This window comes from Ascidia mentula, chromosome 7 (genome assembly GCF_947561715.1).
Source record: "Ascidia mentula chromosome 7, kaAscMent1.1, whole genome shotgun sequence".
Lineage (NCBI taxonomy): Eukaryota > Metazoa > Chordata > Ascidiacea > Phlebobranchia > Ascidiidae > Ascidia > Ascidia mentula.
The window spans coordinates 11,841,068-11,902,015 of record NC_138572.1 but is presented as its reverse complement, the minus strand read 5'-3'; the positions used below and the strand labels follow the sequence as shown (position 1 = coordinate 11,902,015).

The following is a 60,948-nucleotide window of genomic DNA, read 5'->3' as shown; positions in this document are numbered from 1 at the left end:
CGACCTAAAAGGTCTCATCAGTGCAGCTGGTGTGACCATAAGACGACTTTGCCGACCAAACGGCCAAGCAAAGACTTCCACTTTGTGGTGACTACCAAATCACCGTTCGTCAAAATGCTTACAATTGTCTTTAATAATCTATTACGTAAAAACACCACAAAATCAGACGAGACAAACCAGACCTCCGTCTAACGATCACTGTAAACCAATTTGGGTAAAATTACAAAGGCAACTTTGGGTACAAAGTTAACATACCCAAAGTTTTTGGGTAAAATGCTGCTTTACCTTTATGATTTATACCCAAAGGAAAGTTACCCAAATAATTATACCCAAAATTATTGGGCTAACTGTTGTTTACCCAAAAGTGTTTGGGTAAAGTGATGCTTGTACTGTACCCAAAAAAATTGGGTTATTTTTTTTGTTTTATTTTACCATACATTATCAATTTTGCAAACAAGTCTGAACCTTACATCGTCGGTATGGTTTGCATACATGTCAGTTTAAGGGCTAGCTAGCTTATAAAGAAAGAATGACAAAAATTTCATTCATACGGCATAGCTACAAATCGCTTTACGCCGTTAGAACTTTTGTTTGCACCACTCGCTGCTGCGAAATGTTTTTGACACCGGTTGATTACGTAATGCTGCGATAGAATTAAAAATAGTTTATTTGTATTATACTCTTACTATGGTGTATTATCCACATAATGAGCTCATAATAAATCTCAATCTTGTGAAAATAAACCACTTGAATTATCTGAATTTTATTGAAATTTGCTCGACGAAACAGATTTACCATTAAAACTATAAAAAAAATTCTAATTTACAATCCTTCAACCGTGTGAAGTACAAAAACTTTTTTAAAACAATTCTTGTGTTTCAAAATTATTTTTTTAAAGTTCAAACAATGTGCGCGTCACGCCTGACTGCTCACTGAAAAGGGCGCCAAACTAACTTGCCTCCCCAGTCTTAGTTCTTTGAACTTCTTTGTCTCTACCTGTGCGAACGTGATTACCGAACGTTGGGCGCGCCTTTTTCTTAATTACAGGTAGTGTTGTAAGCTGTTTCGTGTATCATTTTGTGAGTTAATCAAAAAAAGTGAAAAAGACTTGGTATGGATTTAAGCATCCAGAGTTTAATTGATTTTGTCAATCAAGACTACTCTGGAAGATGTCCCACAAGGGGAAGTTCTTCAAATAAATGCTGAAATTGAGAGTAAGTTTTACATATACTTCTTTAAACGTGAAAAAATTGCAAAAGCTTTGATAAATTACACTTAACTTGGAAAAGGTAGGCTATAAGCTATATATATATATTTTGCAGACCATGCCGACATCTAAAGAACGAGGCGTTTAGATGCTTTCTTGGAGCAGTACAAATCAGCTCGTCTTGGACTAGGTGCAACAGATGGCAAGGTTAGAGTGAAGTATAACTTACCAAGTAATTCAATAACCATGCTTATTTATTTACATTTCACAGGCATTTTGGTACAAAAATATATCAGACCGATTAAATGTGCATGCTAAAAAACAGCGGAAGTGTCATGGGTACCCCTGAATCAAAAGAGCATATAACAACCCTTCTTTAAAGCGAAGAAAGGTTTCTCATCAATCAAATGAAGTACATACACGGGCCGAAAACTTGTATGACGAGGCAAAAGAAGTATGGATTTAAACTTTTTAAAGCTTTTTTATGATGGATTTTTGACTTGATTATTTTAGATCCTGCTGCATGAATTTAAAAAAACAACTTTGCTGCGCAATAAGAAACTTATTGCAGAAAAAATGGAGGAAACATTTTGTGTCCGCAAAAACTTTGTTTTGGAAAATAATCCTTCTCTTATGACATTAATAAAAGAATGGCCAGCTTCAACGAGGTATGTTAATTGTATTTTAATGTATTTTTGTTACATATACATCAAAGCCACATATTGACAAGTCAGAGCTCCACTGCTGATTCTTTAAATCTTCTTCTGACTTGCCAATTTGTAGCGGCTTTGAACCATAGCTTGACTGCAGTACTGTAAATTTATGGACTGAATTTAATGTAATTTCTATTTCTTGTAGTTGCTTCGTGAATTTAAAAGAAAACAAAATTTTACTGATGAAGCTGCTTTAAACAGCATTGCTAAAGACTTGTTTCAAAAAATTATTAAATATTCTTCGGGAAAACCAAACAAAACACCCTCAATGAAAAAAATATTGGACTTTTTGCCGCTTGATGAAAATGATTGCTTTACTGGTAAGTCTAAAAAAAAACTATCACATAAAAATGTTTTTGAAATGTTTTTTTTTGTAGATGTTCACTTTATGGTTGGAATATTACTTTTGTGTACTTTATTGAAGTCCAATACAAAACGGCAATTCAGCAGGGAGCGGTATTTGTTAGATTTGTGTCCTGTGAGTATAAACAATCATGTTTCATAGTGGCTTGAAAATGTTTTTTTGATTAAATGTACTCATTTTATATCCACAAGACTAGAAAGGCTAAATTATTTGTCTCCGAAAAGTTATTCTGTGCCTAATTAATAAAAAACTTTGAAATTGAGCATTGTAAAAAAAATCCAATTTAAGTGTTGGAAATCCTTAAAAGCATCCTTATTTTGTAGCACAAGCCAATATTAACCCTGAGTATGTAACTAAATTGTTTTACTATTTAGGCCAACACAACATTTGAAGATACCAGGGCCGCCTTTGGGGATCGACAACAACCTGTGTTGATTGTGTATGGAGACATTTTCTCGCCGCAAAAAATTACACTTTTTGCGGAGAAGAACCCGGTGCTCAGTGTGGACAGCATTTCTAAAGGCATCATAGCTTTATTTGCTGTGTATTATGTTCTTAATTATCAATACTGCCCACATATAACCAAAACACTGCAATTTCTTTAAACATATTTGCTTAATATTCCTGAAAACTCAATGTATGATTCAGTGCGTGAGTTAAAACTTCAACTTGACAAAATAAGCCTGTAGTTATTTGTGTTGACTAATTATTTTTCTGTTCATTAAATGTTCATTGTTCACGTTCTTTCTACAGAATGACAAGAAACAATAAATATGATTCTTCAAAAAAACAAGCTGTGCAATATCTATAATTAATGTGCAAAAAATGACACAGATTCTGGGTATAGTGAATTTAAACCCAAAATAGTGACCAGACAAAATTGGGTGAAGTGTGGCACTACCCAAATATTATTGGGTAAATCTATAGGGTAAGAAGATCTTTAACCCAAAAATATTTGGGTTCAAATAACCCAAAAAATATTTTGGGTTTCCCAACGAACAGACCCAATTTTTTTGGGCTTTTTTGACCCAAATTGGTTAGCAGTGATTGACTGGTCAGAACCAACTTCATTGTTTATTTCGTTTCAAGGCGTTAATTTAAAACAAAAACAAAACAAAAAAATATTTAATGGCAAAGATATATCATTGTAATGTTTGGAAACAATCTTTGTCAGGTTGATCTGGTATTAAATCACGTTTGAGTTTTATTCAGTTACCTACATCCTTTATAAGTTTAAAATAATGTTTTGCACTGTTTTTGTATAAAATTGAATCAATGCAGTTTGTTTTCCTAGTTTCGAAACATTACAATGACATGTCGTAGCCATCAATTAAAAAAAATGTTTTCTTTTGAACTAATGCAGTAAAACACGACATAAACAACCAAGTTTGGTGGTGCTATATATGCCTAAATCAACAAAGCGTTTACAAGAAAACACTTTACTTAAAGAAAGCATTTTACCTTTGGTCACAGGAGTTTTTAACCGATGCCTGTTGCTCTTATTGATAGGAGCAATAGCCCGATGAATTGGGTTTAAATACATTAAGTTTGTTGCCGACAGAATGCTTGTTGAGTTGGACTGTCCAAAGTCGATGAATCTGAACCGACGTAGCTATTGACGACGGCGTTCCTGTGTCTTCCACCTGAGAAATAGATCGTTCAAATTAATTTCGTTTGAAACAATGAAAAGCGTGGGTTAAAGAAATGTATGCAATGCAGTTAAATGGTGAACACGCGCACAACATGCAGTTTATTGATCTCACGATCCGCGACAGAAATGTTCTAACTCTGGATAACTATCGAAAGCGGAAACTTAATTTTTTCAGTATATCCAATAAGTTAGGTGACAATAGTCTTATGTCTGTTGTGCCACAAGTTACGAATTTAAGACACGTTTTTTAATCAATGGATTTCGCTGGAACCAAGACGACACCCAAGCGAAGATGAACTTTGCTAGACCTCAATATCTGTTCCTATCGTAAAATCAACCTATCCAGATGTGTTATGTATTTCTGCTCTCTTCTTTCACTGAAAGAACTTGTATTGTAATCTTTTACCTTGCTTGCGGGTAAACACTGCCCGCATTTACATTCTGTGAGCTTGAGTTGTTTGTTTTCATCATCACAGCTTTACACATTGTACGGTTTCCATGTTATAGTTAGGCATCGTTTTGGTGCCAGCGACATCAACTTATTGAAAAATGTGTCTCAAATTTGTAACTTGTGGCACAACAGACATGAGATGGATGTCACCTAATTTGTTGGATATATTCGAAAAATTAAGTTTCGCCTGCATGGGCATCTTTGGCTGTACTTACCAGTAAATTATTACACATCGCAAATTAAAACCCAGTTCTAGTTTTTAAGAGAGTGTCTTCACGTGCCGCAGATATGCACGGTTTTCGGTAGTGATCCAGGGCTAGCAAATTGCTGTCGCGGAACGTCCGATCAAAAGTCGCATGTTGTTGCGCGTGTTCATGTTTTAACTGCGTTGCGCATATGTTTCTTTAACCAACGCTTTTCATTGCTTACACGAAATTACTTTGAACGATATAAATCTCGAGTGAAGGTCTCGAGAGAAACGTCATCGCCAATAGCCACGTCAGTTCAGATTTATTGACATACCAGCGGAACAGTAAATGAATAACATTAGTTGGCCGTCAATCGACCGCTCTTTTCCGACCTACTTGTTTTTCTATTTCTTTTTGATTGATACATTTAAAATGGTTTGCTTTTCTGTTGCGTTGGCCTTTTCACCCGCGGGTGCTGTTGGTAAATATAGTGGATCAGTGTAATAAGTCTCATGTGCCCTGACATTCTATAGGATCGCATTCGAAACAATACCGCTTAAACACAAGCGACTTGAATTGACTGATGGTCAATAGTTTTGTCAATTTCGGCCCAAGATGTTTTCAACATCTCGATCGTTTTGCTGAGAATATATGAACGACATCTCCAGGTTGGGAAGAGAAAGGTGACGCACATATTTTACGCACCGAATGCTCTGCTGACATTGTTAATCTTAATGGTAACGTTGAGATTCGTTCATACATGGTTCTGATTGCGACGACCACAGCAAAGCATCAAGTGAACCCCACTTGCAACTATAACATGGAAACCGTACAATGTGTAAAGCTGTGATGATGAAAACAAACAACTCAAGCTCACAGAATGTAAATGCGGGCAGTGTTTACCCGCAAGCAAGGTAAAAGATTACAATACAAGTTCTTTCAGTGAAAGAAGAGAGCAGAAATACATAACACATCTGGATAGGTTGATTTTACGATAGGAACAGATATTGAGGTCTAGCAAAGTTCATCTTCGCTTGGGTGTCGTCTTGGTTCCAGCGAAATCCATTGATTAAAAAACGTGTCTTAAATTCGTAACTTGTGGCACAACAGACATAAGACTATTGTCACCTAACTTATTGGATATACTGAAAAAATTAAGTTTCCGCTTTCGATAGTTATCCAGAGTTAGAACATTTCTGTCGCGGATCGTGAGATCAATAAACTGCATGTTGTGCGCGTGTTCACCATTTAACTGCATTGCATACATTTCTTTAACCCACGCTTTTCATTGTTTCAAACGAAATTAATTTGAACGATCTATTTCTCAGGTGGAAGACACAGGAACGCCGTCGTCAATAGCTACGTCGGTTCAGATTCATCGACTTTGGACAGTCCAACTCAACAAGCATTCTGTCGGCAACAAACTTAATGTATTTAAACCCAATTCATCAGGCTATTGCTCCTATCAATAAGAGCAACAGGCATCGGTTAAAAACTCCTGTGACCCAAGGTAAAATGCTTTCTTTAAGTAAAGTGTTTTCTTGTAAATGCTTTGTTGATTTAGGCATATATAGCACCACCAAACTTGGTTGTTTATGTCGTGTTTTACTGCATTAGTTCAAAAGAAAACATTTTTTTTAATTGATGGCTACGACATGTCATTGTAATGTTTCGAAACTAGGAAAACAAACTGCATTGATTCAATTTTATACAAAAACAGTGCAAAACATTATTTTAAACTTATAAAGGATGTAGGTAACTGAATAAAACTCAAACGTGATTTAATACCAGATCAACCTGACAAAGATTGTTTCCAAACATTACAATGATATATCTTTGCCATTAAATATTTTTTTGTTTTGTTTTTGTTTTAAATTAACGCCTTGAAACGAAATAAACAATCAAGTTGGTTTTCGACCAGTCAATCGTTAGACGGAGGTCTGGTTTGTCTCGTCTGATTTTGTGGTGTTTTTACGTAATAGATTATTAAAGACAATTGTAAGCATTTTGACGAACGGTGATTTGGTAGTCACCACAAAGTGGAAGTCTTTGCTTGGCCGTTTGGTCGGCAAAGTCGTCTTATGGTCACACCAGCTGCACTGATGAGACCTTTTAGGTCGAAACAGTGGCCATCTGTCTGCAGCTTATACACAATTTTAGAGAACACTGAAGAAAATGAAATACATTAGGTAAATATTAACCGCAAGTTTATACCAACGTGTCGGTTGTAGTTTGGGACAAGGGTCTAGCTTTTTTTATACAGACATAGTTAAATTTACATCAATCACATGCATTGGTTTGAAAAATATGATGTAAAATATTTTTAAAGTAAGTGAATAATCTGTTGTTCCCCCCAGTGGACTGAGGAAAGATAAGGCCCCCCCTTCCTCCTGCACGGAACAATCGTCGTGCTAAGTCGGTGAACAAATAGCATTAATACATTTTTTAGCAATAATGGACGCAGTTTTTTAACAACTACTTTTCTTGCAACCTTTATGGGACATTTCTTTTTATAATTAGGTGCCATTTTGTTTTTTAACTAAATTATGGTCTGATAAGGCGTCCAAATAAGACGTTTACTGTCTGTGGGTGTACATTCTGCGTTCAATAGTAAATGTAATAACAATTTCCCACAGACATCCAAGCCTGCTCTCTGTAAAACTCGACCTCAAGTAGCAAACATGCACGAATATGTGGAGAATTTTCTTAAAAAATCGGCCATTTCAATTCGAAATTACTGGATTCCCACAAGAAAAACAACAACAATGCCAGTTATTTTAGTAAGTCGAAGATAGAAATATAATAAATGACAATGGAAACGGTTAAAAGTCTGCATCTAGCGTAAATTTGATGTCTTCCGCTTTTGCCATCACACCAGCTTTCTAATATTCGCCGATGCGCTTTTCGAAGAAGTTGTTGTTTTCCTTCGAGTAAGATCAACTCCATGAAATCGAAAGGGTTTTTCGGATTTGTAAACCTAAAACATACAATTCGGTATTTTTCATATATTGCATCGCAAATTCACAGAAATACATTTTCTTAAGACACAATAGTAAAAACAACACAATTTTTGGACAAAAACTCCTGTAAACCAAACGGACGCGTTACAACACTGTGTTGTGTGTTAATTCGCCTTTCACAAAACTACGTTATTTGAGTGGCGTTTGGCACAAGTAATATAAAAAACAGCAATTTACAAAACTATTGTGATGCATGCTATTCTCCCAAATAAATTTATTTGCAGCAATTATGTACATTACACTTTGGTGCGGATTTTGGATTCTGTAAGCGTTTTTATTTGTATGATTAACATTGTAGGCTGGAAAGCATGGATGCAGAGCTGTGTATTAGGTGAAACTTGCCTGTTCAATGCAAACTGCATCTCCGATTATTTCACCGCAGCGAACGCAATCACTCGCTCTGCACAGGTTGACTGTTGCTAATTTATCCATTTGAGGGCCCACTCAGCCTTCTTGCGAACACATGGCATAGTTTCGATCGCGTTGAACAGGTACTCCCTGTAAAAATATGGTTAAACAAAATATAATTTTGAGATAAAAGGTTGACGATTGACGTTAGGCTTACCAAACTGTGGTGGTGTTGCAGAACATGTCAACATAACAAAATGCCTATTAGGAATTCACAAAACAGAGCAACATTCATTGAAAAATTATCATATTGTTAATGTGAAATATGTAAACTACATACCTCTCTCTTGACTGTCTCGTGCATAAGTATTGATCAAATGAGAGTACATCTCGAAATGAATATTCTCGATTGCAATTTGGAAACCATAGAAAAATCTGGCTCAGTCACTTGCATTTATTGAGCAAAACGTTTGACCTAATTGTAACAATTCATTTTACCAAACCATACAAGCTTGTTGAAAGTTGTTTGTAGTATTTGAGTAACTTACGAGATTTTCATTAACTATCCCGTCGGAAGCGGCAAAGAATTTTGCACCTCTTCCACTGTTCAAAAGGAAGCCTCTGCTTTTCTCGTACATTCTCCATATGTCATGATATTGAATAGGAAAGATGACAAATCGTCGTGCGTTGTCACGAAGCAATGGCCCAATTTCCCTGTCGCTCTACAAAACAATAAACAATATCTAAATTGTAGTTATGTTTTAAATCCGTTTAGTTTTTACTACAGCATGAGATTTACAACAACAAAAAACTGAAGTAGCAAGTTTAAGAGTAAACCAACTTACCGTTTCTTGTTTCAATTCGTTGATTTTGTTTACTTGAACTTCGCAAGGAATATTAGAGTTGCATGCCATCATGTTGGTCTTCATCACGCTATGCAGCTACCACTACCATGTACTTGCTTGCTGGGAGCTTATTTTTTCGCCTATGCTTTTTTCGCTGGTGGTTGTTCTTTCGTTGTACTATTACAAAGCGGCGCATAACTCTTCCCCTACTCTCTTTTTAACTGGTTCTTTTACGAAGCTGCATGATAGTCCAGCTCGAAATGTATTGTGCGGTGCTTCGGCTGGACCAAATAAACATAAATAAAACAGCGCGTGCTTTTACTATAACCCCACAAACCAATCTGAAAAGTCTGAAAAGCTGCGTGAAAAGCTCCAAAGTGCCCACTCTCGCTCCGGAGACGGAAAAGAACAACTAGCAATTTTCCCGCAGCGCCGCGTCAAGACTAGCACAGCGTGTGCTCTGACTTTCATCGTTAAACAATACGCAGTGTGCACTCTACTTTTTTACGTCCGTTTGTAATATCAAGTTTGGTTCGCATGTCGCTGTGATGTTAATTAGAACGCATGCACCTAAAGCTAATTACAACGCATGCACCTAACGCTAATTACAACGCATCCACCTTCCCTCTTGTTCGCTTGCGAGCTTTCTTTTTCACCTACCCTGTTTTCGCTGGGGAATTTTTCTTTCGTTGTCTTATTGCAAAGCTAATTACAACGCTTCCACCTACCCTGTTATACGCTTGGGAGTTTCTTTTTTTTAACTCCCCTCTTTTCGCTGGGAACTTTCTTTCCATTATTTAAAAATAAATAATATTATCGCACATTTTTTACCAGTCAATCACTTATTAATGCGAACAAACCTATATCAGCGATACGCCGCCCCCGTGTACCAATTACCCAGCTCCAAATGCATTGTGCGGTGCTTCGGATGGAAATAAATCAATCAGAAGCCTGCATGAAAAGGTGTATGAAATGCTCCCAGGCAAATCGAAAGAGCCAAACATCCGTGTCCACGCCCGCTCCAGGTTATAGAGAAGAGAACAATTAACACTTTTCCCTTTCATACCATCGTACTGCACTCGAGATTAGCAATCGGCCAAATGTATCAGCACGTAATGCTCGGTTTAACTTAGTTATACATATCATCCTTATAAAGTGATTGTACTTTTTTGGTATGTGATCGTTTTGATCAGAGTCGGCTTCAACTTTCAACGTTGTAAACTGATCGTCCAGCTCGAAAACACAGTGTGAACTCTGTTGAACGTCCAATCAATTCGTTTGGAATACCAAGTTTGAATCGCTCGAGTGATTTTTGAGACCTGCGTCAGCCAAATTAACAATCACACTCAGCGACAGATCATAAACAAACAACCATCGGCGTTCTGACTTAAAATCACTGTGATCAAGCAAAAGCACAAGATATCTTAAAAATAAAGGTGTGTTTTGACACGGAGTAATTTGATATTGTAATTGTTGCAGGTGAAATGCTTCTGCTGTGGTCGTGGGCTTTTTAATGCGATCTCTAATATGGAATGGCTAGAACCCAGTTTGAAAGCTTCTTTACCGCTTTGACTCAAGTTTAAACGGTTGCTATCCATGTTTGTCGGTCAGGAAAATGTTATTCCGTCTTGGCCCTATGTCAATCGAACACATCCATATTCGACACGTCAGCTATACACTTTTGTTTAATAAATAAACTCTTTTTCAGTTCTGGAAACCAGCGTGGGCAACAACGCAGTTTTCACAAAAATAGATTTCGCAGTGGGAAATTAAAGCAAGCGTAACACTCTAATTGTTCGAAGTGTGAACTTGTGTTGACCTCGACGTGATTGAGAGAACAACCAACAATGCCCCTCCCGCTCACAGGGTCGTACAATAGCAGATTACTCGACTCAACGCTCTGATCTCGCACTTGGCTCAACTTGGCCTCATCCTCTTTCAGCCTCATCCTCTTTCATCCTCATCCTCTTTCAGCCTGATCCTCTTTCAGCCTCATCCTCTTTCATCCTTATCCTCTTTCATCCTCATCCTCTAATTAATCATTGAGCAAGTGGTGTGATAAACACTACTCGTAACGTTTCAAATATCATTTCATTTGTTTCTTTGGTGCAAAGAGCGCGTGAGATGCTTTAACTAAACGGTAAAGCAAGAAGTGTTTGAACAAATGCAACACTCTATAATAAAGCAACACGTTCCTATTAAAGGCATCCGAAATCATTCCAGCATTCTAACACCAATACCCACAACGATTTCCGTCTTTTTCTATTAACCACATCCACATTTATGTAAACGTAAATTTCCAAGTCTAAAATTAATTTGCTAAACAGCATTGTTAATGTCTGTGAAAGAAAGCAATAAGAAATATCAGATTTCACGCGTTTAGTTTAGTGTTTTTATGTTGTGTCAATGTTAAAAAATAACGTGATATTTAAACGTTAATTTCTATTTAGGTGTTTTCTACTAATTAATCTTAACTAAATAAGAAAGAGCAATATGAAGAGCCATTTAATGTTGTTTAATTTATACGAAAAGCAGCTAAAGTGTGTAGCACCACGCATGTTTCCTGATAAAATTCCTCAAACAACTTGAACGCCAGACGGAAGGAAGGGTGCAGACGGAGTGTTTCCCGTTCGCATATTCACTCTGACACTTAACTAACTATAGGCCAGCAATTTCTCGCTCAGTCAATCTAGTATTTCTCGTTATCGCGCTCCTACGAATCACTGACGAATATATGAATGTTTACAAACAAACTTTCCCGTGTATGCACATTTAATCACGGAAACCGTAAACACATAATACACATCTTATTTCTCTTCCACTTACATAAGGACCACATGGCACGTCATAACCACACTGTATTTCAGCAACATACAAATATGCCCCGTTTTGACTTCCTTGTGAACCTGGAATTGCTTCCGGGGTGTCGTCCACACAAATATGTTTGGATGAGTGCTTCGTATCACTATAACCTCCAGTCATAATATAACCTGTGTATTCAACCCTCCAACCATCAGGACAACTTTCACGGCTCGGAATCATCAACTTAACATCAATTAAACATTGTTAAAGCGGAGAGTTTTATTTAATTGTGTAATTTTTACGTGTGTTGGACTTGCAGTGAGACATATTGCACACGGCACACCATGATACTGAAGCTGTCCATCCCTAATCAGTGAAAGATCAAACAGTGAATAAGAAGCCGGCGTATCGCGATATTCGACTCCATAAACGTAAGCTGGACCTTTCAGTATATAAGAACGTATATATTTAATTAAAAATCCAGCAATACAGTTAAGCCATTATGTTATTGTGCACATTGTGCGACAAACCTTTCGAGCCATCAATATAATGTCCTTGTGTGTAAGTAACGTTGCTGTGAAGACAAAGAAAGTCAGATCCTCCACCAACATGAGTGTAATACGACCCCCCAGCATAACCTTCAATACATGTAAAAAAAATTGATGGACATAAAATTAAAAATATCCACATACCTTCATATACAAGTCGTGTTCCGATATTATTTGGACAACTTCTTCTGCCCCATCGAATGTAAGTCGTACCTAAAAGTTTAGAACTTTACACTCTTGACTTGACTGTACAAAAAAATGCATAGTGAGGTTTCCTCAAGCTAATCTCGAGTAATCGCAAAACAAATGGACAAATACCAATAATTGGATGAATGTTATTCGAAACCGTGTTTACCAACTAAAACCTGTTCTCCGGCAGTCGCAAGTCCTCCGTCTGTGGCCGAATTCTGCAAATAATAAAAATCTTAATTTGTTTTTAAACACAAAAGCAGACAATTACTGGAGATCTTTTGTGGATTCTATGTTTTTGAGAGTTTTTTGTTGCCAACTTCTGTTCGTTGACAAAAGCCAAATCACTTTCCGACCTAAAATCGATATATTGACGTTTAGTTTTAGCATGAAGTAAAATTGCAACAAGGAATTGAGAAAAAGCACGAACCTATTTACACATCTGTTCAGTTGATAAGACCAAGAAACAGCAAATGTAACCAGGATAACAAATACAGCTGCAAATACGATTGAGAATTTCGGTTTCTCCTGCAGTCTGAAATATTTAGACTTCATTTCTTAGCTTCTGTAAATCTTTTGCAAACGAACTAAAGATTGTAAAACTCACAATCAAACCAGAAACGTTTTTAAGCCTCAAAAGTTTTGGAATGTGTTGTGTTCATTGATGCGTCACTTATGTCTGCTTACACATGTAATCACTAAAGCGTGACGTTTCAAATATCATTTCGTTTGTTTTTTTGGTGCAGAGAGCGCGTGAGATGGTATAACCAAATGTAAAAGCAACAAGCGTTTGAGCAAATTAAAAAAAAAACTATAGTATAGTTAACACGTTTCTATTGAAGGCATCCGAAATCATTCCAGCGTTCTATCCACAATACCTACAATAATTTCCGTGTTTTTCTACTGATCTCATCAACATTTTTGTAAACGTATATTTCCAAGGCAGTTTGCTGAACAGCATCGTTAATGTCTGTAAAACAAAGCAATGAGAAATATCAGATTTCGGAAGTTTAGTTTATTGTTTTTGTGTTGTGTAAATGGTGAAGAATAACGTAATAACGTTAATTTGTATTTAGGTGTTTTCTACTAATTATTCTCAAATAAATCAGAAAGATTAAAATGAAGTGCCATTTAATGTTGTTTAATTTATCCAGGTAATTTAAATGAATGTGCCTAAGACGGTGTGTGAAGTTATTTTTCACACCTCTGCTGCACAAACGGTGGTCAACATTATAGCAACTTAAATGAAAGGCATTTGTCCTGATTCTTTCGTTAAATATGGTAAATTTTATGACATCAGGGTAAATTCATACTTTAATTAACCCAACTGTGGTAATGGTTGATCATAGCACCCTATGTCTTTGCTATTAAAGACTTTGTTTTGGAGTCTGCCAGGATGACAATAGTGACAAAGGTTGGTTAAAGTGAAGATTACACATTTGAAAAGTTATTTTAGTTCTGCTTGAAGCAAATTGTTTCTGTGGAGAATGTTTGAGATATGGCAATGATGCTGGGAAACAAGTTTAGGGCATTTCAAGTTTTTGTCAATCATATACGGTATAACGAATATTTTTTTGAAAAATGAGTGTAAAATTAAAATAATGTGAAAGGCCATTTACATAAATTTTGTTATTTCACAGATACTTTGTAAAACCCACTTGTTTGAAGCAAACTACAACTTATGTTTTATCTACATCGATAACATACTTTGTTCTTCATGTTTTTGGTAAATCCATCCAAACATCCGTTGTCGGTAAGATTGACAATATTTTCGCATTTGTTTTGCCAAGAACAGGTGGTTAGCTCCATATTCTTGCAGCTGACCACTGACTGAAAACCCTTTCATAGAAAACGACACAATCCAAACAACATTGTTCAGGGGCACAAATCAATAAGATAAACACTCTTGTTCATCGAATAGGAATATTTGGGTGATTGTTGTGTCCATATTGAGCTGTGGTTGCTGTTGTTGGCTGTGCCCCACTGCGCTCATGACGAGAAGAACGACAAAGGCACAAAGAGCAGCTCAACGAATCTTAATCTGTGAGAGAAAGATATAGCCTACTGCTGTTTGGAGTTGTTGCCCATCCAACAACAGCAACCTAATCTTGCTTTATTGGAACCTACTGATTGTAATTTATCACTGAGCTGCAGACAGTACTGTTTAGAACTAACATGTCAACCTCAATAACTCAAACAGTGGAATAGTATTTGACTGGCTAGTTAAACTGCTGGAACCATACTCAGTAAAACTGTCTCAAAACAAAATAAAACCAGTTGATTCTACTGTATTTGTATGTAATGACAAATGTTTGTATATCACTAATCAAAATTATGCCCATTTTTATTTGTTTTTTTGTCCAATTATTGTTCATGACTGGCTGAATAAGGTATTTTATGGTTATGGGTATAGGTCTAAGAAATGCTTTTTAAATTCTTGATTGAAGCTTGTATCCCAATAAGAAATTGCAAGTTTTAGCAGCTAAACTTTGTTACATGGTAATCACAGTTCAAGGTTAGGAACTTGTAATGTAAATCGAAGTTGATTTCTCAATTTAACAAAAATATTGTGTTTTAAATAAAGGACAAATATCCTCGAAGTACAACTTTGGATTAATGGTTCATAGCACAGCTAATGATGAAATAACAATTCTTATTCAAGAAAGTCAAGTATGTGTTAAGATATAGTTCCAATTTGGTTTGAAATTATTCATTCTGTTTATAGCAGTGTTTAACATAAATAAACATATCTCAAATTAATATTTTTATATAATATAGAACATTTGCATGACACCCTGATTATTTGGGGATTGATTATGAACTTATCCAAGTAAAACCAGTAAAAAAAAAGAAAAAAGTAAACCAGTAACATATCATATTTTTGTGATAGAAATACAAAATCAGTTAAAGTTTCAGTGCAACCACAAAACATCATGCTCAGGCCTTTTGGCCAATAATGTGAGTAAAACTCTTACACAGTACTTGTATTTAATATTTCATAGCTGAAAATCCAGCAGCGTCAATACAAAATAGCTGAAAAAAAATTGTTGAAAGCATTACACTTGGCAATTAAAAAAAATTCAGAGTATATTGTGTTTCTTCAAGATGCCCTTGCAAATTTGTACTTGCAACTTGGTGAATATGACAAGGTCAGTGAAAGTATGAGTTGCATGGATAAAATTGGTCGTCCATGTTTTGTCAACTTAAATGTTTTGTAAAGAGACAGGCTGTATTTTACACCAACAATCCTTTTTTCAAAAATATAGATTTTTCCTCAGCTTTCTAAACAGTGGGCTGCTTCCCACTAGTGCAATGGTTCTCAACATGATGATTGTGAGCCCCATGGGGTGATCAAGGTCTTTCGAAGAGGTTTCAAAAATGTTTGTAAACACAAAATTAGCTTGTCATAAAACAAATAGGTTTAATAAGGTGTGGCATCATTGCAGGTGACAGACTGTTGCTGCGGTAAAACGGAGAATGAATAGTCAGCGTTATGAAATAGACTTAGTTTGGTCAAGGAATACAACATGAATGTGTCTTCAACACATATTGTTGTGGTGTTAAATCTCATGAATGAACAAGGGGGTCTCAGGCTGTACAAAAAAAGAGTCAAAAGGTTGAGAAACACTGCACTGGTGGGCTGTAAATTTTTTTCAAGGTGGTTGTAAATCTAAAAGTTATATCCCAGGGTTGGGCAAGGTTTTTTACTATGAGAGCCATCTATACAAAAATGCAGCATATATATAAAAGTGGTCGGCCAATAAAATAAAAATAAGTCAGTGTTAAAAAAGAGTCGGAAACTTTGCTCCACAGCTTGCAGTGTCAGAAGAACAGTGTGGATTTTATTTAAAATATATCTCTATCATTGTGACTTATATTAGTCACTGTCATAATGATGCAGTATTATAACTTAATCCTGAAAAGGAAGTGAAATAACTTTAGCCCAAAAATGATTTTCTGTTTAATGTCGTTGTCATTCACGTAACGAAAGACAATTAACAATATAATAAATGCAGATTTACTAGCTTGTGGTAAAGTAAAACGGAAAATACTTGTACGATGAACAATTGTTTACTGTTTTTCTCAGTGTTTAACTACAAAAGTTTCTAGTGACTGCAGTTTGGCTTACTTATAAATGTTCTTTAATTCTAGAAAAAAACATTTTCAGTGTCCTGCTGGTAATACACTTCAATTTACTGGACAGAATGAGGAAAAAAATTGTTTTCAGCTGATTTTCTAGTTTTGTGCTGAATTTGTATTAGCTATCAATATTGCTCTGTTTTTGAAATGTTTGGTAAAATATCATCATTTATTTTTGCAATGGTGTTAAAAACAAAAACCAACTAATTTTGCCACGTTGGCCAAACACACCCATTTACCAGGCTGGATTTTATTGATAATTTTCTGGTTACTAGGGTATTTTTGCTGTTTTTGTTGCTTCAAGCAGTTTTTCACTGCTTGGAGTAAAAAACATGCAGTTAAATTAGTCTCTCCACGGATCGATTTTCCAGTATTAAGTTCCAGTTAAGTTCCTGTCTGCAGCTTTGCAATAATATGGCTTTTTTTGCACATAAGTTCCAGTTAAATATGACATCAGCTTTTTGACTAACCTAGCACTTTTTCAACCTATCACATAGTAAACAAATATTAAACTTGGTAAATTAACAATAACCTATATTTTTTGTGTTTTGCAGGCAGAAAATTTGTTTAAAGATGTAATAAAGAATTTGCTTGATAGTGGAAAAGCACAAAGTGATCCAGCAATTTTAGAAATTTCTCTAAAGTTATCTGCAATATATGCAAACATAAACAAACATGAGTTGGCTGTGATTGGATTTAACTGGGTCATAGACTCCTGCAGAAAAAATGTAGCTGAAGCAGACAAGACAAACAAAAATTGTAAGTATTAAAAATCTATTAGTGGTGTCATTTGAATCAAGTTGTAGAAAACTTTCCAACTATTTCCACACTTCAAACAACACACCAATTTATTTGACAAAAATGATTTAAATATTTTGTCAATGTTACTTGTAACTAACATAATAATTTTCATGTTAACGGTAGTAGGTCAGGGTGGTCCTAACACTGCACTGCAGGGTGTGATTTCTTGCCTGCAGAGCATATCAAAATATTCCTGATTATTCACCTTTTAAAATATAATTTTAGGATTGTTTACAGTTTGAAGGTTGTCAGTGCTTCAGGCAGTGTTGCCAGTTGGATGCTTTTTACGCCCAATTAGGCATGTTGTCTTGGGTGTTTGTGCTGTTTTTGTCACACCTTGCGCTTTGGGCGTGTTTTGGAAATTTAAAAATGACAAAATGATGTTTCAGCCTTATTTCAAATACTACAAACTGACCACACAACGAAATATGACATCATAATCATATTGCAATGATGACTGTGATCAAAATAATGAGTGTTACAGGTGTTGCGTCCTGTTCACGGTCTTAGTTTATGGTTTAAGTGTTCAACCATAAGCATAAAATGACAATTGATGTACATAACTGATATGTGTAAACTTCATTAACATTGGGCGCATTTGGGCGTTTTGTTTTTGCAGAAATTGGCCCTTTTAAGCGTGCTGAAACAAAAAATTTGGCTGCACTGGCTCCAGGTCCTGGTAACTCAATGTTTGGTAGGATAAGTTGTTTTGGCCTACTTACTTTTCATAGTGACTTAAAACAGCCTAATTTTTTTTTTGCTGTTTGCAAGCTTGTAATGAACCAGTTTTACAACCCCGATTGCTGACAGTCTTGGTCCACCCTGGGTTAGTTTTGTAGCTTAAAATATATTAATGTCCAAATGGAATTGTAATAGAATAGATAGTTGAAAAGCATTTAGCACTGATAAAGTGGTGTGTTGCAAGGTACTTATTTTTATTGACGTTCTTTTGTTGCAGCTTGGTCAAATCACCTTGCCTTATTGGGAATGACATTGGATTCCTTTGGAAGATATTTACATGAAAATGGGCAACATAAAAGGGCTTTACAGTTAACAACTGAAGCATTGGAAATAAGCAAAGACCTGTTTGGTACAAAGGACATACGGGTACATATATCGGTTTAATATGAGCCTGGTTGCCAGTTTAATATTTTCTGAACATTTTTCTAGACAGCAGTCTTGTTCAATAGTATTGCCACTATGTACACTGCATTGGGAAATTACGCAACCGCTTTGGAATATATGCAACATGTTACTAAAAACTGTGATGACCCAAACAACAAGTTTTCAGCGAAGGAAAAAGTTATTTTTTATTCCAATTGTGCTGAAATTCTATTAAAGGCAGGTATGTTTCGCTAGTATGTAGTTCGCCATTTTAGAAATAATACTACTGTTATATATTTGCTGATAAATTGATTCTTCCAATTCACACTATTGTTGCAGGGGATATATCCCGTGCCAAAAAAAACATAAAAAAGGCCTTGTTGCAAGCTACAAAATGTGATGATCCTCTTTTGAAGCAGGATTTAACATTTTTGGCGTCAAGAATAACCCAAAGACGACTTTAAATGTTTGTTGGCAATTGTTTCTTGTTCGTCCAGCGTGGGTTATTTTTTTTATGTGAAATCAAGTAAATTTCAGAGCCTTGGTGCAACTGAATCCTTGCTCTACAATATGTCGTAATTGAAAATATTTTTGCGATGAAGGTTAGGTCCTAATTAGGATCGCCAAACAGAATATTTTTTGCTCAACTGCAGACATGATCATCGCAGATTCTATTTTCAGAGTATTTTAGTTTCAAACATTGTGAAATTTGATAAGAATTGTTCTTCTGGCATTTAAGTTTTATTCGAAACCAACATTTCGTCTGCCATCCGGCGAGACTTCTTCAGGGTCACGCGCATAAAACACTAAAAACGCAGGAAAAACACAAGGAAAAAGGAGTAGATATTTGTATGATCGTCCTCCCTCTCTAGGACTCGGACCTCGTCGAAGTTAACTCGGTGGCAACGTCGCGGCGATTGTGAAATTTTTTTGCAACTTACAGCCGTATCTCACAATTAAATCTTGAAAATTAAGCTTTTGAGGTGATTCGAATTCATGCACCTGGTGACAGTTTCTCTTGTTTGCCAAAAACAATTGCCAGGTCTGATGACTCATGAAGGGGGACTAATTTCTGAACAGAAAAAAATTGATTGCAGCTGTATTAAGACAGCACATGGGGGTTTTACAAAGGCTAACTGCTAAACTGTCAGTCCTAGTGGGGGTACAAACAGCCCTGAGGGGGCCAAAAACAGTTACAATACATCTAATTCTTAATGAATTGTGTAGAGGGTTAATGGCTTCACTTAATCGCAAATGGAGGGTACTTTCTGTGATTCATTTTTTCACAAAACAAACGTACACTTTTTTCTGCTTTTTTAGCCCAAATAATGTCCAACAGGGGGGCAAAAAGTAGTTATTTCGAATATAATTTTGACGAGAATTCCTAGACAAAGGTCGGGACTAATAGAAAACCACGTGGAAGAAAACGGCCGTTTGCGTGTAATGCTAGATTTGGGAGGGAAGAATATTCAAAAATCCACATTTCCTTATGTGATAAACTAGTTAGATGAGATCATTGCGAAGAGTGCAAACTGAACATTTTTTGTTTGATTGCTTCTAATTGTATTTTTGTCGCGAGGTCGAATCTACAAAGGCATCTAAAAATAACTTAGCCGAAAATCCACAGTTCAAGAGAGAGGTGGGTTTGCATGAAATTGTTTTACATTTCTATAATCTAATTTATGTTTCTGCAGTAGAACAACAAAACGTATATTGGACACTGACAATTGATTGTGATAACGGAGCAGAAGTCCGGACAAGGCCAAGGTAAATTAAATTGTTGGTAAAAATCAAAATATGTGCTTTTGACGATTTGTTATTAGCAGAACAGATAATTCTGACTTGGGTAAAAATCCACTGCCGCCACCGCAGATCCACGACCAACGCCAACAAGAAAAAATATGGGACTCGCCATTGACAAATTAGTCATTTTGGCAACTGAGGCATCAAACTTATGTTACTACCAACAACATTTAAAATCAAGAACCTATGTTTGAAGCATCAAATATGTAAGAGCGTCTTTAAACGAGTTAATGTTTTCAGCTCTTGTAGCATGTTTTTTAAGTACTATGTAGCTATTGGTTTGAAGTCTATCGTTTTGTCGCAACGTTACACTTTTCGTTTAGCGACAACTGCGATGAACATCAGTCTGTGAGTTTGTTTATAATAATTTTGAAGGAACTTAAATCTGGCGCAATAAATTGCGACGAGGGGTTAGATGATGTCAATGTTAAAAGTACTGCTGATGCACGTAAGCGAAGTAACGTCCGTTGAACGCGCTCCGGTTCTTGTTATCGAATGTGCAGTACGCACTCGTACGCAAGATAGAATGTATTCGAAGTGTAGACGATACAGACGTCGGGAGGAGACGAAAAGACACGTAGGACACGTGGACCCTTAGAACACGGTTTCTACACAGAAGGCAATGTGTCAAACAAATACACTTCACACGTAGTAAAGTACAGCATAAGGCTCACCAACTATTTGGGAACCGGGAAACTCTGGACCCCTAAACGAAACATGCAACATTAACTACAATGCGCCACTATGACGTAACACACACACACACAATGCTTACACCTCCTCCGAAAGTCAGACGCATAACTGACGCAAACCGTGTTTGTGCGGTCACAATGGGTTTTGCCATGCGTCGGTTAGCATCGTGCGTCAGCAGGGTTGCCAGGGTGGCGGTATTCCCGCCCAATTGGGCTGGTTTTCAACATCGAGTTGCGGGTTGCAGTTTATTGGGCGGGTTCGCCAATGACATTTTCAACCCCTATAATCACGCATTCTGGCACTACCAAGAGTCAACCAATGCGTTCATTTCCCGACAAACGAAACAATCGTACGGCGCAGAGAGTAATAATGCGTTCAGTGAAACACGCAGTGGGTGGGTGGGTGCGACAGACACTTGCGCCATGCAACTGGAGTCGTTTTTGCAAAGCAGCAATCGTGCGGAGAAAATGTTATTTTTGCAAATTAAAAAAATATAGTAACCAATGAACTAAGGATTGCTTGAGGAAACAATGCAGTCAAGAGGTCTTTCGTAGTGTGTAAATTTGTTTGCCATAATGCTTACAGCTTCCACGTATGATCGCTTTACGCACGCGTATGACGAAACTACGGAATACAGATGTACGCGATTTTGTAGTTCTAAATAGACATGTATTGATTGATTGCGTTTTTTAAAGTTGTTGGTTTCAGTTATATTATGACCCAAATTCATCAAATATTGCAACGTTTTTGCTATGTATTAATGCTCCTTGCAATCAAAGAAAACGTAATAGGTAGCGCCATGGTCAGAACCAAGTGTGAAAAAACGTAACCGCGGTAGGTTAAAGCTACCGAGTGCGACAATTCACTAACAGTTGTCAATTTCAAGCTAAGTCAGAGTAAAATTGGGCTGGTTTTGGGCTTGTTTCAGAAATTTCTTGTTTGGGCGGTTTTTGGGCTAGTTTTGACAAGGCGTTGGGCGGTTTTAGAAAATTTTACCTGGCAACACTGTGCGTCAGTGCTTCCATAGGATTACTATTTGGCGGAAAAGCTGTGCACATGTAGCAGAAGGCATGCTGTGCGACGCCACAGGTTTCCTTTTGGACTTGTTGGTTATAACTGTTTGTTCAGATTCTTTTGCAGATTTAACTGATTTTCTACTAGAAACATGTAAAAGACAATTGTTGACGTTAGTAAGTCTCGGTGATTTAAACATTGCGTGGCAATACCGAGGTGATTGCTAATTTCTGAAGGTGTTACTGATACACTGATACACGGTAGGTTGTACAGGTGTGCTGTAAAACTCTGATTTAAATGGTGTAATGTTTCTTTAGCAGCTATGATCGAGTATCAATTTCCCTGATTGATTTTACAAATTCAAATACTGTGGAAAAAGTTGGTTAATTGGAAAATTGAAATATTACCCATTTTAAAAAAGTAAACATCATTGACTAAGTCCAAAATGTCAGCTTGTTTCATTAAGAAAACTGAAGATAATAAATTGCTCACAATTTTGCTTTTCTTTGACAGTGGTATGAGTCCAATTAGGATGCAAAAAATACATTACTTAGTTTTGAAAAACCACTTGATCTAACTTTAAAGCCGTCTTCAATTAAATCATACGGTGAGTTAAATTCCACATTTTTTTTTTGAACTCCACCTCACACTGTTTTTGTCAATGAGTTTCTTTTTTAAAGATTCATATAACAGCTCTGTGCACTGGATTGATGCTGGCATTCCATATATTTTTACCCAGTCCGAGTGCTTCGAATCACTTTGGCATTTTAACAGACTCAATATTTGTCAGTATGTGATAACTATCTGTGATGTTTTGGTTTTTCCGAGGTTAAAAAGCATGGTAATATATATGTATATCTCTTGTCATTGGTTATTTACAGTTGCCAAAAAGTTGCATACAAAGTATACTCTCAAAAAGCCAAGTAAAGAAATAAGAAAAACTCTTGATGTCCAAAGTACAGGTGTTTCACAGGAAGCAAGATGTTTTGTGAACATTGTAAAGAACAAGTTCACACCAGACACTAATTTGAGTAAAATGGTGAGTAGATGGTTTAGCTTAACACAAAACTTTGAGCATATTTACAAATTTTACCCAAATACATCAGAACCATCACAGAAGAAAAATGATCAAAATTTGCAGGTTGTTGTTGTTGACTAGTTCAGTTAATATGTCAAAAGATTTTCATACTAAATTCAGCCAATGTTGTAGTGGGAATGTTCAATGGAACAAGCAAAGAATTTAGTTCAGAAATTTGAAATTTTTACAATGACCAAGTTCATTGCATTGCGAAAGAGATCATTTGGTATAAAAAAAGCAGTGAAGTATTTTTTTATTTAGTTTCCTTTTCAGCGCAGTAGGACAGTTTTCTGGTGCAAATTAATTTATAACCCATGTTGTTGTATGTTTGCAGATATATCAAAAATTCGTTTGAATAAGGACAATAGCTCCTGCACCCCTTACATCATTTTACAAACTACGGTCTTGGAATGTCAGCATTCAAAGGATCGTAACAAAATAAAAAACGAAAGACGTCGAGCTGCAATTCCTATACAGGTATATATGTGACTTTATATCGAAAAAGGTTTAACGATGCTCTCCTTTTTCAGTTACAAGATCACCTAAATCCTTGCAGAAAGCATTTGTGTATTCAAGGTACAAAAAAAAATTGCAAGGCGAATATTTTAATTCAAAAAATTATAAAGTTTCCACAGTTCGAGGTATTTTTTGACTTGTTGGAAGTAAATTGCTTTATTTTATTGTTATTTTGACGACAAATGTTTAGTTGGTCTCAAAATGTACATCCAAACTGAAAAAGACAAGTGTTGTCATAAAAGATTTGCTGCAAAACAATGACAAGCGCTTAATAAAGGAACAAACTGGCAGTGTTTGCTTCCCCAAAGAGGACGACCATATAGATCATGTTTTAGAGGAAGTGAGTTTTCTATGAAAAACAAGTTATGTATAACTGAAGTCTGGAAATAAATCTTTTTTGTTAAGGCTGCAGGATTTCTTCAACCTGTTGATCAAAGATTAATTGCCAGAATTTATCAATTGGTTACAGAAGGTGTAGGCAGTATTGAAGAGAAATGAATTCTGAGAAGCCTAAAACATTATGTCACCCATGAACTTTTCAAAAATGATACACCACAGAAAGCAAAGGTATGTGATAAAAATGAATGCTGTGATGCGGATTTTATAGATCGAGTGGAGAACATGAAGTGAGTAGTGCAACAAAACACTACAGATCATATTAAGGGCTTTAAACCTTCCTAGGAAATTTTAAAAACTGGCCCTCATTCAATTTCTTTGTTGGAGTTGAAATATATTATAATATTTGCAGATTTCTCACTCATTAAGCATTAAGGAAGCAAGCTGTGTAAAAGTTTGTGCGCATGGGAAAAGCATCACTGGGTTTGAGTTAAGAGGAAGCAAGGGTATGTTATTTTGAAAATAAAAATGTTAATTTTGAAGTAATTGATTTTTAATGTAGAGTCTAACAAAATGTGTTTGATTACAGAAAAACACAACAGTTTCAGAAATAGTGACAACAATACCTGACCATCTACACAACACCAACTAAAAATAACTTTGTGTATTGATCAGTCCCCTGTTTTAGATGTTCATGACATTTTTCAAGGTATTGTTGCTGTAATGGCGTATCATCATAATTGAATTATGAATACAGCCAGCATGCAAAAAAAATGCAATTTCTGCAAGTGTACTTGTTTAAGTTAGATGTGGAAAAATACACTCTGTGATAGTCTGCTGGAGTTGGCACTGTTGTTAAAGTGTACTTAGTGAAACTGTTTTCATGTGTTTTTTTATGCGTCCTTCAATGTATTTATCATTTGCTGTGACACTTACTAATGGTACCAGTGTATAATGTTCAAGTTCCAGTGTTCTTTTCTATTCCATTCTTGCCACTTTTTTTATTGCAGTTTCTTTCATTGTTCAAGTGGCTGTTCTTTCCATTCCAAATACACTCCGTTTTTTTATTATTGTGCAATGCTTTGTGTGATTGGGAAAAAGTGTTTTGCCCAATATCAGCTACCACAAAAAATGGGGTTTCTGCACATTGGAACCCAACTAAACTGGGTAAAATAGTTAGTACCCAATTTAGGTGAAACGATAATCTACCCAACAAACTAGGGTAGTGACAACCCAATAAAATTTTATGGGTTTCTGCACATTACTTCCCAAACTTTTGGGTAAGCCACTACCCAACTTTTTTCACAGTGCATGCACTTTAATTTTGACATTTTTAAAAATAAAACGAAACAAATTTTATTTTGGAGACCTTGCAATAAAAATGAAATATTTCATGAAAACACATTCCACTCATTCCAAGACTTCTCGCCTGCAAAACACGTACACCAGTTTTACCACCAAACTTGTTGATCATATGTTAGCTGCAGCAATTTTTTCAAAACTATCCCTTTTGAATTTATTATCAACAACTTTTCACTAAATGAGAAAAAAATATATCATACTACAGAGAAATATTACACAACTCACCCGCTTAGCGAAGTATAAAAAAGAAATCATATGTAAGCACTGACGCACGACGCTAACCGACGCATGCCAACACCCATTGTGACCGCACAAACACGATTTGCGTCTGACTTTCGGAGGAGGTGTAAGTGTGATAACATTCTCGTACAAGCATCGGAAAGGCGACGAAAGGCACAACAGCAACGAAGAAATACGTGTTTACGCTTCATTGATTATTTAATAAAATAAAACTATTACAAGCTTGAAATTGCCTACGATCAACCACAAGGGTGTCCTAAACCAATATTACAAAAAAATGAAGCTGACCATATCGCGTATTAGCGCCGTTGGCGGTAAATATGTCACAAAGTGAACAATTGTACGTTACCCTGAAGGAGATGTCGTACAGACTTAATTTTTTGCACGCACAACCACAAGTGTGACTACACCAGCGTACTGAAAAATTTAGGCGATAACCAAATATTAACCCTATTTATATCCACGACAAAGTTTGGTTTGTGACGTAACAACGTTAATGATAGATGGATTCCATCAAAATTGCAATTAACTGATAACACCGTCCCTCCTGTACAATCGTACCAAAATTCACTTTAATCAGACCAGTGTTTTAGCTTGTACACCTCGAAACATACACACACCTCTACGCACTCTGGTGCCGTTGGTGGCAAGAGGGGGTACCAAGTGCGGAATCGTACGTAACCATGAAGAAGACGTCGCAGAAACTTGAAATTTGGTTCAAATTATGAGAAGGGACATATAACAAACATACTAAAAACACAATTCGCTACCTCTTTATTAACCCTCTTTTAAACAACGATACACTTTTGTTTGTGACGTAACAACGTTGATGATAGATGGATTGGATCAAAATTACAAGCAGTTAAAAAATATAACATCTATGAAGCTTTTACTGGTGTCTTCTCGAAAATTAATTTTTGCACAAGTGTTTTTACGCAATACTCATGGGAGTCAGAAATAAGGGGTCAGAAAGGGAGATACTTTTACACCGGGTCACAAAGTTTTTTCCAAACTTGATCCACATATAAGCCCAAATAACATATAAATCTGTGCGTATATAAACGCTACGATTTCGGGTGGTATTTCAACTCAAAGTTACAAACAAAAACAACAGGCGGTGCGCACTTTTCACGTCTAATCATTCAAATTCGCACAGATTTCTGTTTTACACATACTTGTATGTGGATCAAGTTTGGAAAAAACTTTATGACCCGGTGTAGTAGTATTTTCCGTCACAAAGGGGAATACGCAGATGTCACCATCACACTTGGACACGCCCCGAAAGATATCCCGACTCTATACCTTATGGGTACATTAACCAAACAAAATAACAAGTGTATGAACTCCAGCAGCAGGCAGCAGGGTAGATAATATATTGGAAAATCCTTTAAATAATGTTTATTTATTGCGTGCAGGGAGGAATATGTACCACCTCATTAGTGCGTTAGGATATAGCCCAAAAATAGTGAATTGGTTGTTTAATGGTTGTGGAAATTCAATTTTGATCTGAATACATCTAAGCACGTTTGCAACACATTCCAATCTGTTTACATATCTTTCATATGAGAAAAGCTGGAAAATTCACATACTTTGAAATGAGCTAATATTACTCATGAATTCATTGCCCTAATTAATTTACGCAATTAACCCCAAAGTTTCGGTTGAGTATTTGAAAAAAATGGACCAAATCATAATGTTTTACAACACTAACCCTAACCTTACTTTATTACGTCACAAACAAAAGTGTATCATTGCTTAAAAGAAGGTTAATAAAGCGGTAGCGACTTGAATTTTTGGTATGTTTGTTATATGTCTCTTCTTGTCATTATTACCATATTTCAAGTTTCTGCGACGTCTCCTTCATGGTTACGTACGATTCCGCACTTGGTACCCCCTCTTGCCGCCAACGGCACCAGAGTGCGTAGAGGTGTGTGTATGTTTCGAGGTGTACAAACTAAAATACTGGTCTGATTAATGTGAATTTTGCTACGATTGTACAGGAGGGACGGTGTTATCAGATGATTGTAATTTTGATCCAATCCATCTATCATCAACGTTGTTACGTCACAAACAAAAGTGTATCGTTGTTTAAAAGAGGGTTAATAAAGAGGTAGCGAATTGTGTTTTTAGTATGTTTGTTATATGTCCCTTCTCATAATTTGAACCAAATTTCAAGTTTCTGCGACGTCTTCTTCATGGTTACGTACGATTCCGCACTTGGTACCCCCTCTTGCCACCAACGGCACCAGAGTGCGTAGAGGTGTGTGTATGTTTCGAGGTGTACAAGCTAAAACACTGGTCTGATTAATGTGAATTTTGCTACGATTGTACAGGAGGGACGGTGTTATCAGATAATTGCAATTTTGATGGAATCCATCTATCATTAACGTTGTTACGTCACAAACCAAATTTTGTCGTGGATATAAATAGAGTTAATATTTGGTTATCGCCTAGATTTTTAAGTATGCTGGTGTAGTCACACTTGTGGTTGTGCGTGCAAAAAATTAAGTCTGTAAACATCTCCTTCAGGGTAACGTACAATTGTTCACTTTGTGACATATTTACCGCCAACGGCGCTAATACGCGATATGGTCAGCTTCATTTTTTTGTAATATTGGTTTAGGACACCCTTGTGGTTGATCGTAGGCAATTTCAAGCTTGTAATAGTTTTATTTTATTAAATAATCAATGAAGCGTAAACACGCATTTCTTCGTTGCTGTTGTGCCTTTCGTCGCCTTTCCGATGCTTGTACGAGAATGTTATCACACTTACACCTCCTCCGAAAGTCAGACGCAAACCTTGTTTGTGCGGTCACAATGGGTGTTGGCATGCGTCGGTTAGCGTCGTGCGTCAGTGCTTACATATGATTTCTTTTTTATACTTCGCTAAGCGGGTGAGTTGTGTAATATTTCTCTGCAGTATGATACAATTTTTTCTCATTTAGTGAAAAGTTGTTGATAATAAATTCAAAAGGGATAGTTTTGAAAAAATTGCTGCAGCTAACATATGAACAACAAGTTTGGTGGTAAAACTGGTGTACGTGTTTTGCAGGCGAGAAGTCTTGGAATGAGTGGAATGTGTTTTCATGAAACATTTTATTTTTATTGCAAGGTCTCCAAAATAAAATTTTTTTCGTTTTATTTTTAAAAATGTCAAAATTAAAGTGGCTTGGCTAACTGCGTAATTAATGAGTTGTTTGTTGTAATGACTTGACGGCGGGAAACCTTGTCTAAATTTACAGGTGGTTTACGACAGCAGTTGTTTTATGTCAGGTATTTCTGTTTGATATACTTGCGACTCAAATTTAGATTAAGGGTGAATACGCATCTTGCATGTTTGGGTGTAATGCGTCGATTGTTAATCTGGTGGAGGGGTAGACCACGCCAATTGCAAGTTAAGCTTTCTTCAACTGTCGTCATGTTAACGTCACCACAACCTTATAAAATATAAGGAATTTATACCGCTTGAATTCAAAAGAAAATCGAGGCCTTTGTCTGATTTGCTTTACTGGAAAGCAACAGAATTTAGACTATTTATGCTGTATGTGAGAGTGGTGCTGTTAAAAGACAAAAATGTGCTGTGCCATAAACGTATTGTCATTTTCTGCATTTTTCTTTAGCTATGAGATGTTTGTTGTCGCCAAACATTAACACACATGAGTTTTCGTTATGTGTCCAAATGCTAAAAGACTTTGTTAGCAAATCTTCACATATTTATGGTAAAGCATTTGTCAGTTACAATGTTCATTGTTTGATCCACTTGTGTAATGATTATGAAAAACATGGTTCATTGGAAAGCATTGGCTGTTTTCAATTTGAAAATTACTTGGGTTGTTTGAAAAAAAGTTTTAAATCTGGCTACAAACCTATGCAACAAATTGCAAGATTTGCATTTTATGAAAACCAAACTTCCCATCATATGTTTCTTAATTCCATATAATATCCAGTCGAAAAAACTGTCAAAGCAATATTGCCTTTTGTCGTCTTCTTAAAAACCTTGTCAACTTAAAACATGTCGGAATTTGCAAAGTGTGTGGTTTGAATGGTGATTATTTTCTGCTGAAAGTTAATGATCAAATTAAAAATGTGTTCTGTCTCGTTGTCATTAATTTGCCTTATGCCACATGATATATCTGCATGTATATTTGTTTCTTCCACAGTACATTAAAATGGAAAATTTTGTTTGTATAAAATCCCCAAAAGCTGGATGGTCGGCACCAATGCATGTAAGTGGATACCCAGCGATTTGGATGTACAAAGCTTCTTAAAAAATGAAATTTCTGCGGATGCAGCTTGGCAGACATGTCCTTCCACCATTCTTTGTGAAGGGAGTAAGTTGTGTGTTTGTGCCAAATAGTTGTGCATTTTTGTTTCATGCATTTTGTTCTTTTCAGGCACACATGCCCGTTGTTTGAAAAGAAATGTAGATCTGCTGATCTGGAAAGGGACATTCTAATGAGCGAATCCACTGATAGCAGTTCTTCTCCCATGATTCCAATCTTGCAAAAAAGGTGTCCATAACCCTTGTGTTGATTTTTATGCATAAAACCGGCACATATTTTTCATCTAGTTGTTTAATTGACTGACCGGGGACCTTTGCTTGTTTTAGTTTGCAAATAATTTCCACAGGTTATTGTCACCGAAGCAGCAAAAAACAACGTCACAATGGCAGGAGCATGAACTGTCTGAAAAGATTGGCATCCTTATCGACAAAACAAGAAAGGTGGAACTTACTAAACCTAAAGTGAGCTTTCTTTTTACCTAATGCACTGAGGCTTTTGTCTGCATGCTTTACACTGTAAATGGCATCTTCTATACATTTCAATCATTTTATATGTTGATACTTTTCAAAAGGACAAAATGCAACTTGCCCAAGTTATTGACATGGACCAACTTCGTGGCACCTTCCGGAATTTTGTAAAGCTGTTTATGACAAAACACCTGGCTCTTCAATTTTTGTGGAGTGGGTTGTTTTGGCAGTTGGACGCAGGAAAACAAAAATCCCATTCAAATCACATCCTCCGTTTGCATTTTTGTTGGGTAAGTCAAATTGCTTTAGAAATCTCACAAGACACGCCACACTGCGGGCCTCATTGTAAAGCCTTCCGATTGTGAAGTTGTCACAACATTCACACATCTAATTCCGACATGTCAAATATTTAATTTCTGTACACGGTGGGATGTTACCAAAATTTTAACTAAATCATATGTTTTATGTTCTTTAGACGCATTGAAAGATTGCAAGACGCAGGCAGTTAAATACCAAGAAATCGCCACAGCGGTGAAACGAGTTTTACATGGAGTTGTTGACGGAGTGACGACAGAATATCAAGAAACGGCAATCAATCCTCAATTAAGCCCACCACGTCTCAGAGTACATAGTTTCGTCGAACAGTGCACTTCAAGTTACTCCGTACTTCCACTGCGCTTGCCACTGTATTTTTATTTATGGGTTGTTACTTTCAATAAAATATTATGTAATTTAAGTCGTGTTACGTGCGAGACGGTGAAGTAGCGAGTTTGATGAGGTCATATTTTGAAAGTAGCCAGGCAATATGATTATGTTCGGTAAACGCACGGCGAACGCTCGCTCGGCCAAGCTTGGATTTGTTCAATTGTAGATCGTACGCCGAACATATATCCAACATTTAAGTACGGTGAACATGCGTCGCCCAAGCTTGATGCCAAGCGTATCTTGACATAATGGGACAAGGGCCGTGCCTAAATTTATGACTGGGATACTGCAAAATGGACAAGTGCTGAAATCGCACAGTTACATACGTTGTGCAACCGCAAAAGCAATACTGGAGTACCAGCGTTTTCCACTGTATAATAAAGCTTGTACTAAAAAAAAACATTTTCTATCGAAAAGTCATATACTGCAAAATGGACAAGTGCTGAAATCGCACAGTTACATACGTTGTGCAACCGCAAAAGCAATACTGGAATACCAGCGTTTTCCACTGTATAATAAAGCTTGTACAGAAAAAAATATTTTTTATCCAAAATTCATATACTGCAAAATGGACAAGTGCTGAAATCGCACAATTACATACGTTGTGCAACCGCAAAAGCAATACTGGAGTAGCAGTGTTTTCCTCTGGATAATAAAGTTTGTACTGAAAAAAAATATTTTTTATCGAAAAGTCATATACTGCAAAATTGACAAGTGCTAAAATCGCATAGATACATACGTTGTGCAACCGCAAAAGCAATACTGCAGTATCAGCGTTTTCCGCTGTATAATAAAGCTTGTACTGAAAAAAAATATTTTTTATCGAAAAGTCACATACTGAAAAATGGACAAGTGCTGAAATCGCACAGTTACATACGTTGTGCAACCGCAAAAGCAATACTGGAGTATCAGCGTTATCCACTGTATAATAAAGCTTGTACTGAAAAAAAATATTTTTTATCGAAAAGTCATATAATGCAAAATTGACAAGTGCTAAAATCGCATAGATACATACGTTGTGCAACCGCAAAAGCAATACTGCAGAATCAGCGTTTTCCGCTGTATAATAAAGCTTGTACTGAAAAAAAATATTTTTTATCGAAAAGTCACATACTGAAAAATGGACAAGTGCTAAAATCGCACAGTTACATACGTTGTGCAACCGCAAAAGCAATACTGGAGTATCAGCGTTTTCCACTGTATAATAAAGCTTGTACTGAAAAAAAATATTTTTTATCGAAAAGTCATATACTGCAAAATGGACAAGTGCTAATATCGCATAGTTACAAACGTTGTGCAACCGCAAAAGCAATACTGCAGTATCAGCGTTTTCCACTGTATAATAAAGCTTGTACTGAAAAAAAATATTTTTCATCGAAAAGTCACATACTGAAAAACGGACAAGTGCTGAAATCGCACAGTTACATACGTTGTGCAACAGCAAAAGCAATACTGGAGTAGCAGCGTTTTCCACTGTATAATAAAGCTTGTACTGAAAAAAAATATTTTTTATCGAAAAGTCATATATTGCAAAATGGACAAGTGCTGAAATCGCACAGTTACATACGTTGTGCAACCGCAAAAGCAATACTGGAGTACCAGCGTTTTCCACTGTATAATAAAGCTTGTACTGAAAAAAAATATTTTTCATCGAAAAGTCGTATACTGCAAAATGGACAAGTGCTGAAATCGCACAGTTACATACGTTGTGCAACCGCAAAAGCAATACTGGAGTACAAGCGTTTTCCACTGTATAATAAAGCTTGTACTGAAAAAAAATATTTTTTATCGAAAATTCATATACTGCAAAATGGACAAGTGCTGAAATCGCACAGTTACATACGTTGTGCAACCGCAAAAGCAATACTGGAGTATCAGCGTTTTCCACTGTATAAAAGCTTGTACAGAAAAAAAATATTTTTTATCGAAAAGTCATATACTGCAAAATGGACAAGTGCTGAAATCGCATAGTTACATACGTTGTGCAACCGCAAAAGCAATACTGGAGTAGCAGCGTTTTCCACTGTATAATAAAGCTTGTACTGAAAAAAAATATTTTTCATCGAAAAGTCGTATACTGCAAAATGGACAAGTGCTGAAATCGCACAGTTACATACGTTGTGCAACCGCAAAAGCAATACTGGAGTACCAGCGTTTTCCACTGTATAATAAAGCTTGTACTGAAAAAAAATATTTTTTATCGAAAATTCATATACTGCAAAATGGACAAGTGCTGAAATCGCACAGTTACATACGTTGTGCAACCGCAAAAGCAATACTGGAGTATCAGCGTTTTCCACTGTATAATAAAAGCTTGTACTGAAAAAAAATATTTTTTATCGAAAATTCATATACTGCAAAATGGACAAGTGCTTTATTCACACAGTTACATACGTTGTGCAACCGCAAAAGCGATACTGGAGTAGCAGCGTTTTCCACTGTATAATAAAGCTGGTACTGAAAAAAAATATTTTTTATCGAAAAGTCGTATACTGCGAAATGGACAAGTGCTGAAATCGCACAGTAACATACGTTGTGCAACCGCAAAAGCAATACTGGAGTACCAGCGTTTTCCACTGAATAATAAAGCTTGTACTGAAAAAAAATATTTTTTATCGAAAATTCATATACTGCAAAATGGACAAGTGCTGAAATCGCATAATTACATACGTTGTGCAACCGCAAAAGCAATACTGCAGTATCAGCGTTTTCCGCTGTATAATAAAGCTTGTACTGAAAAAAAATATTTTTTATCGAAAAGTCGTATACTGCAAAATGGACAAGTGCTGAAATCGCACAGTTACATACTTTGTGCAACAGCAAAAGCAATACTGGAGTACCAGCGTTTTCCACTGTATAATAAAGCTTGTACTGAAAAAAAATATTTTTTATCGAAAATTCATATACTGCAAAATGGACAAGTGCTGAAATCGCATAATTACATACGTTGTGCAACAGCAAAAGCAAAACTGCAGTATCAGCGTTTTCCGCTGTATAATAAAGCTTGTACTGAAAAAAAATATTTTTTATCGAAAAGTCGTATACTGCAAAATGGACAAGTGCTGAAATCGCACAGTTACATACTTTGTGCAACAGCAAAAGCAATACTGGAGTACCAGCGTTTTCCACTGTATAATAAAGCTTGTACTGAAAAAAAATATTTTTTATCGAAAAGTCGTATACTGCAAAATGGACAAGTGCTGAAATCGCACAGTTACATACGTTGTGCAACCGCAAAAGCAATATTGGAGTAGCAGCGTTTTCCACAGTATAATAAAGCTTGTACTGCAAAAAAATATTTTTTATCGAAAAGTCATATACTGCAAAATGGACAAGTGCTGAAATCGCATAGTTACATACGTTGTGCAACCGCAAAAGCAATACTGGAATACCAGCGTTTTCCACTGTATAATAAAGCTTGTACTGAAAAAAAATATTTTTTATCGAAAAGTCATATACTGCAAAATGGACAAGTGCTGAAATCGCATAGTTACATACGTTGTGCAACCGCAAAAGCAATACTGGAGTACCAGCGTTTTCCACTGTATAATAAAGCTTGTACTGAAAAAAAATATTTTTCATCGAAAAGTCGTATACTGCAAAATGGACAAGTGCTGAAATCGCACAGTTACATACGTTGTGCAACCGCAAAAGCAATATTGGAGTAGCAGCGTTTTCCACTGTATTATAAAGCTTGTACTGAAAAAAAATATTTTTTATCGAAAAGTCGTATACTGCAAAATGGACAAGTGCTGAAATCGCACAGTTACATACGTTGTGCAACCGCAAAAGCAATACTGGAATACCAGCGTTTTCCACTGTATAATAAAGCTTGTACTGAAAAAAAATATTTTTTATCGAAAAGTCGTATACTGCAAAATGGACAAGTGCTGAAATCGCACAGTTACATACGTTGTGCAACCGCAAAAGCAATACTGGAATACCAGCGTTTTCCACTGTATAATAAAGCTTGTACAGAAAAAAAATATTTTTATCCAAAATTCATATACTGCAAAATGGACAAGTGCTGAAATCGCATAATTACATACGTTGTGCAACCGCAGAAGCAATACTGCAGTACCAGTGTTTTCCACTGTATAATAAAGCTTGTACTGAAAAAAAATATTTTTTATCGAAAAGTCATATACTGCAAAATTGACAAGTGCTGGAATCGCATAGTTACATACGTTGTGCAACCGCAAAAGCAATACTGCAGTATCAGAGTTTTCCGCTGTATAATAAAGCTTGTACTGAAAAAAAATATTTTTTATCGAAAAGTCACATACTGAAAAACGGACAAGTGCTGAAATCGCACAGTTACATACGTTGTGCAACCGCAAAAGCAATATTGGAGTAGCAGCGTTTTCCACTGTATAATAAAGCTTGTACTAAAAAAAAATATTTTTCATCGAAAAGTCGTATACTGCAAAATGGACAAGTGCTGAAATCGCACAGTTACATACGTTGTGCAACCGCAAAAGCAATACTGGAGTACCAGCGTTTTCCACTGTATAATAAAGCTTGTACTGAAAAAATATATTTTTTATCGAAAATTCATATACTGCAAAATGGACAAGTGCTGAAATCGCACAGTTACATACGTTGTGCAACCGCAAAAGCAATACTGGAGTATCAGCGTTTTCCACTGTATAAAAGCTTGTACAGAAAAAAAATATTTTTTATCGAAAAGTCATTTACTGCAAAATGGACAAGTGCTGAAATCGCACAGTTACATACGTTGTGCAACCGCAAAAGCAATACTGGAGTAGCAGCGTTTTCCACTGTATAATAAAGCTTGTACTGAAAAAAAATATTTTTCATCGAAAAGTCGTATACTGCAAAATGGACAAGTGCTGAAATCGCACAGTTACATACGTTGTGCAACCGCAAAAGCAATACTGGAGTACCAGCGTTTTCCACTGTATAATAAAGCTTGTACTGAAAAAAAATATTTTTTATCGAAAAGTCATATACTGCAAAATGGACAAGTGCTGAAATCGCACAGTTACATACGTTGTGCAACCGCAAAAGCAATACTGGAGTATCAGCGTTTTCCACTGTATAATAAAAGCTTGTTCTGAAAAAAAATATTTTTTATCGAAAAGTCATATACTGCAAAATGGACAAGTGCTGAAATCACACAGTTACATACGTTGTGCAACCGCAAAAGCGATACTGGAGTAGCAGCGTTTTCCACTGTATAATAAAGCTGGTACTGAAAAAAAACATTTTTTATCGAAAAGTCATATACTGCGAAATGGACAAGTGCTGAAATCGCACAGTAACATACGTTGTGCAACCGCAAAAGCAATACTGGAATACCAGCGTTTTCCACTGTATAATAAAGCTTGTACAGAAAAAAAATATTTTTTATTGAAAATTCATATTCTGCAAAATGGACAAGTGCTGAAATCGCACAGTTACATACGTTGTGCAACCGCAAAAGCAATACTGCAGTACCAGTGTTTTCCACTGTATAATAAGGCTTGTACTAAAAAAAATTTTTTTTATCGAAAAGTCATTTACTGCAAAATGGACAAGTGCTGAAATCGCATAGTTACATACGTTGTGCAACCGCAAAAGCAATACTGGAGTACCAGCGTTTTCCACTGTATAATAAAGCTTGTACTGAAATAAATTATTTTTTATCGAAAGTTCATATACTGCAAAATGGACAAGTACTGAAATCGCACAATTACATATGTTGTGCAACCGCAAAAGCAATACTGGATTACCAGCGTTTTCCACTGTATAATAAAGCTTGTACTGAAAAAAAATATTTTTTATCGAAAATTCATATACTGCAAAATGGACAAGTGCTGAAATCGCATAATTACATACGTTGTGCAACCGCAAAAGCAATACTGCAGTATCAGCGTTTTCCGCTGTATAATAAAGCTTGTACTGAAAAAAAATATTTTTGATCGAAAAGTCGTATACTGCAAAATGGACAAGTGCTGAAATCGCACAGTTACATACTTTGTGCAACAGCAAAAGCAATACTGGAGTACCAGCGTTTTCCACTGTATAATAAAGCTTGTACTGAAAAAAAATATTTTTTATCGAAAAGTCATTTACTGCAAAATTGACAAGTGCTGAAATCGCACAGTTACATACGTTGTGCAACCGCGAAAGCAATACTGGTGTACCAGCGTTTTCCACTGTTTAATAAAGCTTGTACTGAAAAAAAATATTTTTTATCGAAAATTCATACATTGCAAAATGGACAAGTGCTGAAATCGCACAGTTACATACGTTGTGCAACCGCAAAAGCAATACTGGATTAGCAGCGTTTTCCACTGTATAATAAAAGCTTGTACTGAAAAAAAATATTTTTTATCGAAAAGTCATATACTGCAAAATGGACAAGTGCTGAAATCGCACAGTTACATACGTTGTGCAACCGCAAAAGCAATACTGGAGTAGCAGCGTTTTCCACTGTATAATAAAAGCTTGTACTGAAAAAAAAATATTTTTTATCGAAAAGTCATATACTGCAAAATGGACAAGTGCTGAAATCGCACAGTTACATACGTTGTGCAACAGCAGGGGCAATACTGGAGTACCAGCGTTTTCCACTGTATAATAAAGCTTGTACAGAAAAAAAATATTTTTTATTGAAAAGTCATTTACTGCAAAATTGACAAGTGCTGAAATCGCACAGTTGCATACGTTGTGCAACCGCAAAAGCAATACTGGTGTACCAGCGTTTTCCACTGTTTAATGAAGCTTGTACTGAAAAAAAATATTTTTTATCGAAAAGTCATATACTGCAAAATGGACAAGTGCTGAAATCGCACAGTTACATACGTTGTGCAACATCAAAAGCAATACTGGAGTACCAACGTTTTCCACTGTATAATAAAGCTTGTACTGAAAAAAACTTAATTTTGTCGAAAAGTCATATACTGCAAAATGGACAAGTGCTGAAATCGCACAGTTACATACGTTGTGCAACCGCAAAAGCAATACTGCAGTACCAGTGTTTTCCACTGTATAATAAAGCTTGTACTGAAAAAAAAAATTTTTCATCGAAAAGTCGTATACTGCAAAATGGACAAGTGCTGAAATCGCACAGTTACATACGTTGTGCAACCGCAAAAGCAATACTGGAGTACCAGCGTTTTCCACTGTTTAATGAAGCTTGTACTGAAAAAAAATATTTTTTATCGAAAATTCATATACTGCAAAATGGACAAGTGCTGAAATCGCACAGTTACATACGTTGTGCAACCGCAAAAGCAATGCTGGAGTATCAGCGTTTTCCACTGTATAAAAGCTTGTACAGAAAAAAAATATTTTTTATCGAAAAGTCATATACTGCAAAATGGACAAGTGCTGAAATCGCACAGTTACATACGTTGTGCAACCGCAAAAGCAATACTGGAGTAGCAGCGTTTTCCACTGTATAATAAAGCTTGTACTGAAAAAAAATATTTTTCATCGAAAAGTCGTATACTGCAAAATGGACAAGTGCTGAAATCGCACAGTTACATACGTTGTGCAACCGCAAAAGCAATACTGGAGTACCAGCGTTTTCCACTGTATAATAAAGCTTGTACTGAAAAAAAATATTTTTTATCGAAAAGTCATATACTGCAAAATGGACAAGTGCTGAAATCGCACAGTTACATACGTTGTGCAACCGCAAAAGCAATACTGGAGTATCAGCGTTTTCCACTGTATAATAAAAGCTTGTACTGAAAAAAAATATTTTTTATCGAAAAGTCATATACTGCAAAATGGACAAGTGCTGAAATCACATAGTTACATACGTTGTGCAACCGCAAAAGCGATACTGGAGTAGCAGCGTTTTCCACTGTATAATAAAGCTGGTACTGAAAAAAAAAATTTTTTATCGAAAAGTCATATACTGCGAAATGGACAAGTGCTGAAATCGCACAGTAACATACGTTGTGCAACCGCAAAAGCAATACTGGAATACCAGCGTTTTCCACTGTATAATAAAGCTTGTACAGAAAAAAAATATTTTTTATTGAAAATTCATATTCTGCAAAATGGACAAGTGCTGAAATCGCACAGTTACATACGTTGTGCAACCGCAAAAGCAATACTGCAGTACCAGTGTTTTCCACTGTATAATAAGGCTTGTACTAAAAAAAACATTTTTTTATCGAAAAGTCATTTACTGCAAAATGGACAAGTGCTGAAATTGCATAGTTACATACGTTGTGCAACCGCAAAAGCAATACTGGAGTACCAGCGTTTTCCACTGTATAATAAAGCTTGTACTGAAAAAAATTATTTTTTATCGAAAGTTCATATACTGCAAAATGGACAAGTACTGAAATCGCACAGTTACATACGTTGTGCAACCTCAAAAGCAATACTGGATTACCAGCGTTTTCCACTGTATAATAAAGCTTGTACTGAAAAAAAATATTTTTTATCGAAAATTCATATACTGCAAAATGGACAAGTGCTGAAATCGCATAATTACATACGTTGTGCAACCGCAAAAGCAATACTGCAGTATCAGCGTTTTCCGCTGTATAATAAAGCTTGTACTGAAAAAAAATATTTTTTATCGAAAAGTCGTATACTGCAAAATGGACAAGTGCTGAAATCGCACAGTTACATATTTTGTGCAACAGCAAAAGCAATACTGGAGTACCAGCGTTTTCCACTGTATAATAAAGCTTGTACTGAAAAAAAATATTTTTTATCGAAAAGTCATTTACTGCAAAATTGACAAGTGCTGAAATCGCACAGTTACATACGTTGTGCAACCGCGAAAGCAATACTGGTGTACCAGCGTTTTCCACTGTTTAATAAAGCTTGTACTGAAAAAAAATATTTTTTATCGAAAATTCATACATTGCAAAATGGACAAGTGCTGAAATCGCACAGTTACATACGTTGTGCAACCGCAAAAGCAATACTGGATTAGCAGCGTTTTCCACTGTATAATAAAAGCTTGTACTGAAAAAAAATATTTTTTATCGAAAAGTCATATACTGCAAAATGGACAAGTGCTGAAATCGCACAGTTACATACGTTGTGCAACCGCAAAAGCAATACTGGAGTAGCAGCGTTTTCCACTGTATAATAAAGCTTGTACTGAAAAAAAATATTTTTTATCGAAAAGTCATATACTGCAAAATGGACAAGTGCTGAAATCGCACAGTTACATACGTTGTGCAACAGCAGGGGCAATACTGGAGTACCAGCGTTTTCCACTGTATAATAAAGCTTGTACAGAAAAAAAATATTTTTTATTGAAAAGTCATTTACTGCAAAATTGACAAGTGCTGAAATCGCACAGTTGCATACGTTGTGCAACCGCAAAAGCAATACTGGTGTACCAGCGTTTTCCACTGTTTAATGAAGCTTGTACTGAAAAAAAATATTTTTTATCGAAAAGTCATATACTGCAAAATGGACAAGTGCTGAAATCGCACAGTTACATACGTTGTGCAACATCAAAAGCAATACTGGAGTACCAACGTTTTCCACTGTATAATAAAGCTTGTACTGAAAAAAATTAATTTTGTCGAAAAGTCATATACTGCAAAATGGACAAGTGCTGAAATCGCACAGTTACATACGTTGTGCAACCGCAAAAGCAATACTGCAGTACCAGTGTTTTCCACTGTATAATAAAGCTTGTACTGAAAAAAAATATTTTTTATCGAAAAGTCATATACTGCAAAATTGACAAGTGCTGGAATCGCATAGTTACATACGTTGTGCAACCGCAAAAGCAATACTGCACTATCAGCGTTTTCCGCTGTATAATAAAGCTTGTACAGAAAAAAAATATTTTTTATCGAAAAGTCACATACTGAAAAACGGACAAGTGCTGAAATCGTACAGTTACATACGTTGTGCAACCGCAAAAGCAATATTGGAGTAGCAGCGTTTTCCACTGTATAATAAAGCTTCTACTGAAAAAAAATATTTTTCATCGAAAAGTCGTATACTGCAAAATGGACAAGTGCGGAAATCGCACAGTTACATACGTTGTGCAACCGCAAAAGCAATACTTGAGTACCTGCGTTTTCCACTGTATAATAAACCTTGTACTGAAAAAAAATATTTTTTATCGAAAATTCATATACTGCAAAATGGACAAGTGCTGAAATCGCACAGTTACATACGTTGTGCAACCGCAAAAGCGATACTGGAGTATCAGCGTTTTCCACTGTATAAAAGCTTGTACTTAAAAAAAATTATTTTTTATCGAAAAGTCATTTTCTGCAAAATGGACAAGTGCTGAAATGGCATAGTTACATACGTTGTGCAACCGCAAAAGCAATACTGGAGTACCAGCGTTTTCCACTGTATAATAAAGCTTGTTCTGAAAAAAAATATTTTTTATCGAAAAGTCATATACTGCAAAATGGACAAGTGCTGAAATCGCACAGTTACATACGTTGTGCAACCGCAAAAGCAATACTTGAGTACCAGCGTTTTCCACTGTATAATAAAGGTTGTACTGAAAAAAAATATTTTTTATCGAAAAGTCATATACTGCAAAATGGACAAGTGCTGAAATCGCACAGTTACATACGTTGTGCAACCGCAAAAGCAATACTGGAGTATCAGCGTTTTCCACTGTATAATAAAGCTTGTACTGCAAAAATATATTTTTTATCGAAAAGTCATACACTGCAAAATGGACAAGTGCTGAAATCGCACAGTTACATACGTTGTGCAACCGCAAAAGCAATACTGGAGTACCAGCGTTTTCCACTGTATAATAAAGCTTGTGCTGAAAAAATATATTTTTTATCGAAAATTCATATTCTGCAAAATGGACAAGTGCTGAAATCGCACAGTTACATACGTTGTGCAACCGCAAAAGCAATACTGGAGTACCAGCGTTTTCCACAGTATAATAAAGCTTGTGCTGAAAAAATATATTTTTTATCGAAAATTCATATACTGCAAAATGGACAAGTGCCGAAATCGCACAGTTACATACGTTGTGCAACAGCAAAAGCAATACTGGAGTACCAGCGTTTTCCACTGTATAATAAAGCTTGTACTGAAAAAATATATTTTTTATCGAAAATTCATATTCTGCAAAATGGACAATTGCTGAAATCGCACAGTTACATACGTTGTGCAACAGCAAAAGCAATACTGGAGTACCAGCGTTTTCCACAGTATAATAAAGCTTGTGCTGAAAAAATATATTTTTTATCGAAAATTCATATACTGCAAAATGGACAAGTGCCGAAATCGCACAGTTACATACGTTGTGCAACAGCAAAAGCAATACTGGAGTACCAGCGTTTTCCACAGTATAATAAAGCTTGTGCTGAAAAAATATATTTTTTATCGAAAATTCATATACTGCAAAATGGACAAGTGCTGAAATCGCACAGTTACATACGTTGTGCAACCGCAAAAGCAATACTGGAGTACCAGCGTTTTCCACTGTATAATAAAGCTTGTGCTGAAAAAATATATTTTTTATCGAAAATTCATATACTGCAAAATGGACAAGTGCCGAAATCGCACAGTTACATACGTTGTGCAACAGCAAAAGCAATACTGGAGTACCAGCGTTTTCCACTGTATAATAAAGCTTGTGCTGAAAAAATATATTTTTTATCGAAAATTCATATTCTGCAAAATGGACAAGTGCTGAAATCGCACAGTTACATACGTTGTGCAACCGCAAAAGCAATACTGGAGTACCAGCGTTTTCCACAGTATAATAAAGCTTGTGCTGAAAAAATATATTTTTTATCGAAAATTCATATTCTGCAAAATGGACAAGTGCTGAAATCGCACAGTTACATACGTTGTGCAACCGCAAAAGCAATACTGGAGTACCAGCGTTTTCCACAGTATAATAAAGCTTGTGCTGAAAAAATATATTTTTTATCGAAAATTCATATACTGCAAAATGGACAAGTGCCGAAATCGCACAGTTACATACGTTGTGCAACAGCAAAAGCAATACTGGAGTACCAGCGTTTTCCACTGTATAATAAAGCTTGTGCTGAAAAAATATATTTTTTATCGAAAATTCATATTCTGCAAAATGGACAAGTGCTGAAATCGCACAGTTACATACGTTGTGCAACCGCAAAAGCAATACTGGAGTATCAGCGTTTTCCACTGTATAATAAAGCTTGTGCTGAATAAATATATTTTTTATCGAAAATTCATATTCTGCAAAATGGACAAGTGCTGAAATCGCACAGTTACATACGTTGTGCAACCGCAAAAGCAATACTGGAGTACCAGCGTTTTCCACTGTATAATAAAGCTTGTGCTGAATAAATATATTTTTTATCGAAAATTCATATTCTGCAAAATGGACAAGTGCTGAAATCGCACAGTTACATACGTTGTGCAACCGCAAAAGCAATACTGGAGTATCAGCGTTTTCCACTGTATAATAAAGCTTGTGCTGCAAAAAAATATTTTTTATCGAAAAGTCATATACTGCAAAATGGACAAGTGCTGAAATCGCACAGTTACATACGTTGTGCAACCGCAAAAGCAATACTGGAGTACCAGCGTTTTCCACTGTATAATAAAGCTTGTGCTGAATAAATATATTTTTTATCGAAAATTCATATTCTGCAAAATGGACAAGTGCTGAAATCGCACAGTTACATACGTTGTGCAACCGCAAAAGCAATACTGGAGTACCAGCGTTTTCCACTGTATAATAAAGCTTGTGCTGAATAAATATATTTTTTATCGAAAATTCATATTCTGCAAAATGGACAAGTGCTGAAATCGCACAGTTACATACGTTGTGCAACCGCAAAAGCAATACTGGAGTATCAGCGTTTTCCACTGTATAATAAAGCTTGTGCTGAATAAATATATTTTTTATCGAAAATTCATATTCTGCAAAATGGACAAGTGCTGAAATCGCACAGTTACATACGTTGTGCAACCGCAAAAGCAATACTGGAGTACCAGCGTTTTCCACTGTATAATAAAGCTTGTGCTGAATAAATATATTTTTTATCGAAAATTCATATTCTGCAAAATGGACAAGTGCTGAAATCGCACAGTTACATACGTTGTGCAACCGCAAAAGCAATACTGGAGTATCAGCGTTTTCCACTGTATAATAAAGCTTGTACTGCAAAAAAATATTTTTCATCGAAAAGTCATATACTGCAAAATGGACAAGTGCTGAAATCACATAGTTACAGACGTTGTGCAACCGCAAAAGCAATACTGGAGTATCAGCGTTTTCCACTGTATAATAAAGCTTGTTCTGAAAAAAAATATTTTTTATCGAAAAGTCATATACTGCAAAATGGACAAGTGCTGAAATCGCACAGTTACATACGTTGTGCAACCGCAAAAGCAATACTTGAGTACCAGCGTTTTCCACTGTATAATAAAGGTTGTACTGAAAAAAAATATTTTTTATCGAAAAGTCATATACTGCAAAATGGACAAGTGCTGAAATCGCACAGTTACATACGTTGTGCAACCGCAAAAGCAATACTGGAGTATCAGCGTTTTCCACTGTATAATAAAGCTTGTACTGCAAAAATATATTTTTTATCGAAAAGTCATACACTGCAAAATGGACAAGTGCTGAAATCGCACAGTTACATACGTTGTGCAACCGCAAAAGCAATACTGGAGTACCAGCGTTTTCCACTGTATAATAAAGCTTGTGCTGAAAAAATATATTTTTTATCGAAAATTCATATTCTGCAAAATGGACAAGTGCTGAAATCGCACAGTTACATACGTTGTGCAACCGCAAAAGCAATACTGGAGTACCAGCGTTTTCCACAGTATAATAAAGCTTGTGCTGAAAAAATATATTTTTTATCGAAAATTCATATACTGCAAAATGGACAAGTGCCGAAATCGCACAGTTACATACGTTGTGCAACAGCAAAAGCAATACTGGAGTACCAGCGTTTTCCACTGTATAATAAAGCTTGTACTGAAAAAATATATTTTTTATCGAAAATTCATATTCTGCAAAATGGACAATTGCTGAAATCGCACAGTTACATACGTTGTGCAACAGCAAAAGCAATACTGGAGTACCAGCGTTTTCCACAGTATAATAAAGCTTGTGCTGAAAAAATATATTTTTTATCGAAAATTCATATACTGCAAAATGGACAAGTGCCGAAATCGCACAGTTACATACGTTGTGCAACAGCAAAAGCAATACTGGAGTACCAGCGTTTTCCACAGTATAATAAAGCTTGTGCTGAAAAAATATATTTTTTATCGAAAATTCATATACTGCAAAATGGACAAGTGCTGAAATCGCACAGTTACATACGTTGTGCAACCGCAAAAGCAATACTGGAGTACCAGCGTTTTCCACTGTATAATAAAGCTTGTGCTGAAAAAATATATTTTTTATCGAAAATTCATATACTGCAAAATGGACAAGTGCCGAAATCGCACAGTTACATACGTTGTGCAACAGCAAAAGCAATACTGGAGTACCAGCGTTTTCCACTGTATAATAAAGCTTGTGCTGAAAAAATATATTTTTTATCGAAAATTCATATTCTGCAAAATGGACAAGTGCTGAAATCGCACAGTTACATACGTTGTGCAACCGCAAAAGCAATACTGGAGTACCAGCGTTTTCCACAGTATAATAAAGCTTGTGCTGAAAAAATATATTTTTTATCGAAAATTCATATTCTGCAAAATGGACAAGTGCTGAAATCGCACAGTTACATACGTTGTGCAACCGCAAAAGCAATACTGGAGTACCAGCGTTTTCCACAGTATAATAAAGCTTGTGCTGAAAAAATATATTTTTTATCGAAAATTCATATACTGCAAAATGGACAAGTGCCGAAATCGCACAGTTACATACGTTGTGCAACAGCAAAAGCAATACTGGAGTACCAGCGTTTTCCACTGTATAATAAAGCTTGTGCTGAAAAAATATATTTTTTATCGAAAATTCATATTCTGCAAAATGGACAAGTGCTGAAATCGCACAGTTACATACGTTGTGCAACCGCAAAAGCAATACTGGAGTATCAGCGTTTTCCACTGTATAATAAAGCTTGTGCTGAATAAATATATTTTTTATCGAAAATTCATATTCTGCAAAATGGACAAGTGCTGAAATCGCACAGTTACATACGTTGTGCAACCGCAAAAGCAATACTGGAGTACCAGCGTTTTCCACTGTATAATAAAGCTTGTGCTGAATAAATATATTTTTTATCGAAAATTCATATTCTGCAAAATGGACAAGTGCTGAAATCGCACAGTTACATACGTTGTGCAACCGCAAAAGCAATACTGGAGTATCAGCGTTTTCCACTGTATAATAAAGCTTGTGCTGAATAAATATATTTTTTATCGAAAATTCATATTCTGCAAAATGGACAAGTGCTGAAATCGCACAGTTACATACGTTGTGCAACCGCAAAAGCAATACTGGAGTACCAGCGTTTTCCACTGTATAATAAAGCTTGTGCTGAATAAATATATTTTTTATCGAAAATTCATATTCTGCAAAATGGACAAGTGCTGAAATCGCACAGTTACATACGTTGTGCAACCGCAAAAGCAATACTGGAGTATCAGCGTTTTCCACTGTATAATAAAGCTTGTACTGCAAAAAAATATTTTTCATCGAAAAGTCATATACTGCAAAATGGACAAGTGCTGAAATCACATAGTTACAGACGTTGTGCAACCTCAAAAGCAATACTGGAGTATCAGCGTTTTCCACTGTATAATAAAGCTTGTACTGAAAAAAATTATTTTTTATCGAAAAGTCATCAACTGCAAAATGGACAAGTGCTGAAATCGCATAGAAACATACGTTGTGCAACCGCATAAGCAATACTGGAGTATCAGCGTTTTCCACTGTATAATAAAGCTTGTACTGAAAAAAAATATTTTTCATCGAAAAGTCATATACTGCAAAATGGACAAGTACTGTAATCGCATAGTTACATACGTTGTGCAACCGCAAAAGCAATACTGGAGTATCAGCGTTTTCCACTGTATAATAAAGCTTGTACTGCAAAAAAATATTTTTCATCAAAAAGTCATATACTGCAAAATGGACAAGTGCTGTAATCGCATAGTTACATACGTTGTGCAACCGCAAAAGCAATACTGGAGTATCAGCGTTTTCCACTGTATAATAAAGCTTGTACTGCAAAAAAATATTTTTCATCGAAAAGTCATATACTGCAAAATGGACAAGTGCTGAAATCGCACAGCTACATACGTTGTGCAACCGCAAAAGCAATACTGGAGTACCAGCGTTTTCCACTGTATAATAAAGCTTGTACTGCAAAAAAATATTTTTTATCGAAAAGTCATATACTGCAAAATAGACAAGTGCTGTAATCGCATAGTTACATACGTTGTGCAACCGCAAAAGCAATACTGGAGTATCAGCGTTTTCCACTGTATAATAAAGCTTGTACTGAAAAAAAATATTTTTCATCAAAAAGTCATATACTGCAAAATGGACAAGTGCTGTAATCGCATAGTTACATACGTTGTGCAACCGCAAAAGCAATACTGGAGTATCAGCGTTTTCCACTGTATAATAAAGCTTGTACTGCAAAAAAATATTTTTCATCGAAAAGTCATATACTGCAAAATGGACAAGTGCTGAAATCGCACAGCTACATACGTTGTGCAACCGCAAAAGCAATACTGGAGTATCAGCGTTTTCCACTGTATAATAAAGCTTGTACTGCAAAAAAATATTTTTCATCAAAAAGTCATATACTGCAAAATGGACAAGTGCTGTAATCGCATAGTTACATACGTTGTGCAACCGCAAAAGCAATACTGGAGTATCAGCGTTTTCCACTGTATAATAAAGCTTGTACTGCAAAAAAATATTTTTCATCGAAAAGTCATATACTGCAAAATGGACAAGTGCTGAAATCGCACAGCTACATACGTTGTGCAACCGCAAAAGCAATACTGGAGTACCAGCGTTTTCCACTGTATAATAAAGCTTGTACTGAAAAAAAATATTTTTTATCGAAAAGTCATATACTGCAAAATAGACAAGTGCTGAAATCGCACAGTTACATACGTTGTGCAACCGCAAAAGCAATACTTGAGTACTAGCGTTTTCCACTGTATAATAAAGCTTGTATTGAAAAAAATTATTTTTTGTCGAAAAGTCATACACTGCAAAATGGACAAGGGCTGAAATCGCATAGTTACATACGTTGTGCAACCGCAAAAGCAATACTGGAGTACCAGCGTTTTCCACTGTATAATAAACTTGTACTGAAAAAAATCATTTTTTATCGAAAAGTCATATACTGCAATAGGAGAAGTGCTGAAATCTCATAGTTACATACGTTGTGCAACCGCAAATGCAATACTGGAGTATCAGCGTTTCCCACTGTGTAATAAAGCTTGTACAGCAAAAAAATATTTTTCATCGAAAAATCATATACTGCAAAATGGACAAGGGCTGAAATCGCATAGTTACATACGTTGTGCAACCGCAAAAGCAATACTGGAGTATCAGCATTTTCCACTGTATAATAAAGCTGGTACAGAAAAAAATATTTTTTATCGAAAAGTCATATACTACAAAATGGACAAGTGCTGAAATCGCACAGTTACAGACGTTGTGCAACCGCAAAAGCAATACTGGAGTATCAGCGTTTTCCACTGTATAATAAAGCTTGTACTGAAAAAAATTATTTTTTACAGAAAAGTCATATACTGCAAAATGGACAAGTGCTGAAATCGCATAGTTACATACGTTGTGCAACCGCAAAAGCAAAACTGGTGTATCAGCGTTTTCCACTGTATACTAAAGCTTGTACTGCAAAAAAATATTTTTCATCGAAAAGTCATATACTGCAAAATGGACAATTGCTGAAACTGCATAGTTACATACGTTGTGCAACCGCAAAAGCAATACTGGAGTATCAGCGTTTTCCACTGTATAATAAAGCTTGTACTGAAAAAAATTATTTTTTATCGAAAGGTCATATACTGCAAAATGGACAAGTGCTGAAATCGCACAGTTACATACGTTGTGCAACCGCAAAAGCAATACTGGAGTATCAGCGTTTTCCACTGTATAATAAAGCTTGTACTGCAAAAGAATATTTTTCATCGAAAAGTCATATACTGCAAAATGGACAAGTGCTGAAATCTCATAGTTACAGACGTTGTGCAACCGCAAAAGCAATACTGGAGTATCAGCGTTTTCCACTGTATAATAAAGCTTGTGCTGAAAAAAATTATTTTTTATCGAAAAGTCATATACTGCAAAATGGACAAGTGCTGAAATCGCATAGTTACATACGTTGTGCAACCGCAAAAACAATACTGGAGTATCAGCGTTTTCCACTGTATTATAAAGCTGTACTGCAAAAAAATATTTTTCATCGAAAAGTCATACACTGCAAAATGGACAAGTGCTGAAATCGCATTGTTACATAGGTTGTGCAACCGCAAAAGCAATACTGGAGTATCAGCGTTTTCCACTGTATAATAAAGCTTGTACTGCAAAAAAATATTTTTCATCGAAAAGTCATATACTGCAAAATGGACAAGTGCTGAAATCTCATAGTTACAGACGTTGTGCAACCGCAAAAGCAATACTGGAGAATCAGCGTTTTCCACTGTATAATTAAGCTTGTACTGAAAAAAATTATTTTTTATCGAAAAGTCTTATACTGCAAAATGGACAAGTGCTGAAATCGCATAGTTACATACGTTGTGCAACAGCAAAAGCAATACTGGAGTATCAGCGTTTTCCACTGTATAATAAAGCTTGTACTGCAAAAAAATATTTTTCATCGAAGAGTCATATACTGCAAAATGGACAAGTACTGAAATCGCATAGTTACATACGTTGTGCAACCGCAAAAGCAATACTGGAGTATCAGGGTTTTCCACTGTATAATAAAGCTTGTACTACAAAAAAATATTTTTCATCGAAAAGTCATACACTGCAAAATGGACAATTGCTGAAATTGCATAGTTACATACGTTGTGCAACCGCAAAAGCAATACTGGAGTATCAGCGTTTTCCACTGTATAATAAAGCTTGTACTGAAAAAAATTATTTTTTATCGAAAAGTCATATACTGCAAAATGGACAAGTACTGAAATCGCACAGTTACATACGTTGTGCAACCGCAAAAGCAATACTGGAGTATCAGCGTTTTCCACTGTATAATAAAGCTTGTACTGCAAAAAAATATTTTTCATCGAAAAGTCATATACTGCAAAATGGACAAGTGCTGAAATCGCATAGTTACATACGTTGTGCAACCGCAAAAGCAATACTGGAGTATCAGCGTTTTCCACTGTATAATAAAGCTTGTACTGCAAAAAAATATTTTTCATCGAAAAGTCATATACTGCAAAATGGACAAGTGCTGAAATCTCATAGTTACAGACGTTGTGCAACCGCAAAAGCAATACTGGAGTATCAGCGTTTTCCACTGTATAATAAAGCTTGTACTGAAAAAAATTATTTTTTATCGAAAAGTCATCAACTGCAAAATGGACAAGTGCTGAAATCGCATAGAAACATACGTTGTGCAACCGCATAAGCAATACTGGAGTATCAGCGTTTTCCACTGTATAATAAAGCTTGTACTGAAAAAAAATATTTTTCATCGAAAAGTCATATACTGCAAAATGGACAAGTACTGTAATCGCATAGTTACATACGTTGTGCAACCGCAAAAGCAATACTGGAGTATCAGGGTTTTCCACTGTATAATAAAGCTTGTACTACAAAAAAATATTTTTCATCGAAAAGTCATACACTGCAAAATGGACAATTGCTGAAATTGCATAGTTACATACGTTGTGCAACCGCAAAAGCAATACTGGAGTATCAGCGTTTTCCACTGTATAATAAAGCTTGTACTGAAAAAAATTATTTTTTATCGAAAAGTCATATACTGCAAAATGGACAAGTACTGAAATCGCACAGTTACATACGTTGTGCAACCGCAAAAGCAATACTGGAGTATCAGCGTTTTCCACTGTATAATAAAGCTTGTACTGCAAAAAAATATTTTTCATCGAAAAGTCATATACTGCAAAATGGACAAGTGCTGAAATCGCATAGTTACATACGTTGTGCAACCGCAAAAGCAATACTGGAGTATCAGCGTTTTCCACTGTATAATAAAGCTTGTACTGCAAAAAAATATTTTTCATCGAAAAGTCATATACTGCAAAATGGACAAGTGCTGAAATCTCATAGTTACAGACGTTGTGCAACCGCAAAAGCAATACTGGAGTATCAGCGTTTTCCACTGTATAATAAAGCTTGTACTGAAAAAAATTATTTTTTATCGAAAAGTCATATACTGCAAAATGGACAAGTGCTGAAATCGCATAGTTACATACGTTGTGCAACCGCAAAAGCAATACTGGAGTATCAGCGTTTTCCACTGTATAATAAAGCTTGTACTGCAAATAAATATTTTTCATCGAAAAGTCATATACTGCAAAATGGACAAGTACTGAAGTCGCATAGTTACATACGTTGTGCAACCGCAAAAGCAATACTGGAGTATCAGCGTTTTCCACTGTATAATAAAGCTTGTACTGCAAAAAAATATTTTTCATTGAAAAGTCATATACTGCAAAATGGACGAGTACTGAAATCGCATAGTTACATACGTTGTGCAACCGCAAAAGCAATACTGGAGTATCAGCGTTTTCCACTGTATAATAAAGCTTGTACTGCAAAAAAACATTTTTCATCGAAAAGTCATATACTGCAAGATGGACAAGTGCTGAAATTGCATAGTTACATACGTTGTGCAACCGCAAAAGCAATACTGGAGTATCAGCGTTTTCCACTGTATAATAAAGCTTGTACAGCAAAAAAATATTTTTCATCGAAAAGTCATATACTGCAAAATGGACAAGTGCTGAAATTGCATAGTTACATACGTTGTGCAACCGCAAAAGCAATACTGGAGTATCAACGTTTTCCACTGTATAATAAAGCTTGTACTGCAAAAAAATATTTTTCATCGAAAAGTCATATACTGCAAAATGGACAAGTGCTGTAATCGCATAGTTACATACGTTGTGCAACCGCAAAAGCAATACTGGAGTATCAGCGTTTTCCACTGTATAATAAAGCTTGTACTGCAAAAAAATATTTTTCATCGAAAAGTCATATACTGCAAAATGGACAAGTGCTGAAATCACATAGTTACAGACGTTGTGCAACCGCAAAAGCAATACTGGAGTATCAGCGTTTTCCACTGTATAATAAAGCTTGTACTGAAAAAAATTATTTTTTATCGAAAAGTCATCAACTGCAAAATGGACAAGTGCTGAAATCGCATAGAAACATACGTTGTGCAACCGCATAAGCAATACTGGAGTATCAGCGTTTTCCACCGTATAATAAAGCTTGTACTGAAAAAAAATATTTTTCATCGAAAAGTCATATACTGCAAAATGGACAAGTACTGTAATCGCATAGTTACATACGTTGTGCAACCGCAAAAGCAATACTGGAGTATCAGCGTTTTCCACTGTATAATAAAGCTTGTACTGCAAAAAAATATTTTTCATCAAAAAGTCATATACTGCAAAATGAACAAGTGCTGAAATCGCGTAGTTACATACGTTGTGCAACCGCAAAAGCAATACTGGATTATCAGCGTTTTCCACTGTATAATAAAGCTTGTACTGCAAAAAAATATTTTTCATCGAAAAGTCATATACTGCAAAATGGACAAGTGCTGAAATCGCACAGCTACATACGTTGTGCAACCGCAAAAGCAATACTGGAGTACCAGCGTTTTCCACTGTATAATAAAGCTTGTACTGAAAAAAAATATTTTTTATCGAAAAGTCATATACTGCAAAATAGACAAGTGCTGAAATCGCACAGTTACATACGTTGTGCAACCGCAAAAGCAATACTTGAGTACCAGCGTTTTCCACTGTATAATAAAGCTTGTATTGAAAAAAATTATTTTTTGTCGAAAAGTCTTACACTGCAAAATGGACAAGGGCTGAAATCGCATAGTTACATACGTTGTGCAACCGCAAAAGCAATACTGGAGTACCAGCGTTTTCCACTGTATAATAAACTTGTACTGAAAAAAATCATTTTTTATCGAAAAGTCATATACTGCAATAGGAGAAGTGCTGAAATCTCATAGTTACATACGTTGTGCAACCGCAAATGCAATACTGGAGTATCAGCGTTTCCCACTGTGTAATAAAGCTTGTACAGCAAAAAAATATTTTTCATCGAAAAATCATATACTGCAAAATGGACAAGGGCTGAAATCGCATAGTTACATACGTTGTGCAACCGCAAAAGCAATACTGGAGTATCAGCATTTTCCACTGTATAATAAAGCTGGTACAGAAAAAAATATTTTTTATCGAAAAGTCATATACTACAAAATGGACAAGTGCTGAAATCGCACAGTTACATACGTTGTGCAACCGCAAAAGCAATACTGGAGTATCAGCGTTTTCCACTGTATAATAAAGCTTGTACTGAAAAAAATTATTTTTTGTCGAAAAGTCATATACTGCAAAATGGACAAGTGCTGAAATCGCATAGTTACATACGTTGTGCAACCGCAAAAGCAATACTGGAGTATCAGCGTTTTCCACTGTATAATAAAGCTTGTACTGCAAAAAAATATTTTTCATCGAAAAGTCATATACTGCAAAATGGACAAGTGCTGAAATCGCACAGTTACAGACGTTGTGCAACCGCAAAAGCAATACTGGAGTATCAGCGTTTTCCACTGTATACTAAAGCTTGTACTGTAAAAAATTATTTTTTATCGAAAAGTCATATACTGCAAAATGGACAAGTGCTGAAATCGCATAGTTACATACGTTGTGCAACCGCAAAAGCAATACTGGAGTATCAGCGTTTTCCACTGTATAATAAAGCTTGTACTGCAAAAAAATTATTTTTTATCGAAAAGTCATATACTGCAAAATGGACAAGTGCTGAAATCGCACAGTTACATACGTTGTGCAACCGCAAAAGCAAAACTGGTGTATCAGCGTTTTCCACTGTATACTAAAGCTTGTACTGCAAAAAAATATTTTTCATCGAAAAGTCATATACTGCAAAATGGACAAGTGCTGAAATCGCACAGTTACAGACGTTGTGCAACCGCAAAAGCAATACTGGAGTATCAGCGTTTTCCACTGTATACTAAAGCTTGTACTGTAAAAAATTATTTTTTATCGAAAAGTCATATACTGCAAAATGGACAAGTGCTGAAATCGCATAGTTACATACGTTGTGCAACCGCAAAAGCAATACTGGAGTATCAGCGTTTTCCACTGTATAATAAAGCTTGTACTGCAAAAAAATTATTTTTTATCGAAAAGTCATATACTGCAAAATGGACAAGTGCTGAAATCGCACAGTTACATACGTTGTGCAACCGCAAAAGCAATACTGGAGTATCAGCGTTTTCCACTGTATACTAAAGCTTGTACTGGAAAAAAATATTTTTTATCGAAAAGTCATATACTGCAAAATGGACAAGTGCTGAAATCGCATAGTTACATACGTTGTGCAACCGCAAAAGCAATACTGGAGTATCAGCGTTTTCCACTGTATACTAAAGCTTGTACTGGAAAAAAATATTTTTTATCGAAAAGTCATATACTGCAAAATGGACAAGTGCTGAAATCGCACAGTTACAGACGTTGTGCAACCGCAAAAGCAATACTGGAGTATCAGCGTTTTCCACTGTATACTAAAGCTTGTACTGGAAAAAAATATTTTTTATCGAAAAGTCATATACTGCAAAATGGACAAGTGCTGAAATCGCATAGTTACATACGTTGTGCAACCGCAAAAGCAATACTGGAGTATCAGCGTTTTCCACTGTATACTAAAGCTTGTACTGGAAAAAAATATTTTTTATCGAAAAGTCATATACTGCAAAATGGACAAGTGCTGAAATCGCACAGTTACAGACGTTGTGCAACCGCAAAAGCAATACTGGAGTATCAGCGTTTTCCACTGTATACTAAAGCTTGTACTGGAAAAAAATATTTTTTATCGAAAAGTCATATACTGCAAAATGGACAAGTGCTGAAATCGCATAGTTACATACGTTGTGCAACCGCAAAAGCAATACTGGAGTATCAGCGTTTTCCACTGTATAATAAAGCTTGTACTGCAAAAAAATTATTTTTTATCGAAAAGTCATATACTGCAAAATGGACAAGTGCTGAAATCGCACAGTTACATACGTTGTGCAACCGCAAAAGCAATACTGGAGTATCAGCGTTTTCCACTGTATAATAAAGCTTGTACTGAAAAAAATTATTTTTTATCGAAAAGTCATATACTGCAAAATGGACAAGTGCTGAAATCGCATAGTTACATACGTTGTGCAACCGCAAAAGCAATACTGGAGTATCAGCGTTTTCCACTGTATAATAAAGCTTGTTCTGAAAAAAATTATTTTTTATCGAAAAGTCATATACTGCAAAATGGACAAGTGCTGAAATCGCATAGTTACATACGTTGTGCAACCGCAAAAGCAATACTGGAGTATCAGCGTTTTCCACTGTATAATAAAGCTTGTACTGCAAAAAAATATTTTTCATCGAAAAGTCATATACTGCAAAATGGACAAGTACTGAAGTCGCATAGTTACATACGTTGTGCAACCGCAAAAGCAATACTGGAGTATCAGCGTTTTCCACTGTATAATAAAGCTTGTACAGCAAAAAAATATTTTTCATCGAAAAGTCATATACTGCAAAATGGACAAGTGCTGAAATTGCATAGTTACATACGTTGTGCAACCGCAAAAGCAATACTGGAGTATCAGCGTTTTCCACTGTATAATAAAGCTTGTACTGCAAAAAAATATTTTTCATCGAAAAGTCTTATACTGCAAAATGGACAAGTGCTGTAATCGCATAGTTACATACGTTGTGCAACCGCAAAAGCAATACTGGAGTATCAGCGTTTTCCACTGTATAATAAAGCTTGTACTGCAAAAAAATATTTTTCATCGAAAAGTCTTATACTGCAAAATGGACAAGTGCTGAAATCGCATAGTTACAGACGTTGTGCAACCGCAAAAGCAATACTGGAGTATCAGCGTTTTCCACTGTATAATAAAGCTTGTACTAAAAAAAATTATTTTTTATCGAAAAGTCATATATTGCAAAATGGACAAGTGCTGAAATCGCATAGTTACATACGTTGTGCAACCGCAAAAACAATACTGGAGTATCAGCGTTTTCCACTGTATAATAAAGCTGTACTGCAAAAAAATATTTTTCATCGAAAAGTCATATACTGCAAAATGGACAAGTGCTGAAATCGCATTGTTACATACGTTGTGCAACCGCAAAAGCAATACTGGAGTATCAGCGTTTTCCACTGTATGATAAAGCTTGTACTGCAAAAAAATATTTTTCATCGAAAAGTCATATACTGCAAGATGGACAAGTGCTGAAATTGCATAGTTACATACGTTGTGCAACCGCAAAAGCAATACTGGAGTATCAGCGTTTTCCACTGTATAATAAAGCTTGTACAGCAAAAAAATATTTTTCATCGAAAAGTCATATACTGCAAAATGGACAAGTGCTGAAATTGCATAGTTACATACGTTGTGCAACCGCAAAAGCAATACTGGAGTATCAACGTTTTCCACTGTATAATAAAGCTTGTACTGCAAAAAAATATTTTTCATCGAAAAGTCATATACTGCAAAATGGACAAGTGCTGAAATCACATAGTTACAGACGTTGTGCAACCGCAAAAGCAATACTGGAGTATCAGCGTTTTCCACTGTATAATAAAGCTTGTACTGAAAAAAATTATTTTTTATCGAAAAGTCATATACTGCAAAATGGACAAGTGCTGAAATCGCATAGAAACATACGTTGTGCAACCGCAAAAGCAATACTGGAGTATCAGCGTTTTCCACTGTATAATAAAGCTTGTACTGAAAAAAATTATTTTTCATCGAAAAGTCATATACTGCAAAATGGACAAGTGCTGAAATCGCATAGTTACATACGTTGTGCAACCGCAAAAGCAATACTGGAGTATCAGCGTTTTCCACTGTATAATAAAGCTTGTACTGCAAAAAAATATTTTTCATCAAAAAGTCATATACTGCAAAATGGACAAGTGCTGAAATCGCATAGTTACATACGTTGTGCAACCGCAAAAGCAATACTGGAGTATCAGCGTTTTCCACTGTATAATAAAGCTTGTACTGCAAAAAAATAATTTTCATCGAAAAGTCATATACTGCAAAATGGACAAGTGCTGAAATCGCATAGTTACATACGTTGTGCAACCGCAAAAGCAATACTGGAGTATCAGCGTTTTCCACAGTATAATAAAGCTTGTACTGCAAAAAATTATTTTTTATCGAAAAGTCATATACTGCAAAATGGACAAGTGCTGAAATCGCACAGTTTCATACGTTGTGCAACCGCAAAAGCAATACTGGTGTATCAGCGTTTTCCACTGTATAATAAAGCTTGTACTGCAAAAAAATATTTTTCATCGAAAAATCATATACTGCAAAATGGACAAGTGCTGAAATCGCACAGCTACATACGTTGTGCAACCGCAAAAGCAATACTGGAGTACCAGCGTTTTCCACTGTATAATAAAGCTTGTACTGAAAAAAATTATTTTTTATCGAAAAGTCATATACTTCAAAATGGACAAGTGCTGAAATCGCACAGTTACATACGTTGTGCAACCGCAAAAGCAATACTTGAGTACCAGCGTTTTCCACTGTATAATAAAGCTTGTATTGAAAAAAATTATTTTTTGTCGAAAAGTCATACACTGCAAAATGGACAAGGGCTGAAATCGCATAGTTACATACGTTGTGCAACCGCAAAAGCAATACTGGAGTACCAGCGTTTTCCACTGTATAATAAACTTGTACTGAAAAAAATCATTTTTTATCGAAAAGTCATATACTGCAAAATGGACAAGTGCTGAAATCTCATAGTTACATACGTTGTGCAACCGCAAATGCAATACTGGAGTATCAACGTTTTCCACTGTATAATAAAGCTTGTACAGCAAAAAAATATTTTTCATCGAAAAGTCATATACTGCAAAATGGACAAGGGCTGAAATCGCATAGTTACATACGTTGTGCAACCGCAAAAGCAATGCTGGAGTATCAGCATTTTCCACTGTATAATAAAGCTGGTACAGAAAAAAATATTTTTTATCGAAAAGTCATATACTGCAAAATGGACAAGTGCTGAAATCGCACAGTTACAGACGTTGTGCAACCGCAAAAGCAATACTGGAGTATCAGCGTTTTCCACTGTATAATAAAGCTTGTACTGTAAAAAAATATTTTTTACCGAAAAGTCATATACTGCAATAGGAAAAGTGCTGAAATCTCATAGTTACATACGTTGTGCAACCGCAAATGCAATACTGGAGTATCAACGTTTTCCACTGTATAATAAAGTTTGTACAGCAAAAAAATATTTTTCATCGAAAAGTCATATACTGCAAAATGGACAAGGGCTGAAATCGCATAGTTACATACGTTGTGCAACCGCAAAAGCAATGCTGGAGTATCAGCATTTTCCACTGTATAATAAAGCTTGTACTGTAAAAAATTATTTTTCATCGAAAAGTCATATACTGCAAAATGGACAAGTGCTGAAATCGCACAGTTACATACGTTGTGCAACCGCAAAAGCAATGCTGGAGTATCAGCATTTTCCACTGTATAATAAAGCTTGTACAGCAAAAAAATATTTTTCATCGAAAAGTCATATACTGCAAAATGGACAAGGGCTGAAATCGCATAGTTACATACGTTGTGCAACCGCAAAAGCAATGCTGGAGTATCAGCGTTTTCCACTGTATAATAAAGCTTGTACTGTAAAAAATTATTTTTTATCGAAAAGTCATATACTGCAATAGGAAAAGTGCTGAAATCTCATAGTTACATACGTTGAGCAACCGCAAATGCAATACTGGAGTATCAACGTTTTCCACTGTATAATAAAGCTTGTACAGCAAAAAAATATTTTTCATCGAAAAGTCATATACTGCAAAATGGACAAGGGCTGAAATCGCATAGTTACATACGTTGTGCAACCGCAAAAGCAATGCTGGAGTATCAGCATTTTCCACTGTATAATAAAGCTGGTACAGAAAAAAATATTTTTTATCGAAAAGTCATATACTGCAAAATGGACAAGTGCTGAAATCGCACAGTTACAGACGTTGTGCAACCGCAAAAGCAATACTGGAGTATCAGCGTTTTCCACTGTATAATAAAGCTTGTACTGTAAAAAATTATTTTTTACCGAAAAGTCATATACTGCAAAATGGACAAGTGCTGAAATCGCATAGTTACATACGTTGTGCAACCGCAAAAGCAATACTGGAGTATCAGCGTTTTCCACTGTATAATAAAGCTTGTACTGTAAAAAATTATTTTTTACCGAAAAGTCATATACTGCAAAATGGACAAGTGCTGAAATCGCACAGTTACAGACGTTGTGCAACCGCAAAAGCAATACTGGAGTATCAGCATTTTCCACTGTATAATAAAGCTTGTACTGAAAAAAATTATTTTTTACCGAAAAGTCATATACTGCAAAATGGACAAGTGCTGAAATCGCATAGTTACATACGTTGTGCAACCGCAAAAGCAATACTGGTGTATCAGCGTTTTCCACTGTATACTAAAGCTTGTACTGTAAAAAAATATTTTTCATCGAAAAGTCATATACTGCAAAATGGACAAGTGCTGAAATCGCACAGTTACATACGTTGTGCAACCGCAAAAGCAATACTGGAGTATCAGCGTTTTCCACTGTATAATAAAGCTTGTACTGTAAAAAATTATTTTTTATCGAAAAGTCATATACTGCAAAATGGACAAGTGCTGAAATCGCATAGTTACATACGTTGTGCAACCGCAAAAGCAATACTGGAGTATCAGCGTTTTCCACTGTATAATAAAGCTTGTACTAAAAAAAAATATTTTTCATCGAAAAGTCATATACTGCAAAATGGACAAGTACTGAAATCGAACAGTTGCATACGTTGTGCAACTGCAAAAGCAATACTGGAGTATCAGCGTTTTCCACTGTATAATAAAGCTTGTGCTGAAAAAAATTATTTTTTGTCGAAAAGTCATATACTGCAAAATGGACAAGTGCTGAAATCGCATAGTTACATACGGTGTGCAACCGCAAAAGCAATACTGGAGTATCAGCGTTTTCCACTGTATAATAAAGCTTGTACTGCAAAAAATTATTTTTTATCGAAAAGTCATATACTGCAAAATGGACAAGTGCTGAAATCGCATAGTTACATACGTTGTGCAACCGCAAAAGCAATACTGGAGTATCAGCGTTTTCCACTGTGTAATAAAGCTTGTACTGCAAAAAATTATTTTTTGTCGAAAAGTCATACACTGCAAAATGGACAAGTGCTGAAATCGCATAGTTACATACGTTGTGCAACCGCAAAAGCAATACTGGAGTATCAGCGTTTTCCACTGCATAATAAAGCTTGTACTGCAAAAAAATATTTTTTATCGAAAAGTCATATACTGCAAAATGGACAAGTGCTGAAATCGCATAGTTACATACGTTGTGCAACCGCAAAAGCAATACTGGAGTATCAGCGTTTTCCACTGTATAATAAAGCTTGTACTGCAAAAAAATATTTTTCATCGAAAAGTCATATACTGCAAAATGGACAAGTGCTGAAATCGCATAGTTACATACGTTGTGCAACCGCAAAAGCAATACTGGAGTATCAGCGTTTTCCACTGTATAATAAAGCTTGTACTGTAAAAAATTATTTTTTACCGAAAAGTCATATACTGCAAAATGGACAAGTGCTGAAATCGCATAGTTACATACGTTGTGCAACCGCAAAAGCAATACTGGAGTATCAGCGTTTTCCACTGTATAATAAAGCTTGTACTGTAAAAAATTATTTTTTACCGAAAAGTCATATACTGCAAAATGGACAAGTGCTGAAATCGCACAGTTACAGACGTTGTGCAACCGCAAAAGCAATACTGGAGTATCAGCATTTTCCACTGTATAATAAAGCTTGTACTGAAAAAAATTATTTTTTACCGAAAAGTCATATA

General features: G+C 35.8%; 5 protein-coding genes across 18 annotated transcripts; 3 read left to right on the top strand and 2 right to left on the bottom strand.

Annotated features, from left to right (window-relative positions):
- Window positions 1-990: 990 nt before the first annotated feature.
- LOC145909044 (uncharacterized) lies at window positions 991-2,962 on the top strand. Its single transcript, XM_082996365.1, has 7 exons — window positions 991-1,214; window positions 1,323-1,414; window positions 1,479-1,661; window positions 1,721-1,875; window positions 2,066-2,240; window positions 2,298-2,398; window positions 2,659-2,962. The coding sequence occupies exons 4-7, from the start codon at window positions 1,858-1,860 to the stop codon at window positions 2,887-2,889; spliced, it is 525 nt and encodes a 174-aa protein (XP_082852491.1). The 5' UTR covers window positions 991-1,214; window positions 1,323-1,414; window positions 1,479-1,661; window positions 1,721-1,857; the 3' UTR covers window positions 2,890-2,962.
- An 821-nt stretch (window positions 2,963-3,783) lies between these two features.
- LOC145909574 (ribonucleoside-diphosphate reductase subunit M2-like) lies at window positions 3,784-8,921 on the bottom strand. Its single transcript, XM_082996954.1, has 3 exons — window positions 8,788-8,921; window positions 8,491-8,664; window positions 3,784-3,927 (listed from the first exon to the last, which is right to left on the bottom strand). The coding sequence occupies exons 1-3, from the start codon at window positions 8,869-8,871 to the stop codon at window positions 3,784-3,786; spliced, it is 402 nt and encodes a 133-aa protein (XP_082853080.1). The 5' UTR covers window positions 8,872-8,921.
- A 2,629-nt stretch (window positions 8,922-11,550) lies between these two features.
- Window positions 11,551-12,987, bottom strand: LOC145909290 (uncharacterized). Its single transcript, XM_082996674.1, has 7 exons — window positions 12,757-12,987; window positions 12,598-12,682; window positions 12,493-12,544; window positions 12,282-12,350; window positions 12,120-12,227; window positions 11,892-12,031; window positions 11,551-11,832 (listed from the first exon to the last, which is right to left on the bottom strand). Exons 1-7 carry the CDS (start codon window positions 12,879-12,881, stop codon window positions 11,560-11,562), a joined length of 852 nt encoding a protein of 283 aa, XP_082852800.1. The 5' UTR covers window positions 12,882-12,987; the 3' UTR covers window positions 11,551-11,559.
- Window positions 12,988-13,091: 104 nt separating this feature from the next.
- On the top strand, window positions 13,092-23,432 carry LOC145909289 (tetratricopeptide repeat protein 19, mitochondrial-like). Of its 14 annotated transcripts, none has more exons than XM_082996669.1 (13): window positions 13,093-13,883; window positions 13,967-14,079; window positions 14,911-14,996; window positions 15,329-15,475; window positions 17,021-17,225; window positions 18,226-18,374; window positions 18,438-18,612; window positions 18,711-20,010; window positions 20,069-20,138; window positions 20,198-22,141; window positions 22,199-22,488; window positions 22,562-22,920; window positions 23,294-23,432. In XM_082996669.1, the coding sequence occupies exons 1-8, from the start codon at window positions 13,825-13,827 to the stop codon at window positions 18,833-18,835; spliced, it is 1,059 nt and encodes a 352-aa protein (XP_082852795.1). In that variant the 5' UTR covers window positions 13,093-13,824; the 3' UTR covers window positions 18,836-20,010; window positions 20,069-20,138; window positions 20,198-22,141; window positions 22,199-22,488; window positions 22,562-22,920; window positions 23,294-23,432. The 14 variants fall into 14 exon arrangements, with proteins under 14 accessions (XP_082852798.1, XP_082852797.1, XP_082852795.1 ...); XM_082996668.1 differs by having other exon boundaries at window positions 20,195-22,141; XM_082996667.1 differs by having other exon boundaries at window positions 20,066-20,138.
- On the top strand, window positions 22,879-24,317 carry LOC145909291 (uncharacterized). Its single transcript, XM_082996675.1, has 5 exons — window positions 22,879-23,436; window positions 23,490-23,600; window positions 23,666-23,815; window positions 23,881-24,042; window positions 24,224-24,317. Exons 1-4 carry the CDS (start codon window positions 23,284-23,286, stop codon window positions 23,971-23,973), a joined length of 507 nt encoding a protein of 168 aa, XP_082852801.1. The 5' UTR covers window positions 22,879-23,283; the 3' UTR covers window positions 23,974-24,042; window positions 24,224-24,317.
- Window positions 24,318-60,948: the final 36,631 nt, after the last annotated feature.

Coding starts and splice junctions, on each gene's coding strand:
- LOC145909289 (XM_082996669.1), top strand. CDS start 13,825: ATGGCAATGATGCTGGGAAACAAGTTTAGGGCATTTCAAGTTTTTGTC. Junction 14,997..15,328: donor TTCTTATTCAAGAAAGTCAA/GTATGTGTTAAG, acceptor AATATTTCATAG/CTGAAAATCCAGCAGCGTCA. Junction 18,613..18,710: donor TGAAATTCTATTAAAGGCAG/GTATGTTTCGCT, acceptor CTATTGTTGCAG/GGGATATATCCCGTGCCAAA.
- LOC145909044 (XM_082996365.1), top strand. Junction 2,241..2,297: donor TGAAAATGATTGCTTTACTG/GTAAGTCTAAAA, acceptor TTTTTTTTGTAG/ATGTTCACTTTATGGTTGGA. Junction 2,399..2,658: donor ATTTGTTAGATTTGTGTCCT/GTGAGTATAAAC, acceptor TTTACTATTTAG/GCCAACACAACATTTGAAGA.
- LOC145909574 (XM_082996954.1), bottom strand. CDS start 8,871: ATGAAGACCAACATGATGGCATGCAACTCTAATATTCCTTGCGAAGTT. Junction 8,665..8,787: donor ACGAATTGAAACAAGAAACG/GTAAGTTGGTTT, acceptor ATTGTTTTGTAG/AGCGACAGGGAAATTGGGCC. Junction 3,928..8,490: donor GGATAGTTAATGAAAATCTC/GTAAGTTACTCA, acceptor TCTATTTCTCAG/GTGGAAGACACAGGAACGCC.
- LOC145909291 (XM_082996675.1), top strand. CDS start 23,284: ATGTTTGCAGATATATCAAAAATTCGTTTGAATAAGGACAATAGCTCC. Junction 23,601..23,665: donor TAAAGTTTCCACAGTTCGAG/GTATTTTTTGAC, acceptor ACAAATGTTTAG/TTGGTCTCAAAATGTACATC. Junction 23,816..23,880: donor TAGATCATGTTTTAGAGGAA/GTGAGTTTTCTA, acceptor TTTTTTGTTAAG/GCTGCAGGATTTCTTCAACC.
- LOC145909290 (XM_082996674.1), bottom strand. CDS start 12,881: ATGAAGTCTAAATATTTCAGACTGCAGGAGAAACCGAAATTCTCAATC. Junction 12,683..12,756: donor CTGAACAGATGTGTAAATAG/GTTCGTGCTTTT, acceptor TATCGATTTTAG/GTCGGAAAGTGATTTGGCTT. Junction 12,032..12,119: donor TTATATTGATGGCTCGAAAG/GTTTGTCGCACA, acceptor ATATACTGAAAG/GTCCAGCTTACGTTTATGGA.